General features: G+C 32.5%; 5 protein-coding genes, 1 long non-coding RNA gene, 3 other non-coding genes and 1 pseudogene across 10 annotated transcripts in view; 5 read left to right on the forward strand and 5 right to left on the reverse strand.

Annotated features, from left to right (window-relative positions):
- Positions 1-7,943: 7,943 nt before the first annotated feature.
- On the forward strand, positions 7,944-10,180 carry LOC144560893 (homeobox-leucine zipper protein HOX15-like). The gene is made up of 4 exons (XM_078310114.1): positions 7,944-8,149; positions 8,369-8,664; positions 9,491-9,570; positions 9,730-10,180. Exons 1-4 carry the CDS (start codon positions 7,975-7,977, stop codon positions 10,016-10,018), a joined length of 840 nt encoding a protein of 279 aa, XP_078166240.1. The 5' UTR covers positions 7,944-7,974; the 3' UTR covers positions 10,019-10,180.
- A 546-nt stretch (positions 10,181-10,726) lies between these two features.
- LOC144560542 (Aha1 domain-containing protein) lies at positions 10,727-14,233 on the reverse strand. Its single transcript, XM_078309767.1, has 4 exons — positions 13,648-14,233; positions 12,664-13,121; positions 11,262-11,341; positions 10,727-11,032 (listed from the first exon to the last, which is right to left on the reverse strand). The coding sequence occupies exons 1-4, from the start codon at positions 14,078-14,080 to the stop codon at positions 10,939-10,941; spliced, it is 1,065 nt and encodes a 354-aa protein (XP_078165893.1). The 5' UTR covers positions 14,081-14,233; the 3' UTR covers positions 10,727-10,938.
- A 3,085-nt stretch (positions 14,234-17,318) lies between these two features.
- On the forward strand, positions 17,319-20,254 carry LOC144560541 (putative protein kinase At2g41970). Its single transcript, XM_078309766.1, has 7 exons — positions 17,319-17,656; positions 18,118-18,371; positions 18,696-18,822; positions 18,916-19,189; positions 19,332-19,464; positions 19,736-19,822; positions 19,936-20,254. Exons 1-7 carry the CDS (start codon positions 17,572-17,574, stop codon positions 20,059-20,061), a joined length of 1,086 nt encoding a protein of 361 aa, XP_078165892.1. The 5' UTR covers positions 17,319-17,571; the 3' UTR covers positions 20,062-20,254.
- A 2,033-nt stretch (positions 20,255-22,287) lies between these two features.
- LOC144561150 (small nucleolar RNA U31b) lies at positions 22,288-22,378 on the forward strand. Its single transcript, XR_013513630.1, has one exon. It is a non-coding gene; the product is annotated as a small nucleolar RNA U31b (small nucleolar RNA).
- A 70-nt stretch (positions 22,379-22,448) lies between these two features.
- On the forward strand, positions 22,449-22,536 carry LOC144561142 (small nucleolar RNA Z196/R39/R59 family). The gene has a single exon (XR_013513624.1). It is a non-coding gene; the product is annotated as a small nucleolar RNA Z196/R39/R59 family (small nucleolar RNA).
- A 75-nt stretch (positions 22,537-22,611) lies between these two features.
- LOC144561148 (small nucleolar RNA F1/F2/snoR5a) lies at positions 22,612-22,751 on the forward strand. Its single transcript, XR_013513628.1, has one exon. It is a non-coding gene; the product is annotated as a small nucleolar RNA F1/F2/snoR5a (small nucleolar RNA).
- Positions 22,752-29,247: 6,496 nt separating this feature from the next.
- LOC144560232 (adenylate isopentenyltransferase 5, chloroplastic pseudogene) lies at positions 29,248-30,168 on the reverse strand (annotated as a pseudogene).
- A 4,863-nt stretch (positions 30,169-35,031) lies between these two features.
- LOC144560657 (uncharacterized) lies at positions 35,032-42,443 on the reverse strand. The gene is made up of 3 exons (XR_013513439.1): positions 42,312-42,443; positions 39,318-39,482; positions 35,032-35,491 (listed from the first exon to the last, which is right to left on the reverse strand). It is a non-coding gene; the product is annotated as an uncharacterized LOC144560657 (long non-coding RNA).
- A 14,543-nt stretch (positions 42,444-56,986) lies between these two features.
- Positions 56,987-60,786, reverse strand: LOC144560937 (CemA-like proton extrusion protein-like protein). Of its 2 annotated transcripts, XM_078310151.1 has the most exons (8): positions 59,985-60,786; positions 59,808-59,893; positions 59,506-59,679; positions 58,560-58,674; positions 58,371-58,468; positions 57,932-58,067; positions 57,751-57,833; positions 56,987-57,175 (listed from the first exon to the last, which is right to left on the reverse strand). In XM_078310151.1, the coding sequence occupies exons 1-7, from the start codon at positions 60,630-60,632 to the stop codon at positions 57,765-57,767; spliced, it is 1,326 nt and encodes a 441-aa protein (XP_078166277.1). In that variant the 5' UTR covers positions 60,633-60,786; the 3' UTR covers positions 56,987-57,175; positions 57,751-57,764. The 2 variants fall into 2 exon arrangements, with proteins under 2 accessions (XP_078166277.1, XP_078166276.1); XM_078310150.1 differs by lacking the exon at positions 56,987-57,175 and having other exon boundaries at positions 57,614-57,833.
- Positions 60,787-70,694: 9,908 nt separating this feature from the next.
- Positions 70,695-72,089, reverse strand: part of LOC144560412 (putative lipoxygenase 5) — a 5,335-nt gene continuing 3,940 nt past the window's right edge. The window contains exons 8-9 of the mRNA XM_078309606.1: positions 71,998-72,089; positions 70,695-71,739 (exon numbers count right to left, since the gene is read on the reverse strand). The exon at positions 71,998-72,089 is cut by the window's right edge and continues 175 nt beyond it. Of these exons, the coding sequence (XP_078165732.1) occupies positions 70,989-71,739; positions 71,998-72,089 (843 nt within the window). The 3' untranslated portion in view covers positions 70,695-70,988. The remainder of the gene's footprint in view (positions 71,740-71,997) is intronic.

Below are 72,089 nucleotides of genomic sequence, written 5' to 3' on the forward strand. Positions count from 1 at the left end.
TGCATGATTTGGTTGATCATTGCACATTCAATTTGAAATGCAAAGTCCACTAGTATCATTTGAGGAGATGTAATACTTTATGTTTGTGGTTATGTTAACAAACCTTTCATTAGTGATTGATTATAATCTTAAATTTTTTGCTCCATGTGAATAGATTATCTGCTATTGGAGGAGAGTAAATTCATGATTAGTTGGCAATGATGGTTCTGTGGTCATATATAGCTAACTTAAAATGAATATTACGGACCACAAGAGAGAGTTCATATATATATACTTCTATAAAGTTGACATGAATAATACATGCCAACAACTTGGTGTAATCTCACATGAACTTGGTGTTAATTACAACTTACAAGCCATTTTTGTAAATGTTATATAACAAAAAAATATATATACATTACACTGCTAGAAAAGTTTTTGGAGGTAGTATATATTGTGATCTCATTCTTACAACAAGAGAGAATTACTTCTGATTATAAATATTGCAAGATGCATTAACTAATTATGAGAATAATTAGTAGGTTGTTTAGGATGCATATTTGTTTCCATGTTGAACTAATTTAGGAATGAAGGAGAGTTGACCTCAATATTCTGCCCCTTGATTAACAAAAAATATCAAATTAATATATGAGAAACCTGGTACTGGAATTAATATGTCAAGTAGATTAATTACAAGTAAATAATGTCATCAACATAATAGGGAAAACCACACTAGACTGCGATGTTTAAACAGATGTGAAAAGAAACTAATTAATATATTAAGTAGATTAATAATTAATTTGCTTTATATAAAAATTACGAGAAGTGATCTGCTAAAATATATGCATCATTGTGCTGGTATGTAAATACTGTGACACTGTTGGTAGAAGCTGAAACTAATTCCCTGACAGCTGTGAGAACAAACATGCATATATGGTTTTGTGCACTGATCGATGCACATGTGTCCCATCCTTTCACTGAAAGTTGGTTAATGGTTCCACAAATCAGAAGCTATTTCATTGAATCAAGTGTCAGAGTACATATTAATTTCTTCATTGAATTAAATAAAGAATAATGCATAGGATGAGAAAATGGAGCGTAGTGGACATTTTAAAATTGCATTTCTTTTTTTGGTAGCATGTGTGCTACCACTTTAAGTATAGTATTGATCACTTGTTGACTTTATGGGTTTTAGGTGTAATATTATAATAAGGGCCTCCCATGCAACGTGGAAATAAATCTGCTGCGATTCTAAAGGGATCACAGGACCCTGTGATTCCAAATCTAACCTTTCGCTTTTTGGAATGCACAAATCTCAACAACACTTATTTTTTATGCACGAATCTCTAGACAGATAAATGGATGGATATGGAATAACAGGGTCCTGCGATCCCTTTAGAATCACAGCAGATTTATTTCCATGCAACGTCCCTATAGAACCTCTTCGTCTTTCACAGTGAGTGTGTTGTTGTTGTTGTTGTGCACTTGACAACAAGCTCTATATATGTAACTGGGGGACTAATAATTTTGAACAAACAAGGCTAAAAAATCTAAGTAGAAATGAGAATTAAGATTAAACTTTGAAAAATTCAGCATATATATGCAATTTAGTTAAGAAGATTACATGTATATATTCTAAAAACATGTTAGTTTCAAGTAAAATTTAAACAAAATGGTAGACTTGTAGCTAGAAGGTAGCTACTTTGAATTATCTGTCTCTCCCACCTAGACAGGCTAAGGTCGTTAGTAGGTTTTACCTTCTTCATAAGCTGCAGCATTAGGCAATGATATATTCCTTGAAAAAGATAATTAATTAGGCAAATTAGTTAAGTGCACATTGAATAATAATCTCATAGAATTAGATATGCATCATCTCATGGAAGGGGCAAGTCGCTTAGGCCTATGATTAGTTTAGAAGCTATTCACATGGATGATTAGTTATAGAGTATGCTAATTGTCAATATTGTTCGTCATACTATGACGATAGTTGCCATATCAATGCCGTACTTCAGCACGCAAGATTGTTGACAAGATTATTTTATAAAGCCTGTCATTGTGATTAAATGTTTAATTGTTTAAGTCTACACAACGATGGCACATGTCAGCTAGGAATAAATCCTGCCAAGGTTATAATTAGTTTTGTTTACCCAAATTTTTTATATATACACGTTAAATACGTAACAAGAGAGTTAGTTATAGCGAGGCGTAATTAAGATGAACGATGAGGTCAATTACAATCAATATTAAATGTAGAAAATATCTAGAAAGAGCTATATAGTGTTTTCTGGCATCCATTGCCTTTTGAATCATATATACTTCTCTGCACTGTTAGATGCTTATTTATTTGGTGAAACTTATTTGTCATACTTCTCTGATTATGATGCAAGGTGAGGATCATGCTAGATGGGAAACATATGTTATTTATATTTCTAGAAGTGGAATATCAATGAAAACATGAAAATAGGTACCGTATCATGTGCAGTAATAAGTTTAGGCCATTCCTAATTAATTAAGGTTGTACCAGAGGTACCATAACCTGTAAATTACCCATATACGTATAAGATGAAGTTTTAGCTACCTTTCAAGTACAACTGTAGATAATCATATTGCGGGTTGGAACATTCCTGTTTGAGTTAATATATATAACAATTTCTAATAAACTCTGAATGAGATGGCTTGAAGGATTGGCATCAGACTTAGATGATAATTAAGCTTGATTTGTTTATTTGGCAATGTATGTTCATTACATCTTTGAAGTGGTCATTATACTGCCCCTTGGAGGCAGTACAGCGCTTACTCATTAAAGAGAATAATAACTCGATCTAACGAACAAAGTTTTATATTCATTAAAAAAATAAAAGGATGCTAAAACTTCCAGTACCAACTCTAGCAGAGATCAAGAATAGTACTATCGATTGTTATAAAACTAGTATTAGTACAATAGCTATGAATATCAAATAATGATAGTACAATAGCTATATATAGCAAATAATGTTAGTACAATATATAGTTATATGAGGAGTGATCCAATTACACCATTTTATGGTGACACATCTTGACACCATCTTTTTATAAGTTATTTTTGCGATTTCAAAATTCAAACAGATGATCCGAACCGTTTAACATGATCTCCATATTAAAATGTGTTTGGAGACCAAATTTTACATTTTTTAGAATTTTTTAGTATTTATTAAGATGTGAACAAAATTATTGTTTTCAGACAATTTTGGACCGTTGAAAAACAGTAATTTAAAAAAATATATAAATAAATAGTAATAAATTTCTAAAAAAATGTAAAATTTGGTCTCCAAGTACATTTTAATATGGACATCATGTTGAACGGTTCGGATCGACCATTTTAATTGTTATCAAAAATGACTTGTAAAATTATGGTGTCAAGATGTGTCACCATAAAATGGTGTAATTCGATTCCTCCTCGCCCCCACCCTGTCAAGATCTACAGTATAACTATTTTCTGCAAAAATTAAATCCAAACAACAGTGTTGAGACAAATAGAATAAGTATTCTGTATAAACTATAGTATGTTTTTCATTGCCTAGCCTTCATTGGCTCAGCCAATGGAAGTATAATACAACCCTTTCTGGTAGAAGCTGGTAATAAATAAATGGAACCCAGAACATGGAGAGTAATGATCATGTTTCTCATTGCAACTGAAATCAATTTCTTGTTAATTATAGTAAAATTATATTGAAGCTAAAAGCTCCCAAATACTTATAGTCAGATATATTCAATAAAAACTAATAAGAATCCACAAGATGCCATGCACATAATGGATATTATTACACCACAGCTGAACTAAACATTTATGTACTAACAATGATAAGAAGAAAAATTCGCCTTAAAAAAATGATAAGAAAAAAAGTTAACACTTATTTAAGCAAGCTCATATAGCCAAACATTTTCATTTGGAAAATGATAGAGCTATAATGGTCTTACTTTCAGAGAAACAGAAAAGCACTTCTAATTTTACATGTACATAGCTTAAGTGTAATAATTAGTAAACTAAACAATACATTGCAGCCAATCATAATTTAAAACACAAAAGATAAAAACGAATGTAAACTAAAACTAATAAACTCACAAGTCAAACATGATCTCCCAATGTGTATGTATTAATAACCTCACCCCAGTACATGATCTCCCAATGTAAAATACAAACATGATCTCCCAATGTAAAACACATTCGAATTTAATGTTCCAATGAGGTAAATCACGAACAATCCAAATGCTGGAAGAAAGGAATAGCATTTCTTGTAGCATTATATATGATGAAAGACAAGGAAACCAAGACTTGACAACACATAGAGCAATAAATAGATAACTTCTTGATATGAAAAAGAAAGTTATTAATGAGAGTACGTAGATCAAACAATTTTTGCAGTGGTTTGTTATGATGAAGTTTAATTTCATGTTCTCAGAAATAAACCAGAATTAAACTCGATAGTCATTTATCACTATTAGCTTCATACATACATTGTAGTTCAATCTTTCAAAAGATTTCATATATTTAGCTTTCATAGTAGTTTCAGATCTTAAATTACTGATAACAATATTAAATCTGTAATATGAAAATTTAGCATTGTTGTATGATAAGATAATGTATTTTGTAAGGCAGCTTTCTCTACCATTCATATTTGTAAGTTATGTTGAGTTGCTGATTTAATTGTACAGGTTTCTGAAATATGGGATATATGTATAATAAGTGTGGAAAAAATCATCTATGTATTAGAACTCATTCTTTTTTAAACTTTCCAATATAATCATACAATTGAAGACATGTCATATATTATCTTCCCATTGATATATAAGAAATTTTATAGATTATCCTTTCAAATGTGTGAACACTGATAATTCCTCTATATGTTTCCAGATCATTTGTTCCTCTTTCCTTAACCATTTTTTAGTGCTCTTTCTGGTTCAAGAATTTTGAGGTTTTAAAGTAAGGGAATTAGACTTTTTACTTATTCATATAATTGATTTCTAATACCTTTAGCTCGATCCTCATCGACTTGGACTTAATCATGCAACTGACACATATCAATTAAAAAATGAACTTATTATTTATCACGCTAATCATTTTGGTGTAACAATAATAAAAACATGGTGTACTTTTCAATATTTAAAATAATCAGAATAATGACGAAGGCGTGTACGCACCTACAATAAAATTGTTTTAATATAAGGTTAATTATGGATATTTCTGGTCTTGAACTTGTATGCTTGAATTGATCAAGAACAAACCACTCCGTTTGGTTGATTACATATAATCAAGCGATGTTTTACACACAGAATTAACGACTGATACAATTACTTTTGAACTATATATACTTTATTTATCTCTCAAACCCAAATGTAAAGGCTCCGTTAACACTAGCTTGTGTCAGTTTCCAAGACAAATTTTACTGCAACTCAACTCATGCATTCCAGACTTGTTATTTTTGTTGAATGAGTTAAATTCCACGCAGAATGCTAATTTATCAGAATATGTATGGAAAAGTGGATTAAACGTATTCATCATGATACGACTTGCTCAACAGTAACTTGTTCAATGGCACACAATATTCCTTAGAAATTCATTAGCACACGACATGATGAAATGGTAAAGGACTGATTGTTATTCAGACTTTGTGCTTAAAAATTAATTACTCGAAATTGTAATTGGCTGTCATAAAACATGAATATTTAGAATGATTCTTTAAAGACACATTCTCTTTATATTATTCTTACCAGTTATTGTCCAAACTAAATCATATATTAATTGGAAATGATTGTTTAAGATGACTTGATCATTGATGTCTTTCTTGCATTATAGTAAAGTGTTCTTCATCTAAGAGATCAATACATTGATGTGGATTTCCAAAGGAGGAAATTCATAGAGGAATAAATCATGCAAAAGTGCTTTCCTAGCTACCAAGATATACTGGATTTTAATTACGTTATTAATTGAATTTTCTTTATCTATTCACTAATTGATTTAATGATCATCATTGAATATTGCTTAGGATAGGAGAGTTTACTTTTTTCTTAGATGTTTTCATTATAAGAAAATATATCCTTTTTTTTGTTTCCATTACGAGCTCTCTGGTGTTATGGGTTGATAAATCATTAAAAGCCTATCTAATCTAAGGTCAAGTTGTTCATATTTTTTTTCTTTGAAATGAAAATCCCTCAAACAGGGATATCAGTTTTAATTTTCAGTAACCCAGCTTTCACAGTGAAAAACTGTACCAGAACCAACCCAGTTAAAAACTGTACCAGTACCAGAAACCTTCCGTGGACCCCAAATAATATACCTAGAATCAATACAATTTGTTTGCCGAGCGATAACATAATTCATGTTATTTAATATGTCTTTCTATCTAAACAAATTACAGCACAGTTGTGTTTCTATAAGAAAACAAAGACACAATAATTCTTTCTATTTTTAGAGGACCCCATAAATATTATGATTTTCCGAGTAAGAAGCAATCTTGTGGATGCAAAAGTTAAATACGCATCTAAAAATACTATTTATCGATGGGTATATTGGTAAAACGTCAAAATACCACTTACATCATTAAGAGCATTTTTAATTCAAGTTTGGAACAAATGACAAAATAAAAAAACACTAAAAAGTAGTTGTGAACAATAGATGTGCAACCTATTAATGATAGAAGGAAAAATCGGAATCAGAATCAGGATCGATCCTTGCCAATATCGATCTGTGATCGGTGAATCGGCCAGAATCGGCCGATTCGGCTCGAAAAATCAGACTTTTTTGCCAGAAGTTTGTTTTACACTAAAAAATAGAAAAAATTGATAAAAAAAATAATTTGTCAATAATTTATGTTTAGATAAATTATTACAATCAAATAATATACTAATACAATATAATACAAGCATTAAAACTATAAACACACTTTTTCACTATCAGAAACTATGTCCTGCTGGTCGGATCACTTCAACGTCGTCTGTATTATAATAAAAATGAGGATATTGTTGTCCGGAACCCAAAAAAAAAAAAAACATTGTAGACCCCAAATGAGAGATTGTTAACATCTTCATATCCATATGCATATGGTGGCTGATGTGCATAGTTATCCACTTCTCCTCTATTTAATCACGAATACACAATGGATGTGCATAGATCATTCTGTTTCAGCCGAATAATGACCAGAATTGGACCAGAATGGCAGAAATTGGACGAAAAACACAGAATCCACGTTAATCGGCAAGGTATCAAATCGGTCACGGCCGATACCGATCCAGAACGGCCGATACTTATCCGGATCGGCCGATACTTCCTTTCATGCTATTAATTACACAACTAATGGAAACATCCATCTCACAGAATTGTTAAATTACTTGATATTCTAACCATAATTTACTGTTATGATTTGTAATTACCAGTCTTTTCTTTTGGTTTAGGTGAATAGCATTTTTGTCATATTTAATCTACTAGAAGGTGCAGCATTTTTTGTCTATTAATTAGTCATTAGAGTACAAAACTAAGCTTTAAAAGGATCAGTTTAGAAAACAAGCTAGTATTTTTTTTCGAAAATTGTAAGTTTAGTGCTAAAATGATCGAAACTATTTATTTGAAAAAAGGTTTTTGAAATAGGTTTTTTTCTAAAATATATTTAATCTGAAATAATTAAAACAGAGTCCCTATGAAGTTCAAAAGATCTTTTGGTATGGCTGTTACTTAAAGAAGAAGCACCATGACTAAAAATATTAATTGGTCGATATATATTATATAATATAGCCCGTTGAATCAATAAAAAAATTGCCATGTTGTCAAAGTCTCCTTGCTTATTGTTATCTGTCTCTATATATATGTACCAACTAATGTGACCTCAACTAACACGTGTGTGTGTACAGCTGACTTTTTAGCATTAGAAAAGGTAAATTATAGCCTTCTTTTGAGTTCCTCTTGACATGTATTCCTAATTTGGTCTATTCCAATCTCCATAAAGAACAAAGAAAAAGAAAAACATGGAGGATGATTTGAGCTTGAGTTTAGAATTAGGAGGTAGTTTTACTAAAAGAAAAGGAGAAAAGATTTCTGAAGAGGCGATAATGGATAATCGAGGAAAACGAGGAAAGAAAACAGAAATGGAGAAGAATTTGGATCTTAGCTTTCCTTTACTGCTATCTGAGATGAAAAACAGTAAGAATTGTTATGTAACTTCTGAAGTAATTATTGGTTTCAATTTCTATGGAGTAACATATGATTTTTTTAGTAAAATATTATAAAGGTTTCAACTTTTACATGTTCTGAAGTTATTTGAATGTTCATATCAAATATATATGTACTTCTTCTCTTCTTTCTGAAAACCATGTCAATAGCAAACATGATTTAAATTTAAACACTGATGTGATTGTGTAGAGAACATGGAATCCTTTGAAGATCAGTTTGCTCAGTCAATGGTACAAGAAAACAATAAAGCAACACCGGCACTCTCTGATAGCTCTGAGCATAGCTCGGCATCATCACAACAAGAGCAACAATCAATGAGAAACAAAACAAAAGAAAACATAGCCGAATCTCATGTGGCTACAACAAGTTATTTAGGTGCGATGAACGAAGACGAAAACAGCCATGCAAGGAAAAAGCTGAGGCTATCAAAAGAGCAAGCTATGTTACTTGAGGAGAATTTCAGAAAGCACGCTACACTCGACCCGGTAATTGAATAATAGTTTTACAAATCCATGTTACCAGAAGAAAAGAATAGGTCAAAAACAAAATTGCACTAAATACATACATAGTGCATATAGTTCCATATATAATAAACTTGTACATAAGTTTTGAATGGTTTATATCTTTTCCTATTTTTTGACTCATCATGTGCAGATGCTCTCTAAGCTTAGAAAGGCAAGACTTCATGTTTCTATATAAGCAAAAGAGCAAACAGGCCTTAACCAAAATTGCAATTCACTGTCGAGTGAGGCTATGGTACTACGCATAGCGCAAATTGATCCATACTATAGATCAATATCTTCGTTTTCGAAATTCAAAAGTCGATCAGATCACTGCTCAACATGATCTCAACTTGCAGACTATATTTTACATTTTTTTTAGATTTTTTCTACTATTTATTTAGATAGGTAGAAAATCACTACTTTTGAATGGTCTAGAATCTTTAAATCAAGTGATTTTCTATCTATCTGAAAAGATAGTAAAAAAATCTAAAAAATATAAACTTTGATCTACAAGTATATTTTCATATGGACATCATATTGAACGCTTTAAATCGATTATTTGAACTTTAAAAATAGAAATATTAATCTATAGTATGGACCAATATGCACTATGCATAGTATTGTAGCCTCACTCATTCACTGCCTCCAATTTTATCTAGAACCACCACCATTCTGTATCTTGTATCAAGGAGTACCTGTATGATCTAAAACAGGATTTACCTCCTGATGCTAGTGTAATTAACATGAAGTAACAGGATCATAATAGCATCTTTTCTTTTTCCTATTGTGCATTTTTTATGGTAACTAGAAGCTGAAGGTAACCCTGGCAAAAGAACTGAGTCTCCTGCCACGCCAAGTCGAAGTGTGGTTCCAGAACCGGAGAGCAAGGTACTAAACTTTATAGATGATCACAATTTTAACAACTGAATCAAAACATATAAGCTAAATCAATATATTTATAGCTTTTGCAAATAAAACTATAAAATTATTAAACTAAAAATATACAAATCGTGCAGCATTAATTAATTGGTTTCTTATATTTAACAGAACAAAACTCAAGCAAACAGAAATAGACTGCACGTACCTAAAACACCGGTATCAGATGCTGAACCAGGAGAACTATCGGTTAAAGAGAGAGGTGGCAGAGTTACGAGCCTTGAGCACAGCATATGCAAATGCAACACATCCATTTTACAAGCACTTGCCCGTAACCGGTAACATGCCGTTCTGCCCCTCTTGTGCACACAGTACTGCATTTTATTCTGACACAACAACTGGCCCGGCAGGCCATAAGCCGGTCACATTTGCATCACTACTTTCAAAACCTCGGTTTTAACTTGGTAGAAACAAACCCTGTACATACAAATCTAAGCAGGATAATGTGTTTTAGTATGGAAGGTATTTGACTTGGATAAAATCTGTAATTAGTCTGAGTGGTCTTCTAGATTTGCCTTAGACTGTGTTTCAAAAGAGGAGAAGATGCCTTCATTAAAGGAAAGAAAAGGAAGCGGAGGAGAAGTGCGACCAGACCATAATCAGTTCAGACTCCACCTACTCCAAAAGCAAGAAAGCAAAGAAGTAACGACCAAGTGAATTTCGTTGAGATTTATTACTCTCAAGTCGGAGTGTACGAAACACTAGTCGAAAGTAAGCGACGCGCTGATTACCTTCCTTCCCGTTCCTCCCCTTCCTCTTCGCGCACTATTTCTAAAGCACAGCCTTAGTGGCCGGTACTGTAATTAGTCTGTGATTCTCCCCTTCCTCTTTCGCACACTATTTCTGGCCTTAGTGGCAGGTCCTGTAATTAGTCTGTGATTGTCTCCGTTGTTACATGGAACTTGTGATTATCTGTAAAAATTTGAATAGAAACAATTTGCATCGTAGTGTAATTTTAGGATTAATTGCCATATCCATTTACATATTGAAACACAGTTGATGCTACATAACCCAGTATCCTATACCAGTAGCAGGTGAACTCACAACTAAGGGTTCTTCCATGGTCACCACTTGTTAATCACCAAATCATAATATAACAATAATAAAATAAATGAAAATGATCCTATTTCATCCGTTAAAAAATGGACATGTTTTCCTCAAATACATCAATTTCGTAATTCCACTAGGAAGGAACAAAAGAACTAACAACAGAGAAGACCACAGTTTTCATTAGCCACACCACTTAACATTAAGTAGCACAACTAAAGATATCAACTCATTTTCTAAAGCAAATAGATTAGGATAGGTCCCTCCTTATAATTAAATTCCAAAACCAAAAACAGCACGAATCTTGTGGAAGATTAATTCTCTCCAGCCCCTCTCGGTATTCTCGACCACGGTTGAATTCCCATACCTAAACAAAACATCAAATAAGAAACAATTTCAAAAGAAAATTATATTTCTTTAGATTTACATGGCACTTTCCCTTCAAACGTATATGCACAGAAGGGGTTAAAACTTTCTGGTTTTCTTTTGCTTCTTTTGTCGCTTCTAATTTTTAAATTAATTCTTTATACATTTAAGTAATATCCACCATTGGAATAAATAATTAAGCTAAGGTTAATCAAGAAAATAGAACTTACTTATCCTCCTCTGGTATATCAGTTTGTGTGAGGTTGATTATGGTTACACCAGGCTCCGGCTCGTCAAAAACAATTCTCACCTACAAAAATAGAATCAAGTCAACTCACTATGATAACTGAACCACTATCATCTAACAAATTATACACCAACTTCATGGTTCTTTGAGGCCAAAGTTCAAATTACGTCAAGCAAGGTTTGATTTGGTCATTATTTTTCTCACATAATAACAATTGTAACACTTGGTTTTGTTCGCAATTCGAACTTGGGGTTGTTGCCAAGGACAAGTTTGAATTGCAAATCAAATTTAACAAGTCCCTACTTGATTTGCAGTTCAAACTTGGTCTTTACAAATTTGATTTGAATGTTGCCCAAACAATCATATTTCTGGTGACAAGCTTCTGCTTACACCTTCCAAATGTGTATTGGAAAAGAACCAAGTATAATAGACAAATAACAGCCTGCCATTATATATCTCTATACTGAGATCTAGAGGATTTCCAAAGTGGTCTATAGTATGATATAAATTAGAAACAGACAATTTTGCTTTAGTCTGTCATGATAAATAGAATCTGATGTTGCCATCTTGAACCACTATCTTAAAAATTTTAAAAAATTTAAAAAAAACAACCAGCATTAAAATTATTATCACAGATAATGTACACCACTTAAAATGACAATTCAAGCTCTGAAAGCTGTGCAAATAAGGTTTTCACTTTTCAACTCTTATATGCAAATATAATTTTATACTTAATTATATTATAAGATTATCAGCCAATGGAAAAGGATTTTATTGAATCAGTATGAATAGTGCACATAAATTCAACTGTGTTTCATTTTTTTTATTTCCATTTTCCTTCAAAAACTGAGTGCCATCTCCAAAGTAGAACTAGGGTGTTCTCAAGTAAACCAAGTGCCTTGGTGAACTCAAGTCTAAAACTCATCGAATCGGCTTTAAACGACGAATCTGAACCGTTAAAACCTGCCTAATTTACGAGTGATGCGTCTACATGTAAAAAAAAATTAATTTTGCATAAAGTGGTCAAAATACATTTAAAAAATGAATGCACTAAAATTAATTTATTCACATTCTAATTTTGACCACTTGACTTTGAACTAAATTAATTCGAATGTTTAAAATTTTCACATGTAGACGCATCACTCGTAAGGTAGGCAGGTTTCAACGGTTCGGATTCATTATTTGAAGCCAATTTAACGGGTTTTAGACTTGAGTTCACCAAGGAGCTTGGTGAACTTAAGAACACCCTAGTTCTACTCCTATCTCCAACTATGACTTGAAGAAAATAATATATAAATTGTAACATGAAGAAACCTAATGTTACTGACAAATGAAAGAACATGCAAAATGCAAAGTGCAAAGGAAACAATAAAATAAAACCATACCGATGAAAAGAGACCGTCAGGCCAGCTCCCAGACCGCCACTTCTGCACAATAACCTTCCCTTCTTGCAACTCCTCGTGGACCCCACTGATAGACCCATCAAAAATACTAAATTGCCCCCCAACCTCTCTGCTGATCCTCGCATTACTCTGTGTAAACCCTTTCCACCGATTCTCATCCATCAAAATGTCATAAAGGTCTTTGGCTCGGCAATAGAACTTCTCGGTCATGGTTATATTCTTAAACCCCTCTTTGGTTTTCCTCTTCTCCTTTTTCGCTTTCTCCTTTTGTTCTGGAGCAGTAGTGGCTGTTATGGTTTCCGTGGTGGAGGCTGATGCAGCCTTTGGTGCAGCAGTAGAGGAGGAGGAGACCTTCTTGGTCTCTAGTTCGTCCTTGGCAGGTCCACCATTTGACATGGCATCAACATAGGCACGGATTTTCTCTAGGAGTATGGGTTTCCCTGTGATGGATGTACCATTAATTTTAGTTTACTCCCTGTAAACTATTGCAATATAGGTACCACACTACATCAACTCTTAATAAAATATATAAATTGGCAAATGCAGATAACTTGAATAGTAAATAAAGCCTGTTGCAATGCCTCATGCGCAAACCCTTAGTACCAGACTAATTTGCAATTTTGGTACAGACCTTCACAATAGGACTACTTAATTACCTTTAGAAGTATCTAAATATTGGATAGACCCAGTAAAATGGTATCAAGAAACACATAAATAAAACAATCAAATTCAACTCGGTTGACATGTCAAAATTATAATCTAAATTAGCTTCTGGTACTTGAATTTTTATTGTATGTTGAGAATAGAGTAAGAATCAGGGTAGTGCTGCTCAGAACAAAGTTACTACAAATTAAAACAACCAGGGTACTGCTGCTCAGAAACAGCTTCTGAGAAATTTACTGGCTGATACTTGAAACCTATTCAACAATTTCCAAGTAAAACTAGTACAAGAGAGTCTAAGATTACCCTTTGAAAGCATCGCATCCTTGATCCTCCTTCCAACCGGACCATCGTCATCTCTGACAGAGACCTTGATTTCTGGATCCTCTCCAGCATTTTCATCAGCCAGGTAAGGCACCTCAACCAAGCCCGTAACCTTCACCGCCACATCCTTGGCCTCTCCTTCCCATACAAGCTTGATCGAGAGCTCATACCCCGGTATCACCTTCCCTTTCCTGACATTCACATACGCCTCACCTTCCACCTTGTCAATTGCTTTGGTGCGGATATACAGCCCACCTTCGCCGTTGAGGATCTCGAGATTGGAGAGAAGGGAAGAGAGAAGCGATCGCGACCACTCCAGACAGTCCCGCTCCGACCAGTGCCAGTTGTGCACGTTCGTCCCGTCGGGGCGGTCCTCCACGATCCAGCGCTTGTCACCCTCGCCAAGTCGCGCCATGGAAGCTCGAAAGAGAGAGAATTAGATTGCACGAGAGAGGTTCGACGAAATGATTGAGAGAGTTATTTGGGTTTTAGTCGAGATCTGGGGTTTGGGAGGAGAGGGATATAAAGCTGCGGCCGGCGGAGAGAAAGGAGGGGTTTCTTCTGGATTGTTCTAGTCCGAATTATCTGGAAACTCTACTTGTAAAGAAAATTACGTATTCGCCCTCAAAATTTTATAATTTCATATTTAATCTTCTAATTGTTCGAATTATCAGTTTTTAGCAGTGTTGTAAATATCGGTATACAGTCGTCGGACAGACAGATTACCATCAAACAATTAATCAGTATGCAGCCGATTAATCGCATTGCGGATAATTTAACATTTTTATTAAATTTATATATATATATCATAACTTATTAAAATAATTTATTTAACTCATTAAATTTATGAAATAAACTTAATTTAACTTAGTTATATTATTATAACATGACACTACACTTATTTTTTTCTTAACGCATAAGCACTTTATATGTGTAAGTAACACATTTATCTAGTGAAAATAAATTCAAGAATTAATCTTTTTCAAATATTAATAACACATTATTTGAAAGAAATGAAACATTCCAACATAAAATCACTAAATTTAGTTAAGGATAACAACTTAGTTTCATAATGAACATGTCGTACTAATTGAAAAAATTACAATAGTAAATAAGAAAAATATATAGTATATAATAACAGAAGAATTAATCAACTTTCAAGTAAGTAAGAAGAAAAAACATATATATAAAATATTAGATATATGTCCGAGCACAAATAAAACTACAACACATGATTTATAAAACTTATTAGCACACACTATCACCGAAAAAAAATTAATGTGAAAATAAATATTCACTAGAATAAATTGGAATAAACAGGAATAAACGGGAATAAACGAACGATTAAACGGTAAAATGGCCGACTAATCATTTTCATCCGCAAATAGACATCCATTAGTGTATTCGTAATGGTTTGGCTATTGTTAATGATTAAACAACCGTTTAATCGGCCGTTAAGACCGTTTTTTACAACACTAGTTTTTAGAGCAAATGATTGTACTTGTAAAAATATGTAATATGTTTATGAGAAATACTGAGTCTTCTAATTGATCAGTTTTAAGAGCAAATGCGCACACACAAACATATGTCTAAATGTTATTATGTATGTATCACAAGTAAATAAATGAATCATTTATCCTCGAAAACTAATTAGTTAGATGGAATATTTTTCTTACACATGCTACGTATTATTATTTTTACTAAAGAATAAAATTGTTACTTTATAAATTTAAAATGAATTGTAAATAAGTGTTGTCAAGAACGTCATTTTAGGCCGATTAATCGGTCGATTAGTCGTTGGCGGTGATTAAACTGTCATGAATTTTTCTGATTAATCGGCCGATTATTTTTTATTAATTGTTTCGATTGGGTGGTATCATATCCATCCGACGACCGCATACCGTTATTTACAACATTGGTTGTAATAGAAAGGTTGATAAATTGAATAAATTTGTGAGTTTTTAAAATTTAAATAAATATGATATTATGAATTTGAAAGGAAAAAATTACATAAATTTAAAATTTCTCATTCTATTATAGTATTACTCTTTCGGAAATTTTACTTGTTTAGTTGTTTTCTTCAAGATTTGTTTATTTATAGAAATTAATAAAAATAAAACTTTGAACCGGAACTATTAATTCTGATCATTCTCATATCATTCTATAAGGTCCTGTTCGGCTGCACAGTGGGAATGGGAATAGGAACGGGAATAGAAAAAGTTTGAACTGAAATTTACTGTTCACGTGGGAAAAAAAAAATTCAGTCTGAGTGAATTTTTATTTTCCCACGTAAACAGTATTTTCGGAATTACATCCGAATAGGCCCTAAATATTGCAAAGCATCTTCTTTTTCTATTTTCGTACCTCTACTTTTATTAAAAATTTTGAATAAAAAATTCTCGTTTTCTTCCCTCGTATCTATTTTTATTAATTTTATCCTAAACCAATTTGCAGCATCTCTATTACAATATAATTTGAAGTGAGCTCCTATCACTTTTTATTTTAGTTTATTTTTTATTTTTAGTAAAGGTTAGGGTTAAATCTTCATACATTTAATATTAATAAAAAAATGCTTAATTTTGAATCCATAATTTTAAAATGAAAAATATTTAGATTTTATAATTGTCGGATGAAATGTAAAAACTTAGTATTTTGTTGAATTTATATCAAGTCATTAATCTCTCCTCTTAATATAAGCATGTAAATATTAGAGATCTACCAATGACTGTGATTTTATTCGCTATATTTTAAACGGTTAAGATTAAAGAGGAGGGTTCAAATGCACCCAAATTTTTGTGCACCCAAATGCACTCTATTTTCCAAATCCTTTTTCTATGTTTTCAAAGTTCGAATAGTCAATCCGAACCGTTAGATGCGATCTATATATTAATATGTGCTTGGAGACTAAATTTTACATTTTTTGGAATTTTTTTTACTATTTATTAAGCCACTTTGAAAATCGCTGATTTTACATTTTCTGGACCATTGGATCAGCGATTTTTCAAAGTGGCTTAATAAATAATAAAAAAATTCCAAATATTGTAAAATTTGGTCTCCAAGCACATCTTAATATATAGATCGCATCTAACGGTTCGGATTGACTATTCGGACTTTGAAAACAGAGAAAAATGATAGGATGCATTTGGGTGCACAAAAATTTGAGTGCATTTGAACCCTCCTCAAGATTAAAATATTATACAATTGTGATTTTTATGTGACAGTGTATTGATATTTATTGTGAAAATATGTATGTTAGTTCGCTAAATATTCGCTACACTGATTTTCTCCTTACAATTTTCTTTATATAAATGTTGCCATAAAAACAATTAATTGATAACATTTCTTTCTTTCTTTCTATATTATTGATTACAACAAAATAAGAAATTAATTAACACATTTGCTCACTAAATATTGATTACCTTAGAGAAGTAAAGACAAAATAGTTCATTTCATTTTTGAATAAAAAGAAATTATAAAAACCATTAATAATGATCACTAGTCGAATCCGACTCGTTACATAGTACCATTAATAATGTAAAATACCAAAACCATGTTTTGTTTTGAAAACCGTTTATGTATCATGATCACTAGTCTCTCTAAATATAGAATAAGCATCCTTTCTCTGCATTTCCACCCTATCATTTGCTACACAAGCGCTTAATTGGTTATGAAAAATGTAAGGATCCAAACCCTTGTTCCATTTTTTGATCAATTAATTTTCTTCCCAATTGTACATCTCAACACAAAATCAATGGTTACTCTCCGATGATCACTCGGCCGGAGTAATCACAAAGCGAAAAATTGTAGCAAAAATATAAGAGAGAAGGTAAATTAGGGAAGAATTGGAGGAGGATTTGTTTTGTAATCTGCTGAATTTGCAGGGCAATTTCCAAGAAAATTAGAAAAATGTTGTGTTGTGGAGGAGTAGAGGAGGATAGTTTCGGTCCTCCGGCGAACCAAGCAGTGCCACCACCAAATTTGAATCATCATGGTGAGAGTTAATTACCACTTTCATATCTAAGTTTTTGGTTTTTTTAATCAAATTGATTCCTTTTAATTAAGTCATTTTCATTTCTTGGTGATTTCCAATTTTTCATGCAAAATGAAGTTTTCTTGTAGTTGGGGATTTCTTATTTTTATATTAACTTTTTGATTTTATCATGCATGAGTTGCTAACATTTTGTTAAATTGCACATTTCTTTTTCACACATCAAATAAATTCGTGAACTTTTTGACTTGAGATGTTTAATTTATTAATTTAACTCTATAACATCACAATTACTGCCCTAAATTTCTCATAAAACAATTTTTTTTTTAGAAAACATGCACTCTGTTATAAAAAAAGAAGAAGTTACATATTAAAAGCAAAACAAAAACTTGTGTGACCAAATCTTGCTATTGACCTAATTAATAAGCATATTTATAAGGTCTTACTTTGACATGACAAATTAGGTAATGACAGAGGACCAAGAGGCCCCATGTCAAGCAGACCCGGTGGCCCCCCGAAGGTTGCGAATATCGAGGTTCCATCAATGCCATTGGCCGACCTGAAAAGTATCACCAACAATTTTGGCAACAAGGCATTGATTGGAGAAGGATCATATGGCCGTGTGTATCGTGCGGTTTTAAGCGATGGACAAGCCGCTGCTATAAAGAAGCTCGATCCGACTGCCTCACAAGAACCCGAATCGGACTTCACAGCACAGGTAATTTGAAAGAGTTTTGGCTGTCATCATTTGGTTTTTCTTCCAGTAGATATGAAAAAAAAAACTTTTATTTTACCAATACAGTGCCATGTTTTTTCAGCTCAAACAATCTTATGCAGTCATATGACATTAACTTGAATATGAACTTAATTTTGGTAAACAAAGTTGCTATTTGGAGGAAACATTTAATCAGCAATTTCATATCAATTCATCTGAAGAATTTAACATGTAGTGATGATTCCATTTGAATAATTCAAGCTTGCATACATACCCTTACAATTCTTTCATTTATTTTGTTACAATTGATATTATTTTTATTTTCAGCTAGCAATGGTGTCAAAGCTTAAGCACGAATATTTCGTTCAGCTAATCGGCTACTGCTTGGAAGACAGTAACCGAATACTAATTTATCAATTCGCTAAGTTGGGCTCGTTGCACGACACATTGCACGGTATTTGCTCCATGTTCATTATAAATTATGGTACTATACACCACACAAAAACACACTAAAGGAATTAATTTTCATTGCATTGTGTTGATATAGGAAGGAAAGGGGTGCAAGGTGCTGAACCAGGTCCTGTTCTGACATGGAACCAGAGAGTAAAAATAGCCTATGGCGCAGCGCGTGGTCTCGAGTATTTGCACGAGAAAGTGCAACCTCCTATTGTGCATAGAGACGTCAGATCGAGCAATGTACTTCTATTCGACGAATACGAATCCAAGATGGGGGATTTTACTTTAACGAATCAGTCACCCGATACAGCCGCTCGCCTCCATTCTACAAGAGTTTTGGGAACTTTTGGTTACCATGCACCCGAGTATGTTTTTTTTCTAAACTAAGATAATTATGAAAAATATAATAATGTTTGCTAAGGTTATATGAGCAAAGGGTAGTTATATTCATAATAGTTTTTCATGAAAATACTAACTATATACTTTTATGAATTCTTGCTTTGCCAGATATGCCATGACAGGACAATTGACACAAAAAAGTGATGTGTATAGTTTTGGTGTCATTTTGCTTGAACTTCTTACTGGTAGAAAACCAGTGGATCATACTATGCCTAAAGGCCAACAAAGCCTTGTTACCTGGGTAAGGAACTATATGATTAATTTGACATTTTTGTTCAATAATAATTTTCATGGTACCCCTTTGCAATGAGAAATATCAGTCTCTTTATGCATAAGAATAATTTGAGATCTTTTCTTTTATGCTTTTGTAATGGAAAAGATAGAGAGAAACAATGTATGAAATTTATTTTGATTGCATGAAATTATTAATAGTGGCACTCTATTTATTAATTGCTTGCTATGTAATAAACAAAATCAAATTCCTTGTCTGACATTTGTGTTATTTGTATTAGGCAACTCCTAGATTAAGTGAAGATAAGGTAAAACAATGTATAGATCCCAAGCTTAACAATGAGTACCCTCCTAAGGCAGTGGCAAAGGTATATATAATCCATCTTACATTTTAGTACTGTGAATTTCAATAATTCCTGATTTGCATAGTCCAACTAGTTGATCACATATTATATAACTTTTTTGCATTTCATATATGCAGCTAGCAGCAGTTGCAGCACTTTGTGTTCAATACGAATCTGATTTTCGACCAAACATGACGATTGTCGTAAAGGCTCTCCAACCGCTTCTTGCGAAAGCGGTGCAAGAACAACATCAAACCACCTAATAAATAAGCAATTCTACTTTGTTCAAATATTCCATCTAGCACAGTGTAATATATGGTTAATTTAAATGAGAGATTTCTTTCAATTTTTTTGTATATTTTTTCTTGCTTGCCATCAGAGATGCCGTGTCGAGTTATTTTGATTAACATTTGGGATTTTTTCGGCCATTGATCGTAGATGTTGTACCGGGTTTGTAATTTTTTTGTGCAATGTTAAGTATGAGGTTGATAATACATGATTTGAGAAATTTAGGTGATAGTTGTTGCTTGTTGATGTAAAAAAAATCTCTTTCCAATCCATCACATAATCACAACCCTCAACTGTACTTCATTATATGCATAACATCTTGAAAATGGGGAATTTCATGGATATGCTTCAAAAAAATTTGAAATTACATAATTTTTTCTTTCTAAAATTCATAATTAGCATTCCAAAAACTGTGCCACAAATATGAAAATAAATTATTTGCTTTCCAAACCAACTAATTAGAAGTCTAAAATTTTCTCTTACATATGCTACATTTTGTTTACTTTTTATATGGAGGGTAAAATTAAAACTTTATAAATTTAAAATGAGTATTAACAAAAAAGACAATAAATTGGATAGATTTAGCGAGTTTTTAATTAGGATAATAAATATGATATTATGAATTTTTGAAAGAAAAATACACAATTTCAACATTTTTAAAGGACATACGTAAAATTTCCCATAAAAACAAATTTACAATTTAGGCAGCTGATTTAGTTGATATTTTAACCCCAAAAAAAATACCAATTTGCTTCTTAGAAAAAATAATGAGTTAACAGGCCATCCAAAATAAAGCGTTCTGGTACTTAACTTTGCAGCCATTAATGGGCTGGGCTTGCTCTCACATTAGGCCCACTTCTATTGGGCCGAATAATTAACCGATCCAAGAACCGTACTATTCGCTAACCTAGGGTTTTATCTCCTCCCCCTTATAAAAGCATCATCAGATCAAACCAAATCAGAAGAAAGCGCTCTCACAGCCGCCACCTCAAAACCTAATTAATTTCTTCTCTATTTTATAAATATTTCTATGATTTCTGTGTTTGTTTGTGTACTGTGATGAGCAATTTAATACCATCAAACGCTGAAGCAATTTACTAGCGGTGTTGATAATTTTACTATTCTCTGAGTCTAGTCTCTATTTGTATATGAATCTTGTTTAAATTTGATTTTGTGTTTTGATTAGGCAATATTTAGAGTCTCTGTTGCGCTAAATTTCCATGGCGTATCTCAGCGCTGTACGTTGCCAAGATCGATTGAGGTGAGATTCTGGCATTTGAGTCTTTTTCTCTCAGGCTCTTTTGCATTCAGATCCTCGAATATTTTATTTATTTATTTCTATGACGTTTCTTTACATTTTCTGTCGTACACCCTGATATTTCCATAATTTGTTTGAAGTTTCTTTTGAAATGCTGATTCCTCACGGATTTGAAATATTTTTTTCCTAATGAATATTGATAAAATTTGCTGTTGAAAGCATTTCTGTTATTTCAGATCTTGCAGTTTTGAAGTTAACCGTAATAAAAGATAATTTTTAAATTAAAAAAATTTAATTGTAGAATTGTTTATATTCTATGTTTTTCTTTGATAAACAGTCGACGCAGAAAAAATCATGCACTACTGACACTTTTGCATTCAGATCCTCGGTTATATTTTTTCTATGATGTATCTTTACATTTTGCGTCTTGACCTGGAGGTATATTAATTTGATCCCTGTTGCTTTTGAAATGCTGCTAGATTCCTTATAAGAGAGTTTTCATAAATTGGAATTGAATTATAATGACTCGTTGAAGGCAATTCCGAAATTTGATGCACGGGTCAAGATCTCTAAAGCATTTCAAATATTTAGAATTCAGATCAATCCTCTGTAGGCAAGAGCATGTCGAAGTGTCGGATCCAAACTCAATTTGGGTTAATTAAGGGGATCCGAATAAAGGTTTCGTTGTTTAGTATCCTCTAGTTAATTAAAATTTTGAGGTTCGATCTGGACTCCGTTTTACATCCGCACGAATATTAAAGATTCCTGTTCATTACAGAGGTGGTTTGGGTTGGATTGAATTCTGATCGGACAGTTAAAATTTCAACTCAAAAACTGTGTTCCTCTGCATGAAGCAACTTCCAGTTGATCCAAATACTATCAATTTAATACACAATTTTTGTTTTCATTATTGATCTGATGAATGAAAAGATATTGTTTTGTGGAAAATGATGATATTTGATTGTCGCCCCAGTCTTAGGATCCGCATCGAAAGATGGTGGATCCATGGTGATTGACTTATTTCTATCTGAATCCACCTTTTTCCTCTTTATTTATTTGTTATTTTCTGTCTTCGTGAAATTTGTTTTCGCTCAATCAATAGTGCGTTCTCTGTGATGCAAACTGTGTCCAATTGCTGATTCACCGTGATTATTGCAAACATTTATCACCATCTTTCGGCTGAGATCTTACGCACTGTTGATTTTCTGAAATGAAATTGTAAGTTTTTCGAGTTTTTGAGTAGGGTATTTTGAAACAATAGTGTAGGAAATGCCATGAGGTATCTGGTACCTTGCTTAAATTCAGTAGCTAGGTATCTCGTAAGATTGGCAGAAAAAAATTTACAGTACTTGCGACACTGGTTGCTCCTTTTATGAGCTTGCAGTTACTTTTGACCTGTTTACATGTTTTAAGAGTTTTAAATAAATTTTCTCATTTTGAATCTTTAGCTGGTACTTTTTTAAGATTCCAGCCTAAAAAGGCTAATGATTTTCATTTTAAAACCATACATACCTGAAATTCTTAATTTTGTCTCTAGCAGAGAAATGGCAATCCCTTGAATCAACCAAAAAATATATGGAATCAGATCTCCTGCTTCCTGTTACTGTTAAAGTGTTAATGGGTTTAGGGTTAATAGTTTTGGGTTTAGATTTTAATAGGGATTTATTATGCAGTGATTCTGAGAGTAGGAATTTTCTGCCCCAACGGCAGACTATTCGTTTCCAAAATATATACACATAACTTGTGACGGACACACAAGCGTTTGGGAGAAGCAAACTATGTCAGATCTGGGTACTTGTAATATAGAGGCAATTTCGAGGAAGAGCTGAGAAGGAGGACTGAGCAAGAGATGGAGCCCAGCTGTGGTGATACTTCGTTTTCATTTATTTGTGCAGACAAGTGATTTCGGCCATCACAGCCTGTAAAAGCCCAAATAAACATCCAAGTAAAATCAGAAACTAAATTTAAAGGAACTAAACGAATTTTTCTTTAATAATTATAGACAGATCTAATATCCAAGTAAATCACTGATTTTAATTAATTAAATCAATTAAAAACAATGGTCTTAAACCTTTTAATTTGTACCATTTTTGTTAATAAAAGTAGATACTAAATTAATAATAAAACAAAATGTTAAAAAACTTAATCTTAATAAGAACATTTATTTTTTACTTACAAATCAATTGTGCCCATTGCAATTTCATTGCGGAATTATGCTTAAGATTATCATATCGGCATACAATTTATTTGCAATTGATAATTTTAGGATTGTAAAATTTAAAACTATATATTATCTTGAAATTTTAATTATTGAAATTAAGATAATATGAAATAAATGATGAAAATTTGATAAAATTACGGATGTGTCAAATAATGTTTATAATTTTAAATATAAAAATGCTCCAATATTGATAACACCTTGCACGTTTATTAAATACAAGAATGGGTTAAGTTGGTCGCTATATATCATTCAATCATATCAACGAATCCGCATCACCACAGGTACCTGAGTTGCAAGTGGTGAATCTGGACCATTCATTTCACTTGACATGAATCTCAAAGCAGATCCCCCTAGCCTCAATAGCTATCAGATTGAGTTTAGCCTGAATGGAATTAATATGAGCCGTCCATTTTTATTAATTGCACCTCAGGTACCGGTATTGCTTAAAGCTGAGATAGGGAACCTTACATTATTTTTTCTGACGATGATATGTAACTTTTACCTCAAATTGTATTTCCTTTTTTTTTAATTTTACTTTAGTTTTATAAATCTTGTAAGCGAAGGATTCAAGATTGGATGAAATGTGAATTATTTTGGTTGTCTTTAACTTAAAATTGGCAATTCTCAATATTTTCTTTTTGTTGTAAGGAGGCAGGTTAATTTATGAAAATGTTTCAAATAGATAAGCTTCATAATTCCAATGACTTTCCCTATCAAAACCGATACCAATAGGCTGCCCCAGAACACCACGAGTCCGGATACCTAAAGTCACTCAATTTTTTAGTATAAATCTGGACCGTTCGATCAAAATCTATATCAATATGGTCTGAAGTAAAATACACGGCACCCTTTAATATTCGTGCTAAAACAAATCAGACCGTCCAAATCCAACTCAAAAATAAACTCGCATTAATGTTTGGATCTACACCGTTCGATCTACCGTGGCACGAATATTAAAAGGTGCCCTTGCATTGAGCAATCTGTCATTTTTTATTTGGGATTGCGATTTCTTGCTCTCTCTACTAAATTTCAGATATTTAAAAAAAAAAAATCTAATATCATCAAACTATATTTTATGGACACTATACTAATATGGAACTGGATAGCCGAACATAATAACTTTAGTTATAATTGCCATACTTTAGAAGATTTATGGTTGATTGATGCTTTTATTCCTTTCAATGATAGACTTTTAATTGAATTATTAAGAGGGGCTGTTTTATGGATTATTTGGTTAGAACGAAATAGATTATGCTTTAATGATTGTACCCCTTGTTCTATTAGGATTCTAGGTACTAAGATTATTTCTTTAACTCAATTTTGGTGTCAATCTAGAGGTGATGATTCTTTCTTTAAATTAAATCTTATAATGTCTTTTGATGTTAAGGATCTCCTAGATCTCATTCTGTTGGAAGAAGCAAGAAGTCCAGAACCGACTCAAGCTTTGGACCTTCTGGTGCAGGGTTCTGGGGATGGCAACCCCCCATCTCCAATGTCTGGCGACGAGGAGGATGAGGACTTATTAAATTTGTAGCTCTTAGTTTTATGTCTATTATGTTGTTTTTGTGTTTTCTTATGATATTGTCTGCTTTTGTTTTGAACAGTTGTACATACTTGCCTTATTTTATTTTGGTACCAATTTTAGGTATTAGGTCAGATATGCATTAATTTCTGATTTCAAATGAAATCGGTGATAAATACCACTATTTTTCAAAAAAAAATGGACACTATACTACTCGAGCTGTCCGTAACACTTTAAAATTTGGGTACACAAATCTCAGAATAGAGCTCGCATGATTCTCCAAACGCGTTGGACAATCCCAGTACTCATCGGATAGAAAGTTTGGTACAAGAGAGAAATGGTACAAATGAGAATTGGTAAAAGGGAGAACTGGTACTAAGAGAGAAAAGGGAGAATTGGTACAGACCCGAAGTAGAAAGGGAATTGAACTGGGTTTGCTGAAGTGAAAGAATTTGTTCCGAATTCGTATCATCTGCGATATCTCATATTTTGCGTTACTTTTTGGAAAATCTCAACCGTTGCAATATGTTGTGCGCGAATCTCAAAGCTCAAATAATACTGCTCCTACGTCACCTCCGAATAGACACCGGACACGTCGGTCACGCAAAATATGAGATATCTCAGAGGATACGCACTCCTTGTTTAGGACTTTCATTTTGAGTTTGGTATGGGACTTGAAAACGTTGAAAGAACGTGGTCCTTGTAAACCAATATATAATGTTTGCTTGGAAATTATAAATCCCCAATTTAGGAATGCAATCTCATATATTGTCCAAGTATGAAGAAGTTAATTATTATATATATGTTTTCAAAACCAACCAAAATCTTTCATGCAATAAATATCCCTTGCAATTATTGCGGCTTCTCTAGTAGAAAATGTCATGCAAAATATATCCATTTTAATTAAAATTGAAATTTCAATTCTCTCTAAATGATCACCAGCTGGTCTGATCTCCATATATAGCAATAATTTCTTATTCGAAAATAATTTAAAACTTTTTCTCTATCATTTGTTGCCGAAATTTTTATAAATACCTAAAAAAAAAAAAAATTACGAAATCTACCCACCTTTAGAAAATATTTCGATTTATACCCCTTCTGGTTACCAATTAACCGAATTTGGAATAAATTTTTGATCACTGGGTACCCGAATGCATGCAAATGATTGGATTACTGGATAATCGAAAAGAAAATATTTGTTGGATTACTGGATAACCGGAAATAGAGTTGGATTACTCGATAACCGGAAAGGTGATTTTTTTTATAGCTTCCGAAATCTCACTATTTCGTCGGTGAATTCATCTCTCTAATTGGAAAATGAAAAAGAATTGGCTCTTGCCATTTGCCAAAGCCTACGCACAGCGCATGTGAAATTTTACACAATGAAAGATACAATGGCGTAGTAAAAAAAAAAAAAAAAGTGAAGGCGTGGGTCCCACCTTCATAAAAATATTCATTTTATAAATTCATTCTCTCTATTGAATCTTTGACTTTCCAATTACATAAAGCCATTAGATGAATAATTAAAGATGGAGAAAAAACAAAATACGTGCCCTGTATTTCATATTAAGATTTTGATCTATATTAACTAACTTGAAAATTATTACACAAACTATTTATTTTAAAAAAATTCTTTATAATTGATTCTTGATTTCCTACTATTTATACAATTCTACATATTTCTGAATTTCTGAATTCATAGCATATATCTATATGTGTGTTTTTCAGTGAAATAAATGACAATTAAAGTGAAATATCATTTTTCTAAACAGACTCGCGAGATAATTAAGTTACTTAAGATTGAATTACTATAAAATTGACTACTTAAAATTTGTTATAAAAATACATATATGTATTCTGTAATATGTAGAATTGTATAAATGGTAGGAAATCAAGAATCAATTATAAAGATTTTTTTTTTAAAATAAATAGATTGTGTAATAATTTTCAAGTTAGTTAATATAGATCAAAATCTTAATTATTCATCTAATGGCTTTATGTAATTGGAAGTCAAAGGTTCAATATGGAGGATGAATTTATAAAATGAATATTTTTATGAAGGTGGGACCCACGCCTTCACTTTTATTTTCTTTTTACCACGCCATTGTATCTTTTACTGTGTAAAATTTGATATGTGCTGTGCGTAGGCTTTGGCAAATGGCAAGAGCCAATTCTTTTTTATTTTCTCATTAGAGAGATGAATTCACCAATGAAATAGTGAGATTTCAGAAGTTATAATAAAAAAATCACCTTTCCCGTTACCGAGTAATTCAATTTTATTTCCGGTTATCCAGTAATCTAACAAATGCTTTCTTTTCGGTTATCTAATAACTCAACAATTTGCATGCATCCGGGTACCCAGTGACCCGAAATTTATTTCAAATTCGGTTACTTGGTAACCGGAAGGGATATATATAAATCGAAAAATTTATGGCGTATCTCAGTGCTGTACGTTGCCAAGATAGATCGAGGTGAGATTCTGGCAATTGAGCCTTTTTTTATCTCAGGCTCTTTTGCATTCAGATCCTCGAATATTTATTTAATTTAATTCTATGACATTTCTTTACATTTTCTGTCGCGCACCCTGATGTTTCTATAATTTGTTTGAAGTTACTTTTGAAATGCTGATTCCTCACGGATTTGAAATAATTTTTTCCTAATGAATATTGATTAAATTTGTTGTGTTGAAGGCATTTATGTTATTTCAGATCATGCAGTTTTGAAGTTAACCGTAATAAAAGGTAATTTTTACAATTAAAAAAAAAAATTGTTGAATTGTTTATATTCAATGTTTTCTTTGATAAGCAGTCGACGCAAAAAAAAAAAATCATGCACTACTGGCACTTTTGCATTCAGATCCTCGATTGTTATTTTTTTCTATGATGTATCTTTACATTTTGCGTCTTGACCTGGAGGTGTATTAATTTGATCCCTGTTGCTTTTGAATTGCCGATTCCTACTGATGAAATAAATTTTTCATAAATTGGAATTTGATTATATGTACTCGTTGAAGGCAATTCCGAGAATTGATACACGGGTCCAGATCTCTAAAGCATCTCAAATTTTGAAATTTTGAGAAATGTTTTTGTTCCGTCCGATTAGAATTCAGATCAATCCGGTATTGGCAAGAGCAGAGCTAAGTGTTCGGATCCAAACTCAATTTGGGTTAATTAAAGGGAGATCCTAATTAAGGTTTCATTGTTTCGTATCCTCTTAGTTAACTCAAATTTTGAGGTTCGATCTGGACTGTCCAATTTGCATCCGCACGAATATTAAAGGTTCCTGTTCATTACAAACGTGGGTTGGATTGGATTGAATTCTGATCGGACGGTTAAAATTTTAACTCAAACTGTGTTCCTGTTCATAAAGCCAACTTCCAGTTGATCCACATACTATAAATTTAAATTTTACCAAAATCAAGATGTGACCCTAACAGAGGTATAAAGTCACAATTTGGGGATGATTATGTTATCTGTTAGTTTTTCTTTCTTCTCTTTGCATGACAAAAATGGCAAAATAATAAATTGAAATTGTACTGCAGAATGTAAACAAATTGAAACTACGTAAAGATGCAATCATTGCAATGCATGTGCTAATCTGCCCATATTCGGATCATATTCGGACCGTGAAACTGACCAGATTCGACCGAAATTCGTATCCTCTGCATTAACTCAAAAGGGAATCTTTTGAGTTAATGAATTCTGACCATCCGATATGTTTTAAGATTCATGCAGATTAGATCCGCACTAATATTAGAAAGCCTCTATATCATAAGCAGAGTCTTGATTGGCTCTCTTTAAAATCAGACGGTTGAGATTCATTAATTCAAAATATTTCTTTTTGAGTTAATGCAGAGGATACGCATTCATTGGACCGGACCGAGAAAGGTAGAGATCAGTTTTTGTTTGAATGAAGTTGAATAGTTAGAATAGTAAATTCAATATTTTTGTCTAATTAGAATAACTTATTCTTATAAAAAGTTAAATTTGACTATTCTAATAAAACAAATAACAAAAAAAAAACTATTCTAGCTATTCTTATTTTTGCGACCAAACATACCCCTAATGAATATCAGTGAAACTGATATTTATTTGTTTATTTTCCATAATTATATTTGGTTTACTACATAATAAGTACTCCTCACATTTCAGATATTTCAATCAGATAAGCAACTCCATGGATTCATTCATGGTGTTAGCATTTGCAAAACCATTCTTCAATTCAAAAATATTTCTGGTGTTCTCATCCAAGAACTCTTTCACAACATCACAGCACGGCATGGCTACGACCCGCTCCCATAGATCATTTTCCTCCACATCATTCAGAGTTCTGGCCAATTTCATTGTTAAAACCTCTGATACATCAACTCGATGGATGCACCACCCGTTGAGCTTTTTGAACCATCGAATCTTCTCCACTTGGTTCTCAATAAGGTTGCATGTGTTTGCCTTGATGTTATTCACTGCCTCTTCAAGCATTCTTTCCAATTCTTCATTGTCAGACCCCATTAATGTGGCTCTAAAGTACCCGTCTAACTCGGGCACCCCTATGGCGCGCTTTACTCCTGTACTATAGTCACTGTTCTCAAAATCAAATAGCGATCGTGCTTCCTCAACCAACCCTTGTTGCATCATGGAGTCAACTCGGATTGATACAAAGCGATTTAAGACATTAGGGTTTGAATCGAGCCATATAAAGCACGATTCATGCCGTGCATCAAAGTCGGTGTTTTCTACGAGTTCCTTAATGTAGGAGTTTGATCCACCTGCAATAATAGGAAGGTGGTTGCGAGAAGCAATGGAGGAGATTGATTGTATGCAATGATGGATGAAGTCGGTAGCATGAAATTCAGTGTCCGGGGGAATGAAAGCGAGCAAATGGTGCGGGGCAGCTGATAGCTCTGATTCGGACACCCTGTTGGTTATGACAGGGATGGCATCATAAACCTGGATTTTGTCGGAGTTGATGATCTCTCCATTGAAACATTGAGCAAGAGAGATAGCAAGCTTCGATTTGCCGGTACCGGTTGCACCGAGAACAAAGACCACCTTTATTTTGTTAGGACTGCAGATTGTTGGCATTGTCACAATTGAATATCTGTATATCATAGAGTTAGTTAATTTGTGCAATAACATTAACATAGTTTCACACCAACCTAATTAATTAATTAGCCTTAATTTTTTGTAATAAGCATGGCCCCCAACATGACAAAGTCAATCGGGACCAATAGATCACCACTAAAATTCAAAATCTAGAAAAAACGGCTGCCTCCCTTGAAACCATATAGGTTCCGCCCCTGAGGTTGCGCAAATTCAAACGTAGCAGCAATATTATAGATATATGGATATGGGACAATATATGCATGCATGGGAATTCGATCAGTACGTAGTTGAAGTAGGGGTGAAACTAGAAAATCTTAATAAAAGAGGCTAAAAGTTAAAATACAAAAATTATGACCAATGAGAATTGAATTCAAGCTCTTTTCAACACTACATAAGCTCTTATCACTAGACTAAAATTAATATATCATTATTTATGAGGGAGCTGGACTATATAAAATGTTTCAAAAAAATAAAAATTTAATTAAATCTAAGTGTATATAACTAATATTTTAAAATCATAGAGGTGATTTAGCCACCTTAAGATCCGCCCTTGAGTTGAAGGATGCATGTAATATCTTTATTAGGTTGAGATAGGAGGCCTTCTACGTATAACTTGTTCAGTAGTTTCTGTTATATATGATAAGATTGAAGGCTTTTAATTTCCATTACGTTAAGAAGGCCTACAACTCTTGTTATAATTAATATAGGCTTCACCTCAATAACCAAAACAATAATTATAATAAGAATTGACCAAAAGGTGCATGCTAGAGTAGGCAAACTATCTATTTCTTAATTTTGAAAATTAAATTTCTGATATTCAAAATTAAACCTAGATACATCCCATATATAATTCAATTTTGCGCATGGCCTGGCCATTTTCTTTTCACAGTCCAGCCTTCAATTTTTGTCTATATGTACTGAACGTACTAATCTTGTCTATATATTTTTGAATCAATATCTGACTACATGCATAGAACAAAAAAAATATCTTTTCATTTTAACTTTATTATTTTGAGCACTGCATTAAGCTAAACTAGATGTTAATGTCATTATCCTTCTGTTAATTTGTAAATTTGTAGGTGTAGATGCATTTGTATTTTAATTTGTTGTCAGATTTGGCCAATGAGAATAGTAAAAGACATGCCTCTATGGATGAGATATTGTACAGATTTGGTACAACTGATTTTGCAAGAAGAGAAGCTATGGATGAGATATTGTACAGGATCAGTTAGTCGACAAGGAATTGGATAGATGGCATCCACATGCCTCTATGGATTGTAATTTCTATTTGAGATGTTGAGTTGTTACTGAATGCTTAGTGATGAATGATGTAACCAATTGGTAGCCTCTACCAATATTTTCAAAAAAAAAAAAAAAGAGAGAGAATAGTAAAAGACACAACAACAACAAAAAATACCTGGAATTCTTAATTTTGTCTCTAGCGGAGAAATGGCAATCCCTTGAATCAACCAAAAAAAAAATATATAGAAAACTTATTGGGAGAAGCAGATTATGTCAGATCAGGGTACTTATAATATAGGGGCAATTTCATGTATGTCCCTTAAAAACTTCAATATTACCTATTTCATAATATCATATTTTTACACCTCTAAAGTTCATAATATCATATTTACCCCTCTAAATTTTAAAAACTTACAAATATACTCAATCTATTGTCTTTTCAATTTAAATTCATTTTAAATTTTTTAAGTACCCAATTACTCTTTATTAAAAAAATATATATGCATGTTTTAAGAAAATGTCCAGTCTTCTACTTGCCCGGTTGTAAGGGCAAGTGGTTCATTTCTTCTTACTTGTGACGAGCACACAAGCATTTGTCTAAATTTTATTGCGTATACGTCACTCGTAGAAAAATTTAAAATTTTCTCTCGAAAACTAAATAATTAGAAAATTGAACTTTTTTTTACATGGACTACATATTTTTGTTTTTAATAAAGGGTAGAAGGGGAACTTTATGAATTTAAAATGAGTTTAATAGAAAAGATAATAAAATGAGAAAATTTATGAGTTTTTAGAGGGAGAAATAGGTAATTTTAGAGTTAAATATGATATTATGAATTTTAGAGGGAGAAATAGGAAATTTTGAATCTGGATACATGTCATGATATATACACTTATGTATGGCAATATCAAAAAAAAAATATGGTGCATCTACAGTATCAAAAAAAAATATATGATGCATCCATCCAAGATTCCAAATTAATGTATTAATGTGAAAAATAAAGCGCTAATTAATTATCGGATTCATGCTTATCTGTACACATATTATCTACGGATAAACATTAATTTTGCTTGTTATTTTTCTGACCGGTTTTACATGTATGGATAAGCTTTTAAAAAAAATTAAGCGTTACGGATACCACAGAAAAGTTTTTCCCCAACCAAATATCAATTTAACAAAGAAAACTAAAAAGGGATGCAAAGGGTCTAATAATAATGAAGAATTCGTGTTGTCTCCATTGACTCAAATTTTTTTTTAATTCTTCGTAGATACTGCAAAATTTGAACTCTCGACCTTTGAGTAGCCACAATCTTAATTTCTTTTAGTTACTGGAAAATAAAAATCAGACTATTAATTCATTTTCTAAATGGCTCAAATTAATTAAAGGATTTTCGTAAATTTCTAAATTGGAATAAATTAGTCCAAATTCTTATTGGGCAGTTCTAATTTTAAACTTAAATTTATAGCTACCATAGAGAATACGGAACTCCACTAATAGAGAGCAACACGATAAATAATTTAAATTAGAAGTGGAAATAAAATTGGAATCTGAAATGAACGTTTTATATCTATGGCCACACAAAAAATAAAATTAAATAAAATGTATGTTTAACGTAAAATCCTGTTAATTACTTAATTTGTTTAACATCCAACCAAGAAATCTATTTTCTTTTAATTATTTTGTCTCCGATACAACTTGAAAATCCTAAAAGTTTGCACGAATTGGATGAGAGAATTGGGCCTAAAGACCTTGTCAATTTTGAATTTGTATCCATTGTATTACTATAATTAAGGGTATTGTTCCGTAGAGTGAGATGATATACGAACAGTTTATTTAACTTGGCACGAATCTCAGAGCAAAAATAATACTGACTTCTATGCTATCTCGAATGGTGGTAAACTCGTAATGCACAGGATGTGCCTATAGATGAAATAGAAAAGAAACAGGGACACGTTAGATTAATGATATTTGAGAATACTATGTTTAATTTAAATGAATTTATTATTATTTATAGTTTTAGTTTAATTGTTTGTATGATGATTTTTTTCATCAGAAACGCTATTCGAATTTTTGTTGTTAAAAAAAAATTTTAGGAATAATGATTGTTATTTTTATGCTACTACATTATAAATTGCAACATCTATAATTTGTGTCGTGCTGAATTTTTTTTTTTTCATGCTCATTTTGCTATTATAGAGAACATCTTATTGCTTTTAATTTTCAATAGCTGACCTATTAAAATAATACATATTAGATATACTTTGTTATATAACAAATTGATAAAAATTAACTGCCTATCACTAACTAATAATTAAAAACAAAAAAATTAAGAAGGAATAATATATTGTCTTCACAGTATTATTCTAATTTGCATTAATTATGTCAAAAAAGAAATTTGTATTCTGTCTATGTTTCAGGAAGTAAATATATCCAACCTTCACTGATTTTATGAAATTTGACTTCACCGGTTTTAAGAAAGTAAATCTTTCAATTTATTTGAAGAATTAATTAATCCATTAATGCAGATTGTCCATTAATATTTCTTTATTAATTTTCTTTTTGAAACATGGACAAAATGGTCCAAAGAAAAAAATTTCTCTTACCTCATTGCTGTCTTGAGCTAAAATCTTTACCCGAATAATGCAATGCATCCAAATCTTTGGTTATAAATGACTTGTATTTTATAATTGAATTCAAATTTTAAATTTGGCATCTGCCAAGTGAGAAATACAATGTATCCAAATCTTCCAAATTAGTACAAAGCACCCAGATCTTTCAAGTGGCATAAGGTTATAAATGACATGTACTAAAATTAAAATTTTGAATTTAGCATCTCTCAAGCGAATACAATTCATCAAAATGACATGTATGTGAGCATGAACAACTAATACCAAGTCATCATTATCAGGATCAAGATTCTAAATAGCGTTTATCGCGTCATAGCGGGAAGTCGAAAAAAAAAGCTATAGCGAATAGCATCGCTATAGCGAAAGCTATGTCACATAGCGTTTTTTTATTTTTATAAAAATTATATCATATATTTGTACTAAATATCAACATTATCTAAGTCTCATATAACAATAAATAACATCAAATTGATTAAAAAATTATAATATTCATATTGAACCAATACAAAGTTCAAATTGCGACTCAAAATATCCATAATAATATTAATATCATAAACTATCGATCTTTTTCTATTCAAAATATATTCAGCATTATGACATAATCTATCTTTTTTCTATTTAAATTTCAAAATAACCTAAATATCATGGCATGATTAATTATCTTAATCTATTCAAAATATTAAAACTACCATATAATAAGTATCATTTTGCTACTTCAAGAAATATCTTAATATATAAAATCTGAGCCTTTATTTAAAGTTTATATAAATTGAAAAAAAAAAAAACTCGTGTTGCATAGCGTGCTGTAGCTTCCTTATTTGATTTCGTTTGATGGATCTCTAATTTAATAATTAATAGTTTACTATAAAACTTAGTACGTCAATTGCAAAAAAAAAAAATTACAGTTAAAATCCAATCTGAGCATTTATTTAAAACCCATATAAATTGAAAAAAAAAAAAAAAAACTCATGTTGCATAGCGCGCGCTAGCCCGGTACCACTGTTCACCATACCAGTAAACCTGCGTTGTTCATCATACAAGCATCATATCAGCAGCACTGATCAAGACTCCTCTAAACATCCAAAACAAGGTGAATTTACAAAAAAAAAAACTAAATACATACAGACATCCATCATAATATAACATATAACCCATTAAGACTAATCTGGATCTGCTAAGAGATTAGTGCCCATCAACAACAATCTTTTATCGACATTACAGTATTTTAACTACATCTTCCCCTCTTGTACCACCTTGTCTGCCAGCAGCCGTGCAGGAATTGTCCTTGCAGAGAAAATTTTCTCGGTTCTTCGCTTCCAAATATGCCAACATGCACACCAGAAAAACGAGCTCCATTGTCTGTAACACCGTTTTCCCCTTAATCTTGAGAAGTAGATATCCAACGATTCTCACCGTAGATGGTATTGGCAGCTTCCCCAAATAATGTTCCAGATTGAGAACTTGATTAAAAATTACAAATGAAAAGAAATACAGAGATATATAGAAAGTTTTAGAAAAAGAACTAAAGGTCATGCATGAATCAACTTTTTAATCTAGTGCAGGAACATGCACACCAAATCTACAACTGCACACATTCAAATGAGAAAAAAGGAATAAAAAAAAAATTGAAAAAAAACTAGGATGTTATTGGGGTGTCTTCAGACAGTTTATGAAGGTTAAAATTACTATTACAAAATGCCAAGTCTCCAGAGCCCTAATTTATAAAATGTTGTAAATTGCATCTTGTATGAATGTCAGATATCAGTGGGAGCAATGAAAGCGAAAAAAGACAAGAAAATTTCATCAGTGTTAGACAAAAGATTTGAGATACTCGTGTGAAATAAATTTCATCATTGGCCAGTAATTTAGAAGAAAAAAAATAGCAAATCAAATATAGAAAACATAAAACCATTAACTCAACAATGATGCAAAAATGGAAGGTAACAGTGAACAGTAAAGGAAAAATTGAAAATTATAGGATTACAACATAGAGATGTCAATGTAGCATGCAGAAATTTAAGAAAATCATGTGCTGATAGGCTGATACTACAAACGAATACAAAAGTTACAGTTAAAAGGGACAAGGAAGTTCCTCACATTTGGAAAAAAATTGAAGCAATCATATAAAAAAAAACAATATTAAGCAAAAGCAAAGGTATTCAACAAGAGGAGGATTTCAATACCTCATTTTTTTCATACCTCATCATACTTCATATTTTATATTTTCATTTTCTTCATATTCAAACTCTAAATTGTCGATCCGAACCGTTCAACATAATATTCATACTAAAATATGGTTAGGGATGAAATTTTATAATTTTTGAAATTTTTTTACTGTTTTTTTAAGATGGATAGAAAATCACTGTTTTTTGAACGGTTCAAAAACAGTGATTTTGTATCTATCTTAAAAAATAGCAAAAAAATTCCAAAAAATATAAAATTTGATCTCCATGCATATTTTAGTATAAATATTTTGTTGAACGGTTCGGATTAACAATTTGGACTTTGAAAACGAAAATATAAAATATGAGATATGAAAAAAATAAGGCATTGGAACCCTCCTCATTCAACAAAACCAAGAAGCATAAACTAAAAGTGTCATGAAGACCCTCAGCAAACTTCACAATTTTATTTAAACATGTTATTCTCTGGAGCCCATATAAAAATGTACATGGTTCACTTTGCAGCTGTGGCATCCCTATCTTCCCATCTACCTGACTCAATACAATTGAAACGGAGAGTCCAGATATACTATCAGCCAGTGCCTATTTGGGATGGTGCAGGGGGCAGTATTATTTATGCTTTGAGATTCGTGCCAAGTTAAAAGACAGATCCTGGACTGTCCATTTCAATTGTACTCAGTCAGGTAACCTGAATATTATTAAAGGGGGCCAGTATTATTTATGCTTTGAGATTTTTGTCAAGTTAAAAGACAAATCCTGGACCGTCCATTTCAATTGTACTCAGTCAGGTAACCTAAGGGATGTGAATTTATAAATTGTTACCGAAACTTTTATTCATGACATAAAAAATTTCAAATTAAACAATATAAGTGATTTGGACTTCAAGACATTGTGTGTTGTGTCACAGATAGGCATGGTTCCCGAATAATACTCATTTTTTTCCAGCTTCTCCCCGAATTATTTCCGAACCATGAACATGTCACCATTTTTGCAATTTCTATAGATAAAAAATATGATATGTAGCGTATGCATGTGTGTATATGTATGGAAATAAATCTACTGTGATTCCAAAGAACTACAGGGACCCTATAATTTAGTGCAACCATAATTCTTGTCGTACATCTTATCAGACTTCAACAGAGAACATTCTTTTTCGGATATCTTTTCTTGTACTCATAATTCCATCACCGGGTCTTCACCACAAAACAAATAAAATGCATACTTATTGTTTAAAAAAACCACAGGGACCCTATAATTTAGTGCAACCATAATTCTTGTAGTACATCTTATCAGGCTTCTGTTTCAACAGAGAACATTCTTTTTCGGAAATCTGTTCTTATTAGTGTTCTAATTAGCTTTTCCGGACCATAAACACTAAGCTATGAGATAAAATTGCACTAACTCAGCTACGACCGCTATAGCTATAATAGCTGACCGCTATTACCGCTATATGAGACCCGCTATAGCTACCGCTTAGCTACATTTTTTTTTTTTTGCAATTTATATGGACATCTGTACTTCTATTCTTATTTCTAATGCTACATGGTCTTCTACGATAAATATACTAAACCAAATTATATGCTTTTATTTTTATTTGTGATTTATTCTATCATTCTATATCGAGAAATATTCAAATACTAATTCTTCATTTTGATTACTCTTTTTATAGTATTCATTTGTAAAATTATTATCGTTCGTTTCAATTGAAAGCTGATTTTGATTATTATTATAATTATAATATGTTTAAATATGTATATTGACTTCATTTACCTTATATAATTAATTGCTCTTTGTCTATTATAATATGTAATACATGAAGTATAAACTATTAAATAATATTACTTTTTAGATTTTTTTTCTTTTTTATTTGCGTAATTGATAAAAAATATAGACTTAGATTAGTTGTCATTTAGTTGTTACATCAATTCTCTAATATTGATTACGTTGATAATTAGTAGAAATATAGAATATAAAGTTTGAAAAAGAAAAATCGCTATGTGTGATAGCTTCCGCTATAGTTACGCTATTCGCAATAACTTTTTTTTTTGTCTCCCCGCTATGCCGCTATAATCGCTATTTAGAACCTTGGTTCTTATACTTATAATTCCATCACCGGGTCTTCACAACAAAACAAATACAATGCATGCTTATTGTTTAAAAAAACCAACAGTAGACCAAAATTTCATTAAAAAAAATCCATAAAATAATTTTTCATTTCAGAAAGTTCAAATATTAAGCAAAATGGAAGGTATCCAGACAAACATCAGCAACAAATAAACCAAGAATATAGACTGTTTTGTGAAGACCCTCAGTAAATCTCATAATTGCAAAATTATTTCATCACACTGTTCTCTGGACCCATATAGGAATGTACATTGATTTTCCTCATCCATCCAAAGAGGATATTTTGTTTGATAATTTTGAAAGTTTTGATGGATACACAAGCAATTATCCCTTTTTTTTAGGAATTTTTTTTATAAACCATAAATAAAAAATTGAATTTTAGAGCACCGACTTGATTGGTTGGTTTTCTAAAAAAACCATCAGTACTGAACCTATTCGGTACCACCCATTTATGTTTTACAGGTACCGAATAGCCTATTCTTTTGGAGTGAGTATCCCCCTGTGATGCCGCAGGAGAACTATGAATCAGGATCCCCTAAAGTAACTCAATTTTTAGGGTTTTTATCCAGACCGTCCAATCAGCACTGGCACGGATATTGAAGGCACCCTGTACATTCCACACAGGGCCAGATTGGCCTGGATTCTGATCGTACAGCCCGACCCTTGGATTATAGGTGTCTGATTTGAGATTCGTGCCAGATTAAAACAGCAAAATTGGAATAACCGTTGTACATTCTTACCGGGATTCAACAGAGAACACATTTTTTTGTTTTTTCAGATCCACGAGCTTATACCAATTCCATCATCATCAGGTCTCCACAACAACAAAAGTTATTAACAATTAATTCATTATCAAAATTCCATATAGAAAAATGCAAGATATAGTTGACTTAATTCATAAATCCAACCATCGATAACAGGAATCAAAATTGAAAATGGAGATTCGGTACCTAGAGACTGAGAGGCCACCGGAGAGAAGTAACACACGCCAAAAGCTAAGGCAGGTTTAGGGTTTTTGAGCGGACATTCCAGAGGAAGAGCAAGAGACAGAGCCCAGCGGTGGTCATATTTCGTTTTCATTATTTGTGCAAGCAAGTGATTTGGGCCATCACGACCTGTATAAACCCAAACAAACATCCAAGTAAAATCAGAAACTAAATTTAAAGGAACTAAACGAATTTTTCTTTAATTATTATAGACAGATCTAGCATCCAAGTAAATCACTGATTTTAATGAATTAATTAAATCAATTTAAAACTATAGTCTTAGTAAAACAAAATATCTTGAGCTTGGCACTAACAAAATAACTCTCAAAGAGTTCCCAGTCAAGTCATCATCATCTTCAAAATTAAAAAAAAAAAAATTAACTAAACACCTTCACTTTGGTATGCAAGGATAATTAGCTGAAGTTTTAAGACTCTTCAGTAAAAAAAATTCAAGATAAACAAATTACTTGATGTCCATAAGAGCAGTCATCTTTATAGGAGACCCAGGACAACACAAACCATCACAAAAAACACAAAAATGATAAGAAATTAGAAACCTAATGTCATCATTGGGCCTTTGCAACGGTAAATTTAATATATATTTAAAAAAAAAAATAGCACCAGTACTAGAAAAAATATTTTAAAATAAAATTTTAACGCCATTTTCTTAAATTGACAAACTTTTACCAGCAAAGGCAGAGGCTCTATGCCAAGTAGCAAAATTTTAGTAATGGTTAACAGTAAAGAGTGATTTAGAACACAAATCATGAAATGCTGCAGTACTATTATTTTCCAGCTTTCCCAAATGTTCCAGATTAGAGAACTTGATTAAAAATTATAAACAAAAAGAAATACAGAGATACTCTTGTGAAATGAGTTTATCAAATATAGAAAACATAAAACCATTAACTCAACAGTGAGCAGTAAAAGCAAAATTGAAAATTATAGTATTACAACATAGAGATGTGACAACATAGAGAAATCACCAAAATGCTTTCTAATATGCATGCATTATAATGTTTCATTGGCATCCTAGAGGTCAATGTAGCAAGCAGTAATTTAAGAAAATCATGTGCTGATACTATAGACAAATACAAAAGTTATAATTAAAAGGGGATAAAGATGTCCCTTACAGCTTGAAAAAAAAAATGAAACAATATTAAGCAAAAGGAAAGGGATTCAACAAAACCAAGAAGCATATACTAAAAGTGTTGTGAAGACCCTCAGAAAACTTCATAATTTTATTTAAACATGCTGTTCTCTGGATCCCATATAAAAATGTACATGGTTCACTTAATTACATCCGAACCAAGAACATGTCACCATTTTTGCTATTTCTATAGATAAAAGTTTCTGCTATTTCTCCATGTATATATGATGTGTATGCGTATGTGTATGTGTATGGAAATAAATCTGCTATGATTCCAAAGAATTGCAGGGACCCTGTTATTCTAAATCCATAATTTAGTGCAACCCAACCTTAATTCTTGTAGTACATCTTATCGGGCTTCAACAGAGAACATTCTTTTCTGATATATGTTCTTATACTTATAATTCCATCACCGGGTCTTCACCACAAAAAAAAATAATAATAAAAAAATACAATTCATGTTTATTGTTTAAAAAACCAACAGTAGATCAAAATTTCATCCATAAAATTATTTTTAATTTCAGAAAGTTCAACTATTGAATTTAAGGTCTAATACTATGATTTAGAAATAAATCCATAAATCTTAAAAATAGTAATACCTCTAAAATAAAAATGCACAACTTTGAGCGAAGAAAATGCATTTTCTCTATGTCGATCAGATAAATTTTCGCGGGGACTAAGAGATAATCATCCCTATCAAAACTTTAACAAACAAAATGAGGCACGAAGAAAAATATACGTTAGGTAATGTACAATTTGGAGTTACATTTTGATGAGAAGAAACAAAACTTAATCCTGAGAAGAGTAAGTAAATAGAAGGGATAAAGCAGACCCTAACAAAATAAAAGAAAAAATGTTAATAAAAGAATAAAAAAAAAAGGAACTGAATGTCTTCAAATGGAAGTCTCCAGACAGAAACACCAGCAACAATTAAAACAAGAATATATACTGTTTTTGTGAAGACCCTCAGTAAATCTCATAATTGCAAAATTATTTCATCACACTGTTCTCTGGACCCATATAGGAATGTACATTGATTTTCCTTAGCCATCAAAATATAATATTTTGTTTGATAATTTTGAAAGATTTGATGGATACACAAGCAATTAACCCTATTCTTTTGGAATTTTTTTTATAAACCATAAATAAAAAACTGAATTTTAGGGAACCAACTTGATTGGCTATCCGGTACCACCCATTTACATTTTAGAGGTACCGAATAGGCTATTCGGTACCTCCACCAAAAGCCACACCGAATAGCCTATTCTTTTGGGGTGAGTATCCCTTGTGATACCAAAGGAGATAGAATAATTCCCAACCGAGAATTATGAATTCAGATCCCCTAAAGTAACTCAAAATAGAATAATTCCATACATATACATATACACATACACATACACATACACATTTTAGGATTGCAACTCAAAATTATCAACCGCCCAATCTGCTCTGGCACGAATATTAAAGGGACCTTGTACATTCCACCTCGGGCCGGATTGGCCTGGATTCTGATCGTACAGTCTGGCAATGCAAATATCATTCTACACGGTAGGATATCTGAAACCATTCTTTTTGTAAAGATATAACAATTTCCGTTTCAGAGAGAAAAAGAGGAAAAATTGGAATAATCATTGTACATTCTTATCGGAATTCAACAGAGAACACATTTTTTTTGTTTCCAGATCCACGAACTTGTACCAATTCTATCATCATCAGGTCTCCACAACAAGTTCCATTTAGTAAAATATTTACGAAAAACTCAATAACTAAAAGAACAAGCATCTAAATCGAACATGGAGATTTGGTACCTAGAGACTGAGAGGCGACCGGAGCGAATTAACACACGCCAAAAGTAAGGTACTGGGTTTAGGGTTTTTGAGCGGACATTCCAGAGGAAGAGCAAGAGACGAAGCCCGGGTGGTGAACTGGCCATCGGACCCAAAGTACCGTTGGAACTACTTTGGGTCCGATGGCCACCCAAGCTGTTTCCTGATGATGATACTTCATTTATTTGTGCAAACAAGTGATTTGGGCCATAACAGCCTGTAAAAGCCCAAAATAACATCCAAGTAAAATCAGAAACTAAATTTTTCTTTAATTATTGTAGACAGATACATCCAAGTAAATCAATGATTTTAATTTATTAATTAAATCAATTAAAAACAATGGTCTTAAACATTTTAATTTGTACCATTTTTGTCAATAAAATACTAAATTAGTAATAAAAAAAATGTTAAAAAAAACTTAATCGTAACATCTTGCACGTTTATGAAATACAAGAATGAGTTAAGTTGGTCGCTATGTATCATTAGAGTTGTAATAATACCCGTTAAGGGTATACCCTACCCTGCCCGTCCGTGCCCGCCGCCCGGGGTACCCGTGCCCGAGCCCGGGTATGGATCGGATACTCGGGTACGCGGGTTTTTTTGGACAAATACCCGACCATACCCTACCCGACCATACCCGTACCCGACTACCCCTACCCGATACCCGTCTACTGTTCACTTTAATTCAAAATTCAAAAATCCAAAGTTCCCTCCCACCCGGTGCCATCCCATCCGGACTCGAAAAAAAAAAACCGAAAAAAAAAACCGAAAAAAAAAACAGCAAAAAAAAAATACCCGTACCCGGACCGCCCTACCCGTCAAGGGTACAACGGGTACGGGTATAGGATGGGTAGGATATGGTTTTTGAAAAAAAATACCCGACATACCCGTACCCGTATACCCTAGTACCCGTCATACCCGTACCCGAGACGTACCCATACTCGTGCCCGGGTATACCCGAGGTACCCGTACCCGCCCGCCCATTAAACCACTATGTATCATTCAATCATATCAACGGTATCGGTTAAAGCTGAGATAGGACAGCATCTACATCTCAGCAACTCAAAAGAGATTCTAACTCTCATATTCCAGTATGGAGTTTATAAACAGTTTCTTAATAAGAAACTTTACAGCATAATTTATAAATAAGAAACTCTCCTACATCTCTAAAACTAGTTTAAAAACTATCACGTTAGATTAAAAACTCTAATAGTTTCAGAGATGTAGATGCTCTTACATTTATTTTTTCTGACGGTGATATGTAACTTTTAGCTCAAATTGTATTTCTTTTTTTTTATTTTAGTTTAGATTTATAAATCTTGTAAGCGAAGGATTCAGGATTGGATGAAATGTGACTTATTTTGGTTGTCTTAAGTTAAAATTGACAATTCTCAAAATTTTCTTTTTGTTGTAAGGAGGCAGGTTTATGAAAATGTTTCAAATAGATAAGCTTCATTATTCCAATGACTATCCCTATCAAAACCAATACCAATAGGCTGCCCCAGACAGCCAGACCTTAACAACAATCTGTAATAGTGCCAATCCACCAATCCAGTCTGATTGGAGCGCATGCAGGGAGGTTTTTCATATCTGGAAGGTGTTCAGAGCAAGAAAGGACCTAACATGCTGTAAGGTTCCTCGCAGTCAAATTCAGCTCGCTGATCAACTTACAAAAAAGGGTAGATTAGAACAGTGGGATCACCTTGGTTTTACATATCCTTTATTGGTAGATCTGCACTAGAAAGGGCTTAGGGAAGGGTTATTTCCATGTTAAGATCAAATTGCCTATAAGGCATGTAATGCATGACAAAATGTAACCCATGATTTTTGCAATACAAGCTACGGGCATTTTCACTCCGCAAGAAAAAAAAAAAAAAGCTGCCCCAGAACACCATGAGTCCGGATACCTAAAGTAACTCAAATTTTTAGTATAAATCTGGACCGTTTGATCAGAATTTATATCAATATGGTCTGAAGTAAAATACACGGTACCCTTTAATATTCGTGCTAGAACAAATCAGACAGTCCAAATCCAACTCAAAATTCGAGTTACTTTAGACAGTTTAGATAGGGCTTGTATTGAAGAATTAAGATCCCCAAAAATAAACTCGCATTAATGTTTAGATCCACACCGTTCGATCTACCTTGGCACGAATATTAAAAGGTGCCTTTGCATTGAGCCGATTTGTATTTGGGATTGCCTGCTCTTTATCTACTAGATTTTTTGCATTCACTAGTATGTAATTATCTAAAGATTAATCAACGTATTAATTTACTACCTATCATGTTTTGTATTAAATAACACCGCTACACTTTTGGAATCAGTATTAAATGACACCGAAGATAAAAAAAAAAAAAAAAGAGTAATTATTTTTAGCTTATATTTCGCCATACTTTTGGAATCAGCCAATGAAAACTGGACCGAAACAAAAATCACTAGTGGAAAGATACATAATTAAATAATTCAACATTTATGATTGCCAATAGAAAGTTCTATTTTTTTTATTAATTAATTATAATTATTGTATCATCTCAGTATACTAGTGTTGGGGTAAGCCCGACCCCACCCCTGAAGCCACTACCATCAGCTATACTAGCGCCACGGTCGCCACCTGTATCAAGGCCTTTACCGCCGCCACCCCCAAGCAGAGGCGGAACCATGAGGCCTTTATTTGATAAGTTTGGGAGGTGCCACATGAACATTACTTCTTTGATGCACAGTAGATCCAGTAAGAAAATCAGATTTTATGGGGGGTGCCTGACCCTTGCTCGCACCCCCTTAGTTCCGCCCCTGCCCCCAAGGCCACCGTCCAGTATTATTTTCCTCCAACATCTTATCTATATAATAGAATAGATCAACTTTTGTATAATATTTATTTAGTTTTTATTTAATTGTTATATATATTTTGCAGATAAAAGACTCCAAAAAAAGAAGGTTAGCCAAATATTTTTGCTATTGAAAAGGTATCAAGATGCAGCCAGTCTTTATACATCAGTTTTTATAGTGCATTTTGTCATCACAAGTTTACTTGGTCCGTAATTATCTCATGCCAGATAGATGACTCAAAATCTAACAAAAATGACAATTTCATTTTCAGGGCGCTTTAAAAGTTAAAACGGGGCCGCATTTACAAATTTCTCAAAATGCTCTTGCAAAGAAAGAACATGTCCGATGACTTCTCTAATCCGTTCTCGGCTCGGCTCAATACAACACGAGCCACTGTTTTTAACTCAAGACTTCTCGGCTCAATAGCCAATACAACTATGAGCCACTGTTTTTAACTCAAGACTTCTCGGCTCAATAGCCAATACAACTATGAGCCACTGTTTTTAGCTCAGACTTCTCGTCTCGACTTGTCAGCTCGGCTCAATGCAACCACTATCCTTCCGCACCGTCGTAATTTACGCCTTAAAGACATTCCAATTACATTGCGCCACGTCAATCGTCCACAGCACGGTTGACCGAAATTTGTCCTATTCAAAAAGTCTACCCAATCCTCAGTCTGGGATTTAATGCCATCTTCAGATTTTGTGACAAGTCTAACAATTGTCCTGTAAATTACACATGATTTCGGGAATATTTAAATTGATGAAAAGATTTATTTTGAACTAAATTTTATATGCTATTAATTGGAACTTGAAATTATTTTGGAATATTTTTCTAGAATATTATTAAGGCTTTTCCCAATGGTCAATTAAACTAGTAAGCTTATATTATATGATTATGCTATACAAGTAATTATTACATGTTGTACTACTATTTGCAATAGATGAATTTTATTATCTGACAACCAAAACTACTCTTACTTTTATCTATACTTGCTAAATGCTCCGCTAACAATTAAATTTATCTGCCATGCAAACCGGTCAATAAAACACTTATATAGACAATATTGTTAAATTTGATTTAATTTGAGAATAACTTTGCCAGTCACAATATTAGGCTTTTCATGCGTAAGGCTTCCCTTTGTGCTAATTTGCGTTTGTTTTGCCATCTCCTCTTGAAAGCTAATCCAGAAAGCATTATCACTTCTGACAACCCGACCGATTGTCTCCACTGCTAAGTTTATTTTGATCCTGGCCGTCTGATTTGCTTTATTACAAATTTAAAGAAGCCCGTGCATTTATCTCAGACTAAATTGACCTGAATCATTCTCTGAGGTAATATAATATTTGAATTTAGATCTGGGCTGTTGATTTGCTTATGCACGTATATTAAAGAATAATGTGTATTTCATTTCAGACTGAATTAATTCGGATTATGATCGGATGGTATGAATCTAAACTAAAATATTTTGTTACCTCATAGGACGCGGACTACAATAGCTGACTCATTTATCTCCAATTGGAGCATTGAACAGTAATTTTTCTAATAAACATTTTGTCACGTGTTCAATTTAGATAAAAAACTTTTCAACAATAAGTTCTGACATTTGGGCTCCACACAGATTGATTGTTACGATTTGTGGTTGTGAATGAATTAATGAATTGAACTTCGAAGAAGCAAGATAGTTGAGCGAATGACACAATGCTAACTATTTATTAGTAGAATACTTTTTTTTATAAGTAGTGGTATTACCACCGATTTCATATATGAAATCCAAAATACTTCGTAACAAGGTATTCAAAATGGAGACCAAAGTTAAGAAGTAAAATGTCTTACAACAAAACAGATAAGATGAAGTAAAAACAGCTCCTGCATACAAATCAGAAATAAGAAAGCAGAAAACGACTAACCAAAACATACAAACTTATAAACTGATAAACTGATAATAGAAACTACTCCAGGGCCTCCCAATCTACGTCATCATCTTCATTTTGAACGTCTCCAGACGTTGGACTTAAGCGGTTGCCACTGCCACCATCCCGGGGAGTATTGTGAGGTGCATCAGCCAGAGACAGCAGCAGGTCCACTGTTTGAGCAGTGTCCAGACTGTCTGAATCTGCCATCGGAACTTGGTCTGGGAGGTCCTTAAGATCAGATGGCGTCATTAGACTTAATTTAAGTAAAGAGTTTTTAGGAATAGAAGTGCACCATAAATGTGCTAAGGAGATAACCTTAGCACCAATCGTTTTAACCGGTAAGGGAGCTGTAGGATTAAAACAAACCCTATTTTTTTAAAAGGAATATTACTACAATTTTACTGCACTATATAACAAACTCTTTATTTTATTCTATAAATTTATTGCATAGACTATCAACTGAAAATTGAAAAGCCCAAATGAGATCCTCAGATAGTGTAATGACAAATTTCTTTATATTTTTTTGGTATGAGAGCATCAGATATTATCAGCTTGGTTTCAAGTTTTACAAACCCAAACTGCAAGGCTAGCTGTTTTCCTTCTTTTTAGTTAAACCAAGATATAAATTGTTTCACTTTTTAAAGAAAATGTCAACAAAGATTAATTGCTCCAAATGAAAGCATGCTTCTTCAATTTAGTTAAATTAAGAGATACAATTGTTCGGATTGAGACTTTAATTGCTTTTTTTTCAAATGGAGACTTACGTGTCACCATGTAATACGCCTTGAGGCCGGGGCATTGTAGTAAATGGGCCGGAGCATGCATCTTTTGTTGTATAGCCCCTAAGAAATTCACGTGTTCCTATTTAGAAAAATCAACAGCACCAATAAAAGCATGTCCAGCTTTTTTTTACTGGGTTCCAAGTGAAAATTAAACTGCTTTGATGCCCCCAAAACAGAGAGTTCAGATTCAGTGAAGTAACTCAATTTTTGATTTTTAAATCGGAACCGTTTGATTCGAATCCGATATAATCTATCTGAAGTGGAGCACACATATCCCGAGACATGAATTTGAATTGCAAAGCAATCGCTATTGACAGATTCGAATCGGATGGTCTCGATCCAAAACCCAAAGATTGAGTTACTTTAGGGGATCTGGACCCCCAAATCAGACATGGTCCTGTCAAACGAATAAAACAACGAGGCCATGTTATTCCCATTAGAAACGTCTTAAAATATGTTTCTCTTTACCAAATGGGAGGTGTTTGATGAACATCGGATCAAATTCAGTTCAATGTCAGATCAAATTTGGTTCAATGTCGAATAAAAAATTATGCGAATTAAGTGTACATGAATTTTAATGTTAATCGAATGATTCTGATATGATAACAGATCGAATTTATTTTGATGTTCTTCGGATTATCTCCCCCTCTCTCTTTAGTCTTTACTACAACGAGGTGTGTCAAATGCACCTCCTCCCACCTTTGGGCGTTGGACAATTAGGAGTTTAAAATATGTTCTTTCTAGCTGTTCTCACTAAAAAAATATATGTTCTTCCTAAAATAGAAGATGAAATCAAATTTATTAGCTAAAAATCTTCATAGGCTTTTACTCAAATTTTAAATACAATCTCTTGCATAAAAAATATTGTTGTATCCAGTGATTTCCATTATAAAATAATAGAAAAAGAGTAACAAACAAGAAGGAATTGGGGTTGGTTTATGTTTTCAACTTTTTTTTTTCAAAGGACTCAAACTCTTGGACTTTTTTTGGTACAAAAAAAAAACACTTAATTACGTTTTTAAGAATTTGTCCATATAAAATTATGAATAGTAAAAAAAAAAAGAAATAAAGTTTCAACAACCAATTATTCCTTCTGACATCAATTAGCTAGGCAGCTTCTGCATGCCAAGAATATTTTCACAAAAAAACATAAATTAGGTAGGATTTTGTCCATGGTTTGAATCTTCAACGGCTGTGTGACAATTGAGAATAATCTCCAGAACTATGGGGATAAAAACATCACTCCCATCATATTTACCACTTAAATCAGTACATAACCTCCTCATTACAGCAAACGCCATCAGACATTGTTGAGTCGACTTCTTTAGATCATTGTTGAGTAGACTTGTAAGCTTGCATAGTAGCTCAAGTGATGTCTTGGACTCAACACAAGCGCATTTTTTAACCGTGATTTCCACCTGCAGCGATGGCGAATCTGACGGTGGGTAATCTAGAAGGAAAATTATAATTTGTAAAGAGAGAATTAGAACTAATTTCATCCAAGAGTTCATGAGCATCTTTTGTTGCTGTTAGTGGAGCTGTGGATCCGTGAGCTAGGGATCAATTTTTTTTTTTTTTTTTTGAGTGAAAGGCCCTTAGGCAAGTGAGGGATCAATTGACAACGCTGTCTGAATTAAGGAAACTATATATAGAATGATCAAATGACTTGGGTTCCGCAAGTTTCTGGTCAGGAAATATCATATGACTTGAGTGTTCAATTGCGCTACTCTTGCCAACCTTAAAATAATAATAATAAAAAAAAAAATGGCGCTACTCGAATGCCTAGTATGTTTGCATGTTAAATCTCAATAAACAAGCAATGATCATACTACAGTACTAGACTACTAGTATATATATTTTTAACAAAGATTTAAATAGCGTTTATTGCATTATAGCAGAACGGTTAAAAAATGATACTATGCTTATATAAAGCTGCTATAGCGTTATAATTTTTATAGTTCAAAAACACTATAGCATTACTATAGCGCGCTATTTAAAAACACACTATTTAAAACTCTGATTTAAACTTAATTATCTACACAAAATACGTAGAAACGAGTTGTATTGGATCCGGATTCCGGATCTGAAAGAATCATCAAAATTAGTAAGGATAAAACTTTGTCGTAATCCAAATATTAAAAGCAGAGTCATACGAGGAGAGAGCGACATGTTAATTAGTAAATAAACGGAAAAGAAATTGCACTTGCCCGGTTGCACACTTGCACCAGCCCCGTGGAAAGCACGCAAGGGATGTAGCGATTCGAAGCTGTTTCAACTTGCGTACTTCTCTGCTTTACAAATGGTACATCACCCCCAACTTGTACGTTCCGTAACAGAGTTCTAAAACTGATGTTATGTTTTTTCGATAGATCCGATTCTTGGTTTATATAATATAAAGTAGTCCTAAAACATAGTTTCTGTACCAAAATACAAATTTGGGCAATAGTAACCTGTTTCACTTAATAATTAAATATAAAAGTGATAAAACAAGATAAAACCTAAGTCAAAATCCTACGTAATTTACTAACAAAATTAGCTTGATTATTATGCTAAATTACACTAGAGAGACAATATCTTCACTGAAAAGATGAAAAACGATGATGAAACTTCAAACGGCCATTAAACGGTACTCGAGTGTCCGATTTCAGCAAATTATCACTTTTTTGGAAAACTTGCGAAAAGATACATGTATCGATGACTGTTTTGTAATTTTTTTGAAATTCAGAATTGCCAAAAAAACAAAGGTAAGAGTCTCAAAACTTGAGTTGAAGTTTCCAATTAAGATTTTTATTTCTATTTTCGATCTAAGTAACTCAGTAAATTGGCTATATAATGAACTTGTGGAATTCCAAAACCTAAAAGCTTATAGGTATTGGAATTTCAAAACCTAAAACCGCAAAATAATTTTGCAGTTTTAGGCTGAATTTTCGAAAAAAAATTGCAATTTATATATATTTTGAAATTCCTCTTAATGAGATATTGATTTTAAAATTTAATATTTTATTTGAATATTAATAAAAAATTTGGTAGGAAAAACTCTTGTGGCGCAGGTTTCAACTCTTGTTTCATGTGATTTCTTTTTAAAATTAATAACTGATATGTGATTTTTTTTTTAAATAAGTATCTGATGTTTAACAAATAATTTTGTATAGATATTATTTTCATTGAAATTTTACACACATGGTTTTTTTTATTATATGAATTTTACACATAAAAATTCCAAAAACTATTAAAGGTTTTTTTTACTGTGGACGTGATCTATTGTAAAATTTAAAAATAATTACAAATATTTTTAAATCATGAGTTTTTGACTTCGTCAAACATTTTTCAAATCATTAAGTTGTCACCATACCTACCACTTTTTTTTAAATACCATAAAAAATTAGCAAATATGTCCTCCCTTTTTTTAAAAAAAAAAAAAAATATATATATATATATATATATATATAGGGTCTGTCTAAATTGCTGCTGGCAGCATTTCGGCAGAGGTGCTGCCGGGGCTATATTTAGCCGTGTGATGTCCAAACAACAAATCCAAACCGTTAGATGTTTAATCTATATTATAATCTACTTGGAGACCAAATTTTACATTTTTTGGAATTTTTTTACTATATATTAAGCTGGTTTGAAAACCGCTGATTTCAGTAAATTTCTGCAGCATTGAAATCAGCGGTTTTCAAACCAGCTTAATATATAGTAAAAAAATTCCAAAAAATGTAAAATTTGGTCTCCAAGTAGATTATAATATAGATTAAACATCTAACGGTTTAGATTTGTCGTTTGAACATCAAAAAATAGAAAAAACAGTGGCAGCACCTCCGACAGAAATGCTGCCGGCAGCAAATTAGCCACAGCCTATATATATATATATATATATATATATATATATATATATATAGAGTTAGGCTGGGGTGCTATGGATAGCATAGTGGCCTCCCGTGCTACGGCTCAATATTCAAGTTTTCAAAATCCAAACGGTCGATCCGAACCGTTCATCTTATTCTCCATATTAATATCTGCTTGGAGACCAAATTTTGTAATTTTCTGAATTTTTTTACTATTTATTAAGCCACTTTGAAAATCGCTAATCCAACGGTTTTACTGTTTTGTGCAGCCACCGTTGGATCAACAATTTTGTAAAATACTTAATAAATAGTAAAAAAATTCATAAAAATGTAAAATTTGGTCTCCAAGCAGATATTAATATGGAGAATAAGATGAACGGTTCGGATCGACCGTTTGGATTTTGAAAACTCGAATATTGAGCCGTAGCATAGAGGCCACTATGTTATCCATAGCACCCCAGCCTAACTCTATATATATATATATATATATATATATGACCTAACCGCCTCACAACAGGGCGGTTTGCTATATATGTAGGGATGGGCTACGCTACTCCATGGAGGAAAATGAGTTGGTGCTCCACGCCGCCATATTTTTATTTTGAAAATCCAAACAACTGATCTGAACCGTTAGATGTGATCTCCATATTGAAATGTGCTTGGAGACCAAATTTTACATTTTTTGGAATTTGTTTACTATTTAGTAAGTATTTTTGAAAATTGCTGATCCGATGGTCCAGAAAATTTTACTGTTTTTTTACTGTTCATAGCAAAACAGAAATTTTGAAAAATACTTAATAAATAGTAAAAAAGTTCCAAAAAAATATAAAATTTGGTCTCCAAGCACATTTCAATATGGAGATCACATCTAACTGTTCGAATTGGTCGTTTGGATTTTCAAAATGAAAATACGGCTTAGAATACAAACGCGTTTTATTCCATGGAGTAGCGTAACCCATTTATATATATAGTAAGGCTATGGTGCTATGGGTTGCATAGAGGGCTATGGTGCTACGGCTCAATATTCGAGTTTTCAAAATCCTAACAGTCAATCCGAACCGTTTATCTTGTTCTCCATATTAATATGTATTTGGAGACCAAATTTTACATTTTTTGAAAATTTTTTACTATTTTTTTAGATAGGTAGAAAATCACTTGATCTAAAAAATTCTACACCATTCAGATATTTGATTTTCTACCTATCTAAACAAATAGTAAAAAAATTTCAAAAAATGTAAAATTTGGTATCCAAACACATTAATATGGAGAACAAGATGAACGGTTCGGATCGACCGTTAGGATTTTGAAAATTCGAATATTGAGCCGTAGCACCATAGCCCTCTATGCAACCCATAGCACCGTAGCTATACTCATATATATAGAGAGAGAGAGGAGAGAGAGAGAGAGATGAGCTACTCTACTCCATGGAGTAAAACGCGTTGGTGCTCCATGGCACTATATTTTTATTTTGAAAATCTAAACGACCGATCCGAACCGCTCAACATGATCTCCATATTGAAATGTACTTGGAGACCAAATTTTACATTTTTTGGAATTTTTTTACTATTTATTAAGCAATTTTGAAAATCGCAGATCCGATGGTCCAGTAATTTTTACTGTTCACAAAAAAACAGCAATTTTCAAAATTGCTTAATAAATAGTAAAAAAAATTAAAAAAATATAAAATTTGGTCTCCAAGCACATTTCAATATGGAGATCACATCTAACAGTTCAGATCGGTCGTTTGGACTTTCAAAATGAAAGTACGGCATGGAGTACAAACGCGTTTTACTCCATAGAGTAGCGTAGCTCATCTCATATATATATATATAGTAGGAGGGATCAAGTTACAACAAGTTATCACAAATCATTTTCTACATTTTCAAAGTCCAAATAGTCAATCGAAACCGTTAGATGTGATTTTTACAATAAAATGTGCTTAGAGACCAAATTTTATATTTTTTGAAATTTTTTTACTATTTATTAAGATGGGTACAAAATTCATGTTCTGAATTTGACTATTTTTTGTACCCATCTTAATAAATAGTAAAAAAAATTCAAAAAAATGTAAAATTTGGTCTCCAAGCACATTTTATTGTAGAGATCACACCTAACAGTTTGGATTGACGATTTGGACTTTGAAAATGTAGAAAATAGTTGTGGTAACTTGTTGTAACTCAAAAATTATTATAACTTGATCCCCTCTCTTTCTCTCTCTCTCCCTCTCTCTCTCTCTCTCTATATATATATATAGGATTTAGCTATGGTGCTATGGGTTGCATAGAGGGCTACGGTGCTACGGCTCAATATTTGAGTTTTCAAAATTCTAACGATTGATCCGAACCGTTCATCTTGTTCTCCATATTAATATGTGTTTGGAGACCAAATTTTACATTTTTTGGAAATTTTTTACTATTTTTTTAGATTTATTGAATATCGCTGTTTTTTATGGTCTAGATTTGTCTGAAAAATAGCGATTTTCAATAAATCTAAAAAAATAGTAAAAAATTTCCAAAAAAATGTAAAATTTGATCTCCAAACACATATTAATATGGAGAACAAGATGAACGGTTCGGATCGACCGTTTGGATTTTGAAAAGTCGAATATTGAGCCGTAGCACGGGAGGCCTCTATGCAACCCATAGCACCGTAGCCAAGTCCTATATATATATAGTCCGGCTAATTTGCAACCGGAAGCACTTCGACCGAGGTGCTTCCGGGGCTATATTAGCATATGTGATGTTCAAACAATAAATCCAAACCATTAGATGTTTAATCTATATTAAAATCTACTTGGAGACCAAATTTTATATTTTTTGAAATTTTTTTACTATTTATTAAGATGGTTTGAAAATCGCTATTTTTATTAAAATTCTGCACCATAAAAAACAGCGATTTTCAAACCATCTTAATAAATAGTAAAAAAATTTCAAAAAATATAAAATTTTCTCTCCAAGCACATTTTAATATAGATTAAACATCTAACTGTTTGGATCGACCGTTTGAACTTCGGAAATCAGAGAACCGAGTCGTTTGTTCCTGAGTCCAGGAACAAACGATTTGAGCTTAGCCATTATATATATATAGAGAGAGAGAGAGAGATAGGCTAATGTGATTTCGGTAGCATATGAGCCGAAATACACACAGTCCAAATTTAAAATTTTAAAATTCAAAAAGTCGATCTGAACCGTTCATCTTGTTCTCCATATTAATATGTGCTTGGAGACCAAATTTTACATTTTTCTGAATTTTTTTACTATTTATTAAGCCACTTTGAAAATCGCTAATCCAACGGTTTTACTGTTTTGTTAAGCCACCGTTGGATCAGCAATTTTCAAAGTGTCTTAATAAATAGTAAAAAAATTCAGAAAAATGTAAAATTTGGTCTCCAAGCACATATTAATATGGAGAACAAGATGAAAGGTTCAGATCGACTTTTTGAATTTTGAAATTTCAAATTTGGACCGTGTGTATTTCGGCCCATATGCTACCGAAAGCACATTAGCCTATCTATATATATATATATAATAAAAAATGAGTATATAAAAAAAACTCAAACGACGTTTATAAACAAAATACCGATCGTTATATACCTACCGAAAACTTAAACTGCATTTTTGAGGCACTAAACGATGTTTTTTTTAAATTCTCATGCTTTGAATACTCAGGGGTGAACCCCGGGTGATATTCGGATCCGTCTCGTCCTCCCCTTTCCGAAAAGTGGCCGTACGCCCAAATCTGACTTTTCTAGCCAAAGTTATGAATGTTTAAAGTTTTTTTGAAAGCTGAACTTTGAAAATTCATAACTAACTGTAGAAAAATTCAAATAAATTGAAATTTCTATCAATTTTGTGTATTTTTGAATGCTCTACATGCTGGTTTAATCGATTTTGCAGTTTGGTCCATATATCAATCAATACTTGCTGATTTACCAGCAGAAGTCCCTGTATCAATTGCACCGCTATTGTATATTATATCTCCATTCTATTATTAAGCACATTGGGTGTCCGATCCTCCAACGGCTTTGATTGAAAGATAAAACTTCGGATTAGATCTCAGTCATCCAATTGCATAATTTGTCTTGTTTTGATTAAATGCATATGTTTTATGTATAGAAGTCTAAATTTAGTTAAAAACATACTCACTACATGTTCTGTCACACGATACGTTACAATTAAAATTGAATAAACTCTGAAATTGAGCGAAATTTTATTTGTTTCCATATTTCTCCTCTTCAATTGAGAAGACTCTACCTTCCATTTTCTTATTTATTTATTTCCTTACTTCTTCTTCGTTTCTATACGGATCATAATGGAAAATATTTTTTTTTATATTTCCTTATTAATTTTTTTTTATACGTATTGTTGTGGGCAATTTAGAATATATTTCCAATATATAATATATGTGTGTGTATTCTAAATTGGAAATAAATTAAAGAAGAAGAAGAATATAAATTGCAACGTGTGTGTGAATATATATTTCTCTTATAATATGTATGTGTGTGTATATATATATCCTATACATACACACGATAACACTTTTTATTTATATTTTTTGATATCATATTATATGTCGATATTGAATTGTTGTACGATATTTGATTTTAGATTTGAATCGAGCTATTATTTGATATCATTGGAACTTAAAAAATAAAGAATTATCACATCATCAAATTGTTATCAGAGATCACGATTAAAGTTAATTAAAAATACATAATCATATAAATTTTCTATTAACATGTGTCTTAATTTTTGAATAATTATTATTTTCATTGATATATTTTTTTTCTTATAATATGTCTCCGTTGCAACGCACGGGTATGATACTAGTATACATATATACATATACATACATTACATATATTATAAAAAATGAGTTTATATAAAAAGAAAAAAGAAAATGGCCGAACCGTGGATTTTTTCCACAGTTCCAATTTTTTAATGGGACTGTGAAAAAAATTCACGGGTGGGAAAAAAAAGGGGGCCGTGGATTTTTCTCACGGGTTGGGCATTTTTAAAATTCTAATAGATCCTGGTTATTTTTATTAAATTATTTAAAATATTGGGTAAAAATAAAAATCTCGGCTTGTGATCTTCCAATAATGTTGAAACAACAACAATGAATAAATAGGATTTTTAAGATATCTAAGTTGCATATATTTCCGAGTGTAATGAGAACTCGTCACTGGCATGCTTCCTTTAGCCAGGCAGCATTTGTGTTGCGAAAAGGGTACAATTATTCGATGATGAAGTGAACCGTATAACATATTAATATTCATAGCCAGTCCAGTGTTGAACCACCAGATTGGCAACAAGAGCATACAAACGCTGTTTCAATTACACATGAATAGCCAGCCACTTGCACAACTTGAGTTGAGCAAAAGCCTCACTAGGATACTTCAAAATTGATTAAAATGATAAATAAAAAGAATCAGAAGATCAACTAGTGAATTGACGAACCGGCCTCCACATTTGACCTGTCAAACAAATATTCCAGAAACCCATGATGAGAAATCTAGTTGTTAAAGACAATGCTCTTTGTATGTTATATTGCGGATTCAAAATCCGAATGATAATTTTTTGTGGTTATTAATAGGAGTGATCATCGGTTCGGTACCAAACTGAACTAAAATAGACAAACCAAAGTTTTAGAAATTTTAAAAAAGGTTAAACCGAAATAGGGTATTAATCATAAAAATAAATATTTTTTTGTTACTTTTTTGAATTTTTCTAAAGATGGATTTTAAAATTGTGTTTGGTTCGGTTTAACACAGTTTTAAACCGAACCAAGCAATATACATGTCATAATTTTTAATTTTTCTAAATGTTTGGTTCAAACGGATGATGGATTCTAAACTTTTGGTCGGTTCGATTTAACCGGTTTTAAAATTTCTAAAACGAAATGAATCGAACTATACTAATGGGCAAGTGGCCGGCCTCCCAAACCCTTCCTCAAAAAAGAGTGCACAATTACAAATGTCTATCAGAATTCAGAAACAAACCAAACAAAGTGGGGGAAAAAAAATGAAGAGAACAGATCTAAATATATTACATGTGAATTTTTCATTAATGCCGCTTCACTTCTTTGATTATGTTGGAGACATTAGGTGATAATCTTGGGAGGTATTTAAATAGCTGAAAATATAAAAACAGCAGACCTGAAGTTAGTTACCTTCTAGAAAGTTTAAAATTATCACAATTAATGTCATCAAAAACATAGTCTTCATGCATACCCATAGTTTGACGAACGCATCTACGATCACAGGGACCACACCTATAAAAATGTAAATTGCGGCTTTGTCGACCTCTATCCCATACCGTTCTAGTAGTACCTCAACTAATGCTTCCCAGCCAGATTCTGAGTGGTACCTTCATTAAGTTGAACCAATTGAAACAAAATTAAAAAAAAAAAAAAAACAAGAGTTACTAGTGTCATACCACATTGGTTAGGTCTGGATCATTATAAGAGGAATATAACTAGGTTTTTTATTTGAAAATTTTGGACAAACTTGTGCTAAAATTAATTCAAATTGAAGAATAACTACAAAACTAGATATAATTAAGATTGCACATTTGTGAACCCATTGAGACTCATACAAGTTTAATTCAATATTGACGAACTAATTAATAATAATTTATTGAATTTAGAAGAACCAGAAGAATATGAATTACCCCAAAATAATATCTGTAACTAAGATAATAAAGAAAGCCTTTCCGATGTCTGAAACGTTGTTTAGTAACTTGTATCCTGTAAACTTGAGCAATGCAACCTGAACAGGAGATGAGTTAGTTTAGCATAATGAGCAGCTCTGGTAAGGAATGTTGCAAGAAAACGTCGGGGATGGTACGATTAAAACCTACCTTGCTTTCATTGAAGTAAATAAGTAAAAATAGAACAATTCCATAGACCATATCTGACCAGACATTAGCAAAAGCTTTCCGGTTCTCTAATCTTCGTTCTTCGGTCATCTCCAGTCTAATTTAAAAAAGAAAAAGGGCTTATTGTAAGACTACACAGAAAAGCAATAATTGAGTATTGGTATTGTGAATTTGTTGACACTAACTGATACTTAGTGCCTAAAGCATTAAGATTTGGATCCATGATTAGCATAATTACCGCAATTCAATGATAGTAGATTAATTATCAATACCACGATACACGATTAAACATAACTAATATTCTTTTGGTACTGGTATATTTCTTTTTTTTTTATTTTGGAGTAAGAGATATCTTAAATGCATATTTCAACAGGACAGGATCAGATTTGTACTAATTGAAAACAACTAAATCTCAAGTTGAACATACTATTTTAGTTCCTTTATTTAGTTTTAGCCAGGGACAAGGGCATAATTACAAAAACCTTGCCTATTATTTTCCTATTATCTTAACTCAGATTAAAGCATCTACGACTTCTTTCAATCATGGCATCATACTGGTTGAGTCCCAACAAAAATGAAAAAAAAAAAAAAAAAAGAAAGAAAGAATGAAAGGAGTAATGCAAACAAACACCCAGTACTAATTATTCTCTATGCAAATAGCAGTGGCACTAAAATCTAATATTTTCATTTTTGTCTCTATGGATTAGTTCTTTCCCTAAGCCTAATAGAACTATAAATCAGGTTGCAAGTTTCTTATTAGCACCAAAGAGATTGGATTATATTAGTATGACAAAATTCCAGAATAATTCAGTCATTGGCTCATTGCGAATTTAGCTATTGACAGCTGGGACATATATTTCAATTGATTCAAAAATTGAAGAACTTTTTGCAAATATAAGAACTGTTGGGGTTACTTAATTCATCTTACACTTTTTGTCTTAGTTCCCCCCAGATCTCTTCCTCAGAAAGAGGTGGGGCCTTTCCAATCTCTACCTCGAACCGAAATCGGGCCCTCTCAAGCTTTAATTCCTTTACCATTTCTAGTTTTTGAGACCTTCTTACATCAAGTAACTCAGCCGCTAGTGGCACCTTCTTCACATACCTAACCATGTATAAAGGTCATGATAAGTCATAAGTCATTTTGTAAGAACTTAAACTAAAAATAAAAGGGGCTCTCATAGATAAAAATTTAATAAAGTGAAAGAAATATAACAAAAATTGAACGACTACCTATCTAAAAATCGCATGAGAACAAAGTCATGAACCACAAAGTCTGCCAACCATGGTACCAGAATCAGCACAGCAATAAATTTAGCCTGAAACAATAAAAAGAAATAAATACTGGTACGAGTACTTAAAGATAAATACTTGTACAACACTTGTAGAAACAAAAAGAACAACATATACCGAGTTTGAAGAGGCATATTTAAAGACCCGATCCTCAAATAACAAATCCTCATCTCTACCACTAATTGTGGCTTTAATATCCTCAAAAATGCCCTTTTCTCTTATTATCTCCTTTGGTTCAGCACTGATATCTTCCTCCTCTCCATTGCCCTTATCACCACCATCTCTCCAGTCCCAGTCAGAGAAATTACTGTGCTGCCCCTCGGATTGTACCCAGTCTTCCCAGGCCCTTCCCTCCTCGTTTCTTGCATTCTCTTGTGCCTCTCTCAGCTCTACTATTGCCTCGGCCTTTCTTCTCCATGCCTCGAATTTCTCTTCCTCTGAAATGTCTTCTTCTGATTCAATCAAACTCTCATCAAGAAATTCATCCTGGTCAGGTTCTTCTTGATCAGAAAAAACTTTCCGCCACCATGGTTTCTTTCTCTTGTTGTGTTTTGCAAAGGTAACTAGGTTTCTGGTGCTTTTTGTTCTCTCGGGAATAAAAGTGAACATGTAATAATTTTCATGGCCATGGCTTGTATAATTTTCTTGAGGAATTGCTGCAAGAAAAGAATATGATTGTTGAAGGACAAAGCTGATCCAACTCGCTTTTTCAAACCTGGAAACTCTTAAGCTGGAAAATGCTAGCGCAAACGTTTTCAGCGACATCTATCTCGTGCTCGGCTCTCTCAGCTCAAGCGATCACTTCAGACCACGACCAAAAGGAAGATGCATTCTCTTGCCGACGAACTTGCCTTTGTCGGATCGCCGGTGAACGACTGGGCTCTGTATCCTCTGAGATATCTCATATTTTGCGCGACCGACGTGTCGGGAGCCAGTATTATTTGGATAGCGCAGGGGGGGCAGTATTATTTGAGCTTTGAGATTCGTGTAGAACGTATTTGAACAGTTGAGATTTTTTGGAAAGTCACGCAAAGTATGAGATATCTCAGAGCCCAGACCCCAGAGGATGCGAATTCCTCTTTATCTTGCCCGACCGTATAATCGAATTCAAATCCTCTGAGATATCTCATATTTTGCGGTACTTTTGGAAGAATCTCAACCGTTCAAATACATTTTACACGTATCTCAAAGCCAAAATAATACTGGCCCCCTGCACTATCCCGAATAGGCACCGGACACGTCGGTCACGTCGGTCCCTAATAATCCAAGACCATTTTATCAGAATTCGTATCCTCTGCATTAACTCGACTTTTGAGTTAAATAAGAATAAATATGGACCGTCTGATCTGTATTGTTACGAATATTAAAGCTTCCGCGTGCCTTTCACCTGAGGCCGGATTGGCCCAGATCCTGATCGGACGGCTGAGATGCATTAACTCAAAAGTTGAGTTCATTCAGAAGATGCGGTCTCATTTCATCCACGCCCAAATTTCAATTTCCGACCACGTGGCTTTCAACCATCAGGCCAGAACCGACACATTCTACCCTCTCCTAAGCCCAATGGGCCTCATGCCAACCAAAGCCTTCTAACAATTTAGCTAGACCTCAGCTTTCAGAACAGGCCTTATAAAATCTGTTTGTACAGAATGGACCTGGCTTATGATGAATTTTCTGCTCAACCACAGTTTTCAAGCTAATGTGGCACAACCCGCTACCACCTTATTTGAGTCCGATTGGTATCTAAATTCGGAGGCACTCATCCGAGTCCCATTGGTTATTGCTTTGCTTTAAAATTTGTGCTGATATAGGATGAACGGACCAGATTCATACTCAAACAGTGGGATATCTCAGGTGATATGAATTCAAGATGAACTTGATTTTATAATTAATACCCGGAGGAAATGTCAGTGCATATCAAACTACAAATCATCTTTCTTTCTTTCATTTTTTTCACATAGAAAGGGTGCTTTGTTTACTGTTACTCTCTGTAAGTTGGTGTTTTTTTATGAAGAATGCAAGTTTTATTTGGTTGTAATCTCTAAGCAGATTCAATTATTAGCTCAAAGATTTATGTAGAACAAGTAGCTCAAGTTTTATTTTGTTGCTTTTGAACAATTATTCAATTTGATTTTAAAACCAACGATGCCAACTACTTTATAGTTCAAGACAAATCAACAATGTCAACTACTTCTTTCAGTTTGTACTTATAAGTGAAGAAGTTGTTATTTTAAAACCAACGATGTCAACTACTGAATTCTTGAAGTTAGAATCTAAATTATAAGTTCAAAACCCTTCTCATCCCCAATTATGTCTTAGTTGTAAATAATAAACAAAAGGATATACTTTTTGTTGCAAATAATAAATAATGACAGCAACAGTAAATAATGACATAGTATAATGCCAGCAACAGATTCAGCAAACACTGAATAACAGTTACAATTGTAACAGCAAAAAATAACATCTCCTTGGCCTAAAATAACAATAACTGCTTAAAAGTCATCTATTGTATTCTAACCAAACAGCTTAAGCAGCAACAAAAGCTTATGCATCAATCAAGAAATGCTTAAGCAACAACAATCTAAACAAAACACAATAAATACTCCCTAGTTCAAATACTACAAGCTATTGGAAGCATCAGTACAGTTGCAGGAGGAAATTCCATCTTTGCCCTAAAATAATAATAACAGCCAAAATATTCTCAATCCAGTATAAATTAAACAACTGTAGATGAAATCATAAAATTTCAACTGTAGATGAAATCATAAAATTTTAAAAACTAATCTAGCACAGAAAATTAAACAAAAAGGTTGCCCAAAAATAAGCAATACTGATATGAAATACAGGTATGCAATTACTTGATCGTCTTACAAAATGAATGGTAGAAGAATTTAAACATACTTGATCTTCGTACCAAAATTGAAATTATACAAAAAGAATGATACCATAATTGAAATTTTACAAAAAGAACCCTGAACACACCTGGTATTCTTACCTGAATAATCATTTTGTTCCTGAACTAAAACTAGAGGGACATATATATCTAAACCAATGTTACCATAATATCCTCATATTATACTGGCAATAGCTGGTACCAGCAGACCAAAATTACACCCAACCTTGTTTAGGTCATTGCAAAAACACAGTTATATCAAAATTATATCAAGAAAACAGGAATACAACTTCCTCACTTATAAATACAAACTTTCAAATAAACAAGATACATGACAACTTTTTCTTTATAGTTTGACTGAGAAAATTCACCTGCCTCAGTAGGGGACAATCTTACAAGATAATAATATTTGTTGTTTATAGAATCGAAGCAACCCCGTTCCTCAACCAACTTCACATTTTTTCCCAGGCAGCTTATCTTCACTGCTTCAAGGTACTCATGTCGGAATGCATTATCTCCTTCAAGCTCTTCTCCTGTAGTATCTTCACTCGGCTTTGTTGGTGAAAAATTCAAATGCTCACTAATCAGATGGCAGATAATAGTTTTCTAATTGAAGGTTAAGCCTGGAAACAAAGTGCTTCGCTCCATTTATTTGGTATTTCTCTATTGCATAAATAATTTTTTTCTCCACACTACTATTCATCTTGATTGGTTTTAATATGTTGTGCAAGTGAGTCAGAGCATTCATAATCCCAAGCTTTTCAAACAGACATAGAGAGTGTGTGTTGGATTTATTGTCAACCTCGTTGGATCTAATGCCAACATTGAGCATATATGTAATATAATTATGGATTGTTTACTATCATATATGATTGTCAATTAAAGTGATCAAATAAGGTAATAGACAATTAATATATTCATTAAGATGTGGTCTATAAATGTGTAGAACAATTTAGGCAAAGATCAAATCATTGATGGACTGATTCTGAAATTTGCAATTAAGGAAACCAATTCTCCAGTTGCTGCACGGATTTTGATGCAGTTGCACGCTTTCTAATGCATGTTTTTTTTAAGTTGGCATGTGGCCATAAAATCGGTTTGGGGTTAGGGTTTGACAATATGCCGACTCTACATCTCTATATATAAGGATTGGTTCCCAAGCACAAGGTAACCAAGAAAAGCACAGAAACTGAACATATGTTTTTCTCTTAAGAAAAATACAGTTCTGTGTACCTTCTCTTCTTCTTCCACCATCAAAGAATAGAGAAGATAAATCAATTAGAAAATATGGAGATGATTTCTCAAGGGCCACATCTTGCTGTCTTGGAAGACTTATTCCTCGACCCGATGACAAAAGGCGAGAAGGACTTCTTGCCATTGAAGACTTGTCTCGTGCTCAACTAGACGGCTTGCTCTACAAGGCTTTGGATATTCCATGACAAACGGCATAGAATCAGGTATTATGTTCCGCACTTCAGATTTATATTTTGGGTCTCTTTGGCATAGGACGGTCCTTAGGTTAAGGTATGGAACTGTTTCTCCTTTCTCGGGGTGTAAGTGTTTGACCCCTATATGAGATGTAATTGTTTGATCTCTAGATAAGGCGTAATTGTTTGGCCTTTATGATCTCCCAACAAGTGGTATCAAAGCCTTCATATGCCGAATGATTAAGTCTTTTAGGATCTATAGAGAATAAGAAATTATTGATGATTTTTTCGTCTTTTTTGTTGAAGTTTTCTTGATTGTTTTAGATCTGAAACTTCTGGTTTGGAGAGCACAAAACTTGTAAAAATTTGCTGTCAAAATTGCCTATTTTAAGTTATTAAGTTGATTAAAATTTGCTAGAAGATTTCCGATTGAAATCGCAAATTTTTAATCAAAATTCGGTACTGACAGATTTTGTACAACCCTCCGTGTGGACGCACAGAGGCTACACAAAATTCCGCACAGCCTTTAATGGCAATTTTTTTTTAATAGGCAGTTATGGAATTTTGGGTTTTGGTGAAATTTATTTTTTTGTGATAAATTTTCTAAAACAAAATATACAGATTTATAATTAAATTTCTAAATTTGAAAGTTTATCTAAGGTGCTTCCAAAATTATGAAATCTCTCTAGATCATTAGTCAATTTCAGCATAATAAATGCAGTTTTACAGCTACTCAGAAAACAGATCCGTCCACACGGATTTTGATGCAACAGTGTGGTTTTTGATGCAAACGCACAAAATATCTTTTTCAAATTGGCAGATCGCACTAAAATTTATGGAGGTCACAGAATTCTCTGAAAAATTACATAATAATTTATGAGATTAAAATTGCAGTTATTATGATGCAATTATATATATTTTTATTTAATTGCAATTTTGTTTTATGGCTAAGGTATAAATTATAATTCTTATAAAGGCATTAAAGTTGTATGTGTCTTGAATTGAATTAATTGGATCCTAATTGTACCTAAAGGTACCTCTTTTGACAAGATTAATTAAAATTCATTTTACAAAAAAAAAGTTAAGATGCAATTAATAGATGTAATCATATATCGAACCTTCTATATATCTTTTATATATATATATGTAAATACATCTTCAATTTAAATATTAATAAGTGAGAAGAAGAAAATATCTATTAATTTTCATATCTTTTCAATAAGAAGTATAATTAATCCAAAGAAAATATAAATCATCTTACAAAATTCTTGTTCGCATAATACTGGGCGAAGGCTAAGCTTCAAAAAGTATTCTTCATCATGCATCTCTTTCCTCTTATGTACTTTATCCCTTTGTGTTTCTCTTATTGTTTTAGCACCTATTTCTTCTTCTTTATCAATTTCTTCAGATTTCACTGCTCTCCATCCATCTCCCAAACCCAAATCCAAGCTCAATCCGTTCTCCATGTGTGTACCTGTGGAGTCTGTGGTGTGTGTATGTGTGTAGAGAGCAGTGTTTTAATATTCGGTCTATTCGGCTAAATATTCGTATTCGGTTGGAAACCGAATAGGAAATGAGTATTCGGTCCAATATTTGGTTTCGAATATTCGGCCGAATATATTTTTCTGCATATTATCTATTCGGCCGAATATTTCCGAATAGAGAATAAGAATCCGAATAAGAACCGAATATGAACTGAATATTTCCGAATAGAAAATAAGAATCTGAATAAGAACCGAATAAGTTATAATTTCATTTATTTAAGTTTGAACTTATGTTTTATTTATGCTTATTTGTAGTTTTGTAATTTGTACTGTGGGTTGTTAACTTGTTCTAACTTGTGTTATGTTTTATCTATATTTATTTGTAATATTTATCTATGTTTATCTATGTTTATTAGAGTTAAATGTCTATAAATTTTCATTTGAAAATCCGAATATTCGGCCGCATACTGTATATTTGATATTCAGTCGCTTTTCGAATACCGAATAAGAACCGAATATTAAAACACTGATAGAGAGAGTGTGTGTGTGGTTGATTCAACTGCTGGCTCTTGAGGTAGTGGTTTTTATAAAAGCAACGATCGAGGGGTATTCTTTGGTAGTGTACGTAGTCTATATTAAATTGAACAAGACCATGAATAATATCATATTGATATATATATCTACATAAAACCAGCAGTATAGTTTCTAATATCAAATTATTTTAAGTAGTTTGGAAGTGATTTAAAATCAAGTCCTATCATTCAACTATTTTTATTTTAAATCATTTCAACAAATTAACACAAGAGATCAGACAAAAAAATTAATTTAAAAATGGTAATAAATTATCAATCTGCATGATTCATGAAGAAGGAAACTTGCACTCTGTTGTTGCATTATTTAAAATTTCTCTTGGTGTATTTGTTCATACAAACAAGCTTGTTAAGTGTAGTGATATTTAAATTTGTAAGCATGAAATCGTTTTTGACTGTATATATCTAGAAGTTGTGTTTCATAAAAAAAATACACCATATATCTTTTGCAAAGGTACTTAATTAACCATGTAACTAGCAATCACTAATTATTTTTGTTAAATTTTTGCAAGAATTTTAGGTTTAACCATGTACCTAACAAGCACTAATCTTTAACCAAATAAATAAAGTTAGATGTCAAATATTCTAAAACAAAAAGTTTATATGGTAGTTTGGACTATATATTTAATGATGGACCGAGTCTATTCTACAAGAAACAAAACTAACTAAGGTGTGTCTTATGAAGGATCATAAATTTGACCTATGGTACCCAACTACCCATGACCATTACATGAAACAATCAATTTTTTGTTGGACCATGTAACAAAGTCCACTGTGAACTACTTTTAAATTTAAATTATCCCAATCATGCATGCTTAGCTTAATTTTATGTCAAACCCCAAAAATGAATCATTGGAAGCTAGTTGGTAAATTAGTTCAACATAAAATATAATATTAGTTAAAAAGTCATTAATTTTTTTAATAGATATACGCATGCAAATTAATTCAAACGTACACACCAATTATTAGAAGATAACATTTTCACCTTTTAATTAATTTAATTATAACGGCTTAATGCGAAGACTTGATTATAGTTCTTTTTCTTTTCGGATCCGTACGTGTCTTCATAATTAAAGGATCATAAATTTGACCTATGGTACCCATGAGGCCATGACCATTACATGAAACAATCAATTTTTTGTTGGACCAGGTAACAAAGTCCACTGTGAACTACTTTTAAATTTAAATTATTGTCCCAATCATGCATGCTTAGCTTAATTTTATGTCAAACCCCAAAAATGAATCATTGGAAGCTAGTTGGTAAATTAGTTCAACATAAAATATAATATTAGTTAAAAAGTCATTAATTTTTTTAATAGATATACGCATGCAAATTAATTCAAACGTGCACACCAATTATTAGAAGATAACATTTTCACCTTTTAATTAATTTAATTATAACGGCGGCTTAATGCGAAGACCTAGACTATACATATATTTCTTTGTTATATTATATTAATACATCGTAAGACAATTATGATCATCTTAGAATTAAAAGAAAAAAATATATCATGTAATTGATTATAGTTCTTTTGTTTATTATATAGGTTAATATTGATATCATATAATCATTATTTAATATTCATCATTTTTCAGGTTTCATGGTTTATAAGCAACTGGTATATATATGGTCAAGAAACAAGGTCAAATTAATTGCTTACTAGATGGAACTATTTGACATAATAATAAAGTAATTAATTACTGATAATTTGCTTGCTAATACAATCCTTTATATTTTCTTCCTACATTTTTAATTATTTTTTAGGGCCCGTTTAGAAAATTAGGAATGACACCATATATTATTCACATAGTAAAAATATATAGCATTGTGGGTCAGCTGTACTATTCAGATAGGAGTTAAATAATGTTACATAGAGTTGGACTATAGTGCTACGCGAAATAAAACGAGTATTTTAGCTCACACTTATATTTTGCAATTTTAAGGTTCAAAACATCGATTCAAACTATTCAAGTTAATCTCCATATTAAATTGTGCTTGGAGACCAAATTTTATATTTTTTTTTGAAATTTTTTTACTATTTCTTTAGAATATTTGAAAATCGCTGCTTTTGATGGTCCAAGATTTTATGAAAAACAGTGATTTTCAAAAATTCTAAAATAATAGTAAAAAATTTCTAAAAGAATATAGAATTTAGTCTCCAAGCACAATTTAATATGGAGATCGACTTGAACAGTTTGAATCAACATTTTAAACTTTGAAATTGGAGATATATACGTGAAGTAAAACTCATGATGTTACATGTATACTATTCGGAAGAGTGAAAATGATATATAGTATAATAATAATAATAATAAAATAACTGTAATAATAAATTAATGATGATGACAATGATGTCAAAAAATAACTGTAATAATAAATTAAATTATTATTATTATTATTATTATTAATCATCATCGTCATCGTCGCCATTATTTCCTAATTCTCTAATTCAGTTTACAACCATTTTTCAATCATAATATTTTGTTATCCCGCTGTTATATTATTCAAATGATTTCCAAACGCAGCCAATATAAATAGAAATAATTGAGTCTTATATATAGAAATTAGGAAATAATACTGGTTTCTACTTTCTACTCACGTTGCTTCAGCCCCTACGTTTCAGTTCAATTTTTGTACAATATATATTTTTTGGTCAGGGGTGTAAAATGTATTTAAATAGGGTTTAATTTGTTATTATAACAGAATGCATTATATTTGTTATAATAGAACAATATTTTTACTGATTTAGAACTCATATTGTAAATAATCCTAGTTTATCTAGAGATAATATGTTTTTTCAGAAATTATTATTTGTTAGATTTTAATCGGACGGCTATATATTTATTCAAGTGCATCTCTCTCTGATTGATTGGTCACAAGTCGAGCGAGTCGGGTAAAGATATTAATGAATTCTTCCAGCCCACTAACCATATGAAAGAGCTGATTAGACTGTGTAGTTCGTGCTCTGTATGAAGCACAATTAAATCTGTTAATATTTACCCGATTGGTCCTAGGATTTGTCTGCTCCAGATTCAGTGGCGTAACTTTGCAATAAATATGTAGCAAAGCGATTACACCCGTTTTCACGCTTTTTATGACTCGCTGCACGTGATCATACCGAGAAATATTTATATATATACCTATAGATAGAGAAGAAACTTCGACGAAGCCCAGGCGAAGAAATGTTCTTCGTCTGGTTTCATCTCACCTAACGGGAAATGCCCGGCCGTGCGTTTGATTTTCTGTGATTTATGCACAGATCAACCAATAAACATGCTGCCACAAGAGAGTACCTCTCATGATGCTTCAAATTTTAAATGCCATGGGTTTTAAAGACGGTTTTAATCGGTCTTTTTAGTTTTTATTATGCGAGCGATTTAAATCAGACAGTTTTAATTTTTCATATATTACTATAAAAGTGTCATTATATAGTCTTGTCAGTTTTTTATCATTAAATTATCGTAAAGTAGCTCCACATGTTAGTTAGCTTCAGCTAAGCACATTGATTTTAGTTTATAAGTAGATTGTTAATTACCTCAGTTATTTTCTCAATTAACTTGTGTTTAGCTCTAAGTGATATCTTTTCAAAATTAGAATTTTTCCTCATTATAATCTATAAGAAAAACATTAATGCGACAACCATGATTTTAGTTTCTAAATACAAAAAAAATCATAATATTAGCTTTCGACTATAAAAGAGTTACTAAGATATTTAATTAGATACAATCAGTACATAGCAATAATGAAACGCATCCATAGTTCGAATTAGTGAATAACATATACAGGCATAAGTATAAGCATAGAAGGAAAGCAAAAGAGAAACATGATTTCGAAAATTAATAAAACACAACTGCAGTTAATTTCATTTAATATATATGCTCTTACATATTTAAATTGGCTTCATATACCGAAGGAATTTAAAATAGACATCATCATAATATAATCTTGTGGCTGTGATTAGTCTTTTTGTCAGCTTTTGGTTTTCATCGGTTCCAAAGAATTGGATCACAGGATTATTGATTGCAAATATTAGTATGCTTTGCGGTCCTCTAGTTGTTTATTGGGCGCATAAATCAAGAGAGCTGCTTTGAGAATATTTGAATCAGTTCCGGATATATATGCTGATTGTTCAGTAGAATTAGTGTGTTTTTAAGTTCACAAAGGACATTGGTGAACTTAAAGATGTATTTTAAATATGAAAATCCTTTTCATTTTCTTTTGAAGCATTAATTTGTTTGAGGCATTATGAATTTTGAAGAAGGTAATTTAAGCTGTGTAACAGAAATATAGCAGTATGCATAATTGTTTACTGAGTCTCAGAGAAATGTTATTCAGAAAATTTCTAACTATATTACTAGCAGTTGGTACCTGATCCATCCTAGACAGGTATAATAGTAGATACCAGTACCGGGCTTGAGCAAGCTAGCTAAATAGCAGTAGAAATAGTATGTGTTTTATTCCGACTAAAGTATATCCACTTAACATAAATGAATAGTTCTTGTACATTCTACAGTTATTGTACATTTATTTTTTCTTTACCCCTCCTCCCCCAATTTAGCCTCCTATTTAGTTTTTTTTTATGACCTCTATACAATATTGTACAATACAATCCCTAGAAAAAACTTGAAAAATCAAAAAGCCACAAATCAAGGCTCTCAAATAATTTTCTATGAACCAAAAACCACCCTTGGATTGTGGGAAGAAATAACAATATCAAATAATTATATTATCAGATTGTTACACTATTCGGCACACCTCGGCAAGTAACACCCGGCTCAGAACTCGGCTGCATCAACTCATATGGCAAGACCCCGGCCCCGCACCGGTTTCTCCTCTCCTTATCTCCATTTCTTCTCTCCATTTCCTTCTCAGCCTCTGTAACCTCCTTTGCAAACTCCTTAAAGGCCTTCACCATCTCATCATCTCCAGTCCAGTTGTTGTCTCTCTCTCCCAAGTATTCTTCATCTTTTGAGTGAGTAGATAACGTGTCAATAACCGTCATAAAAGTTGTCATCTGGGTCAAACCCGGCAATGCCGAGAGAAAAAACCGGTGCGGATCGGCCACAAAATTTTTATACTCCGGATCAGTCTCAACTGGTACAAGCCGGCGCATAAGAGGTGGCCGGTTAGGTACATACCCGCCCAATGGATATTGACCAAAATTCAAAGCTGCGTGTTGAGCTGATGCTAGCCAGATTAGTTTTGTGAGAATTGAGACTAGATTTGATTGGTCAGTTAGTTGGGGCCACCAAGGGGCAGACTTGAGGTCGGCATGGCCCACCTGGACCGACTCTGCATACCATGACTGAAGCTCTGTATCAGAAAGGATTGACTGGGAGGTCGGGTAGTAGGTGGCAACATATGATTGGACGAATTTCTCAATTGCCGACCAAAGGAGAAGCCCGTCGGTTGCGTATGGATAGTCTTTGATTAGGAGTCGTAGGCCATGTGGTTCAGTCTCATCTGGTACAGCCATTCCCCTGAAAAGGAATATTCAGAGAGAAATGCAAGTTAGCTTTTGATGACATGAATCATGATATGGATTGGACGGTTTTGATAAGTAGGCCAAATTAGGCCAAGTTAACACGAATCCAAGTTAGGCCTATGTTGATAAACCCAACTTAGTCTCCAGTTAAGTTGAGGATTAATTAACCACTACATTTGAATGTTAAGCAGCACTTAGGTCCAAAGAAAAGGACTCAGTGAAGAAAGAAAGAAGGAAAGAAAAAACAACAAACCTTCTGATTAGATCAGAAGGAAGGTCCTCCTGATCAAAGCGCCATAGCTCCCGATATGCAGCCGAGCTCATCTCCACACAATATTTCCCTGG

Source organism: Carex rostrata, chromosome 10 (assembly GCF_964058835.1).
Source record: "Carex rostrata chromosome 10, lpCarRost1.2, whole genome shotgun sequence".
Lineage (NCBI taxonomy): Eukaryota > Viridiplantae > Streptophyta > Magnoliopsida > Poales > Cyperaceae > Carex > Carex rostrata.

Coding starts and splice junctions, on each gene's coding strand:
- LOC144560893 (XM_078310114.1), top strand. CDS start 7,975: ATGGAGGATGATTTGAGCTTGAGTTTAGAATTAGGAGGTAGTTTTACT. Junction 8,665..9,490: donor AGCACGCTACACTCGACCCG/GTAATTGAATAA, acceptor TATGGTAACTAG/AAGCTGAAGGTAACCCTGGC. Junction 9,571..9,729: donor TTCCAGAACCGGAGAGCAAG/GTACTAAACTTT, acceptor TATATTTAACAG/AACAAAACTCAAGCAAACAG.
- LOC144560542 (XM_078309767.1), bottom strand. CDS start 14,080: ATGGCGCGACTTGGCGAGGGTGACAAGCGCTGGATCGTGGAGGACCGC. Junction 11,342..12,663: donor CTGACGGTCTCTTTTCATCG/GTATGGTTTTAT, acceptor CTATTTTTGTAG/GTGAGAATTGTTTTTGACGA. Junction 11,033..11,261: donor GATATACCAGAGGAGGATAA/GTAAGTTCTATT, acceptor TGTTTTGTTTAG/GTATGGGAATTCAACCGTGG.
- LOC144560541 (XM_078309766.1), top strand. CDS start 17,572: ATGTTGTGTTGTGGAGGAGTAGAGGAGGATAGTTTCGGTCCTCCGGCG. Junction 18,372..18,695: donor AATCGGACTTCACAGCACAG/GTAATTTGAAAG, acceptor TTTTATTTTCAG/CTAGCAATGGTGTCAAAGCT. Junction 19,465..19,735: donor AACAAAGCCTTGTTACCTGG/GTAAGGAACTAT, acceptor TATTTGTATTAG/GCAACTCCTAGATTAAGTGA.
- LOC144560937 (XM_078310151.1), bottom strand. CDS start 60,632: ATGTCGCTGAAAACGTTTGCGCTAGCATTTTCCAGCTTAAGAGTTTCC. Junction 59,680..59,807: donor CTCATGCGATTTTTAGATAG/GTAGTCGTTCAA, acceptor ATACATGGTTAG/GTATGTGAAGAAGGTGCCAC. Junction 58,068..58,370: donor GTTACAGATATTATTTTGGG/GTAATTCATATT, acceptor AACTTAATGAAG/GTACCACTCAGAATCTGGCT.